The sequence below is a fragment of the Chelonoidis abingdonii genome, chromosome 23 (genome assembly GCF_003597395.2).
Source record: "Chelonoidis abingdonii isolate Lonesome George chromosome 23, CheloAbing_2.0, whole genome shotgun sequence".
Classification (NCBI taxonomy): Eukaryota; Metazoa; Chordata; order Testudines; family Testudinidae; genus Chelonoidis; species Chelonoidis abingdonii.
The window spans coordinates 4,423,053-4,494,762 of record NC_133791.1 but is presented as its reverse complement, the minus strand read 5'-3'; the positions used below and the strand labels follow the sequence as shown (position 1 = coordinate 4,494,762).

The window sequence follows — 71,710 nt, the reverse complement described above, 5'->3', positions numbered from 1 at the left end:
ATGGCAACCCCCATTTTTTCATGTTCTGTGTGTGTGTGTATATGTGTGTGTGTGTATATATATATATTCCTACTGTATTTTCCACTGCATGCATCTGATGAAGTGGGTTTTAGCCCACGAAAGCTTATGCCCAAGTAAATTTGTTAGTCTGTAAGGTGCCACAGGTTCTACTCATTCTTTTTGCTGATACAGACTAACACGGCTACCACTCTGAAACCTATTAAGATTACTGACGTTCAAAAAATAAAATAAAGGAAGATCCTTTGTGTTAAATGAATTCCCCCCACCCCGCTTATCTTGTTTTGGGCAGATTCTCCTGCAAACGCATGTCCTTCAGAGCAGCAGCAGCAGCATAGGAGAAGGCGGGACATTCAGTGTGCAGATCGGAGCAAATGCAACAACAAATGATTCTGCGAGCCCAAGCTGCAAAGAGACAACAGCCTCCCAGGAGTCCATGGGAAGCAGAAGATGCTCACAACTTAGCCCTTTGCAGGACAAGTCCCTTTGTGTTCCCAGCACAGCAAGTGCTGCATGGCCAAAACCAAGCCATCTGTCATGGCTGAGGGAGCTGAGCAGCTTTCCCTGAAGATGGTTGGTCTGGTATTGTGTAAGGTAACAGAGCCAGTGCAGCAGGCAGAGCTCATTCTGAGCAGCCAACATGAGATTCTTCATAGAGTTAATGGAGTGGGCTTGGCATTGGCAAAGGTGGAAGGCTCCAAGGTGCTTCCTCACCACAGAACATCTCACACAGTCTGTTACAAGTGAAACTGGGAGTCAAAGTTGGGCCAAGGGGGTGCTTAAAGCCAAAGGTTATCCACGCTTCCAAAATATACAGCAGGATCATTTTATAAAATGAGTGGCAGGCCATTTATTTTTGTGTGCATAGATGCATATTTACCTCTCTGTTTATCTGTGCTCCTCTTTATTTCACTTATTTAGCAGAAAACAAAGCTTTCCTCTACACTTTGGGATGAATATTGGACGTGTTCTAGCCCTGGAGTGAATGGACGTCGAAGCTGGCTCTGTGCAAGGCTTGGACTTGGCCGCCCTTCCTAGTGCTAGCACATTACTTACACTGGCAGGCCAATGCATCCAGAGAAGTTCATCATTGTGCCAGCTTTCATTTGCAGCATCTACAAATATTTCGAGTGCTGGTTTTTCAGACTGCATTTGCTTGTTTGTTTTTTTACCTTGGTTCCATTCCAAGACCCTTGAGTATATGAGGTTGCAAATAAAGTGGCATTCTTTGTTGCCTTAATTTTGCCAGTTGGAAAGCTTTAAAAGTTAATATTTATGTGAAATGATCTAATATTCATCTTGCTTGACGCATGTTTATTTAACATATTTAAAGTTAGCTGAGGGCTGTGTTTATTTTTTAAGATACCTAGACGCTAAGGTACTGTAGTGCTGCATGCAATTTTAACAAAACATATCTTTCTATAAACTCTTTTGATTGCAGCTCCGCAACAGATGAGAAATCTCTTTTCTGATATTTATTTTTATTTGTTTTATAATTGTATATTATATTTTATGTTTCAGACCTACATAATCTGCCAAAATGGAATTAGACTTTGGTTCTTGAAAATAATAATAATAAAAATAATTAATAGTAACCATCCTGTAGCAACTGTTAATATTTTTTGAAGTGGTAATTAAGAAAATATTCAGCTGGAGAGTTGTAAATAAAATATGGTTAGTCCTTTAAAAGAGAAGTGAGACAATATCGTGGGTACCCTATGCATTTTTATTTGGATTATTTAATATATTTTACATTCAGAATTTTCTGCTTGATTCTGCTCTCATATATGTTGGTGTAAATCAGAACTAAAGTGAAAGGAGTCAAATTGGTGTAAGTAACTGGAGGGTCAGAGGAGAATCGAGCCATATTTTCTAGGATTTGGGAAAAGAAGGGTTTGCAATAAAGATAAATTAATAACACAGGTTTCAGATCTGGATCCAAATTTTGAACATCCCAAAGTTCAGGGGTTTTGGTTCATCTCATTATAAAAGTACAAAGTTCAGCTCTGAATCCTGACTGGGATTCTTACCTCCCCCAGTGGGCTACTTGTGTGAGCAGACACTAATGGCTTTGTCTCTTAACTAACTTCTTTAAAAATAATATAAGAATTATCAGGGTTAGGAGAGCGGTTGTAGCAATGTTTGTCCCAGAATATGGGTCATATGACCTCTCCCATCTTGTGTCTCAAGTTTAGGGGAAATAGCCCAATGGAAAAGACTTATAGCATTCAATGGAAAATAACTTTTAGCTGGATTTGTTGGCCATTCTAATTGAATTCAATAGAAAATTCATTTTAAATGAGTCAAAAAGATTTAATTCATTAAATTCCATGGGCTATATCCTCAGCTGGTGTAAATCAGTGTAGTTCTATTAATTTGTACCAGTGGAGGGCCTTGCCTTTAGATGGTCTTAAAGTAATTTCTATAGGAGCTGATTAAATTTCTCTAAAACCCTATGGGTTTACTCTTGGTTAAGTTCGTCAGGATGTCTCCTCTATAAGGGAGAATTGCTTTTTTCAATATTTGCTCAAGAAAGAAGCGCGATACTGCATGAAATAACATTCTAATCAGAATTCCCTTCTCGTTTAAGCCATGTTTAGACAGACAGTTAATTTATCTCTGTTTAACTGCTGAATCAATCCATCCATCAAAACTACAAAACCTAATTAGCTGGGGTCAAAGTTACACCACCTCCGATACACAGTGGGGAATAATATCTGTTAAAATTGAAGCATGGAATGCAGGACAGATTTCACTACATGTGGCTGAAGGCTGCTTATGGGCCCAGTGATGGAATCCCTGCTCTTGCTGGTGAGGGTTTACTCACATGATACCCATTGATGTCAGTAGGAAACAGCCAGATGAAAAAGAGTCCCATTCAAATGAAAAAGAGTCCCTTTCAATTACATTATGTAATGGCAAACAACTAAAAAGTGACAAGTTTTTCAAGTGCCTATATACCAATGCTAGAAGTCTAAATAGCTAGTGTGCCTTGAATTAAATGAGGATGTTGATATAATAGGCAACATAGAAACTTGGTGGAATGAGGATAATCAATGGGACACAGCAATACCAGGTTACAATAGCAGAAGGACAGAACAGATCATGCTGGTTGGGGAGTGGCACTATAAAGCGTAGAATCAAATGAAGTAAAAATCTTAAATGAACCAAACTGTACCATAGACCCCCCATGTATAGTAATTCCATGCTCTAATAATAAGAATAGAGCAGTACCACTTGACCAGGATGGTGATAGTGACTGTGAAATACTCAGGGAGATTAGAGAGACAATAATAATATTAGATCATTTCACTCAACTATCCTCATATTGACTGGGTACACGTCACCCCAGGATGAGATGCAGAGATAAAGTTTCTTGAGACCTTAAATGACGGCTTCCAGGAGCAGCTAGTCCAAGAACCCACAAGAGGAGAGGCAATTCTTGATTTAGTCCTAAATGGAGCTCAGGATCTGGTCCAAGATGTGAATACAGCTGGACCATTTGGTAATATATTTAAATTAACATCCCAGAGGCGAGGAAAACACCACATCAGCCCAACATTTAATTTCCGAAAGGGAGACTTCACAAAAATGAGGAAGATAGTTAAAGGTAGTTAAAGGTAGTTAAACAGAAGTTAAAAAGGTAGTTAAACAGAAGTTAAAAGGTACAGCACCAAAAGTGAAATCCCTGCAAGCTGGATGGAAACTTTCAGACACCATAATAGAGGCTCAACTTAAATATATACCCCAAATTAAAAAACATAGTAAGAGAACCCAAAAAGTGCCACCATGGCTAAACAACAAAGTAAAAGAAGCAGTGAGAGACAAAAAAGGCATCCTTTAAAAAGTGGAAGTTAAATCCTAGTGAGGAAAATATATAGGAGCATAAACTCTAGCAAATGAAGTGTGAAAATATAATTAGGAAGGCCAAAAAAAAAATCTGAAGAACAGCTAGCCAAAGACAAAAAATAATGGCAATTTTTTTTAAGTACATCAGAAGCAGGAAGACTGCTAAACAACCAGTGGGCTCAAGATGCTAAAGGAGCACTCAAAGCCAACAAGGCCATTGCTGAGAAACTAAATGAATTCTTTGCATTGGTCTTCACAGCTGAGGATGAGGGAGGTTCCCACACCTGAGCCATTCTTTTTAGCTGACAAATCTGAGGAACTGTCCCAAATTGAGATTTCATTACAGGAGTTTTTGGAACAAATTGACAACCTAAACAATAATAAGTCACCAGGAGCAGATGGTTTCACCCAAGAGTTCTGAAGGAACTCAAATGTGAAATTGCAGAATTACTAAATGTAGTTTGTAACCCATCATTTAAATCAGCTTCTGTACCAAATGACTGGAGGACAGGTAATGTGATGCCAATTTTTAAAATGCGCTCCAGAGGTGACCCTGGCAATTACAGGCTGGTAAGCCTGACTTCAGTACTGGGCAAACTGGTTGAAACCAGGGATGAAAGTAACTTAAAGGTCTTGCCGGTATGCTGGGGTACTGAGCAGTGTGTGTGGCCTCAACTGGAAGAGGCGGGGCCTTTCAGTATTTAAAGGGCCTGGGGCTCCAGCTGTGGCTGGGAGTCCCAGGGCCTTTAAATCACCCCAGAACTACTAGCTACAGAGGTGGCTGGGAGCCCCAGGGCTCAGTGGCAAATTAAAGGGCTTGGGGCTCTGGTCACTGATGGGAGCCCTTGGCTCTTTAAAGTGCTGCCGGGGCTCCGGAAGCCAGGCTCGGGTGGGGATTTAAAGGGCCTGGAATGCTGGCTGCAGCGGCCGGAGTTCCGGGCCCTTTAAATCCCCGTCCAGGTCCTGCTGCCGGGGCTTGGGTGGTGATTTAAAGGGCCCAGGGGTCCCTGCAGCGCCTGGAGCCCTGGGCCCTTTAAATTACCACCGTGAAAGTCGGTCCAGTCCGGCATGGTGTACCCGCTTACTTTCACCTCTGGTTGAAATTATAATAAAGAACAAAATTCTCAGACATATAGATGAACATCATTTGTTGAGGAAGGGTCAACATGGTTTTTGTAAAGGGAAATCATGCCTCACCAATCGACTAGAATTCGTTGAGGGTGTCAACAAGCATGTGAACAAGGGGGATCCAGTGGATATAGTGTACTCAGATTTTCAGAAAGCCTTTGACAAAGTCCCTCACCAAAGGCTCTTAAGCAAAGTAAGCTGTCATGGGGTAAGAGGGAAGGTTCTCTCATGGATTCGTAACTGGTTAAAAGATAGGAAACAAAGAGTAGGAATAAATGGTCAGTTTTCAGAATGGAGAGAAGTAAATAGTGGTGTCCCCCAGAGGTCTGTGCTGGGCCCAGTCCTATTCAACATATTCATAAATGATCTGGAAAAAGGGGTAAACAGTGAGGAGGCAAAATTTGTAAGATGAAACAAAACTACTGTGTACTTCAGATTGTTAAGTCCCAAGCGTACTGCAAAGAGCTACAAAAGGAGCTCACAGAAACAGGTGCTGGGCAAGCAGGACAATTGGCAGAATGAACATTCCCGTGTTGATAAATTTGGTGGTGGGGGTTTAAGTGATAGCATGTACTTGGACAAACATATCCAATATACAAGATATCAAGGGCCGCATTTGGGGCTAAAAATTGAGCTGTTAGCACAGATACAGGAAACAACGCACCACCAGAGAAAGAGATCTTGGAGGAGTCCACTAGTGGGTAGGATAGTTCTCATGAAGAACCGATACCACTCAGTAGTTAGCACAAGCGAGTCCACAGTCAAAAAAAAGTGAACAGAATGTTGGTAATCATATTTAAGTGAAGGGAACTATGATATAGAAAGAAAATATATATTCTTGTGCTCTGTTATACACAAACTATCGAGGTCTATAAAATCATGACTGGTGTGGAGAAAATAAATAAGGAAGTGTTATTTATTCCTTCTCATAACGCAAGAACTAGGGGTCACCAAATAAAATTAATAGGTTGCAGGTTTAAAACAAACAAAAGGAAGTATTTTTTCACACAATGCACAGTCAACCTGTGGAACTCTTTGCCAGAGGATGTTGTGAAGGCCAAGACTATAACAGGGTTGAAAAAAAGAACTAGATGAGTTCCTGGAGGATAAATCCATCAATGGCTATAGCCAGGAGGGGCAGGGATGGTGTCCCTAGCCTCTGTTTGCCAGAAACTGGGAATGGCTGATGGGATGGATCACTTGATGATTCTTTGTTCTGTTCATTCATAGAATATCAGGGTTGGAAGGGACCTCAGAAGGTCATCTAGTCCAACCCTCTGCTCAAAGCAGGACTAATCCCCAGACAGTTTTTTGCCCCAGATTCCTAAATGGCCCCCTCAAGGTTTGAGCTCCCTATCCTGGGTTTAGCAGGCCAATGCTCAAACCACTGAGCTATCCCTCCTCCCACTTTGGGGCACCTTTGTGGCACCTGGCATTGGCCATTGCCAGAAAACAGAATACTGGGCTAGATGGACTTTTGGTCTCACCCAGTATAGCTGTTCTTATGACTACATATGGGAGTAACCGCCCACCAGCATTACTAATCGTTTCACAACTGTCCCCCTACATACACATTTTCTCTCCTCTATGGCCATACATTGTCATATGTTTACAGCAGTTCTCAAGTTTTCTGCCATAAGCTACACAGTAGCTTGGGAGCAGAACCCCACCCCTACCCCGCAACACACAGCAATCCACCCAATTCACCAGTGGAACATCCAGAATAAACTCACATAACACCCCCATGTAAAGAAGCATGGGTTTTTCTCAGTGAATTGAGTTTCATTTTTATACTTTCAGGATTTTGTGTTACCAGGTTTCAAATGCTTATTTTAACCATACGCAAACTGCTTATTTTGCTGTTCCCGTGCATTATTTCACATGCAGTTGTTATCGTAATTAAATTCTGTGTCCTTTAAATCCTGATATATTGCTCGATGCTCCTTTTGTCGTACTCTGCAACAGTGTTCAGGCTGTGTTTTCTTAACACATGTTCCAGGTTAACTGTTTTCATTGACTATGAATCTATAAAAATACACGTGGGACAGAGGGTATATAGTACAGTATGTCTGCCTGACTCCTTCTTATTCTAATTGGGCAGCAAAGCTATTTAATAGAGTCTGTGGAGTCTGTTTAACTACATACTGCCAGAACAATGCTCTATTCATGTTCTGAACAGAACACTTGTGATTGGACTAATATCTTTAAACTAGAAAACAAGTCTTAATTGGAACAGATGCTGCAAATACCAATGCAAGTGGCCAGCTCAAGTGTGATCAAAACCAGGTACAGTCCATTGATTTGTTCTTAATAGCGGCTTTCATTTTTTATTAGCGTATACAAAATTCACTAACACAATACAAAAAGTCAGTAACAATACTTTGGAAAATCACCTTGTTTGAAACAGACTCTGCCATGCATTGTTTCTGGTAAGGTGCTGCAAAGAATTTGATCCTACTTAGCACACTTTGTTTCATATTATATTATGGAAATTATCTTCTGTTTTCTCTTGTGGAATTCAAATAATAGTGATTTCAGTAACTAGCTGCTGACATTGTAGTTCAAAAGCAGTTTAAATATTCATTTACATTACGAATGGGTGTACAGGTCAGACTATGCTAAATGTATTCCCAGTCCTGATCATACCATGTACTCTAGTATTGTCTCCACCTGGCTAGCTTGCTCTGTGCTTGCTGCTGGTGAGCTCCATAGCAAGACAAAACATGCATCCACAGTTGCCTACCCATTCAGTTCCAGTGCATCTTTTCTGTTGTGGCAATGCCAGACGTGGACGGGGTGGAGAGGGTTCTGACACAGACAACTCTGAACTCAAAGATTTTCCAGCTTACATCTACTAAGCTTACCAGCAAAATTGTTATCTGACCTTCTGAAACAAATGGGTATGTTTGGGTATTTCATGTGGATGTATGAGCTCTCCTCTGTAGGCTTTTCAAGCAAGAAAACTATCATAAGCCCTTCGAAGCCAAAGAGACGCGGGTTGCATCCATTATTCAGAAGTACTTCCTCTATGCCTCTGTGAAGGCAAATATTTTGATTCCCCTAACTGCCAAAAAAGCAGGGACCGTTTAGAATTGGAGACTGTACGATCCCATCCAATCTCTCTTCCAATCTCCTAGCAGAAAGGAAAACGGCAGAAACCAGGGGTGAGATCCTAACCCCAGCTCTGCACCAGGTGGAAGGGCTCAAGAGGAATAAAGAAGCCCTAAATGCCTCATACCTAGCTGGGGAAGGATTCTCTCTGCACAGGCACTATGGAATACAGCCCTCAGCCACCTTCTGAGGACCCCCTGGGATAGCAGACCTGCTGAGGTTGAGTGCGTGGCTGCAGCTCCAGACAGCGTTGCAGCCCCAGGAAGCTGCTGTTACAGATGGGTATCCAGGGGTGTCTAAGTTATGCCAGCCCAGGATGGGGAGGGTACAAAGGTAGCTTAAAACCTCACCCTTGTGGGCTATAAGTTTGGAATCTCACCCTACATGACTCTGAAATACTGATAAACCAAACGCAAAACTACTCCAAATTCAGGTGGTTTTTGTTTTGTTACACATTCAAAATTAAGCCAATTTCTATGAGACATGCTTCTGCAAATGGCAATTTTCAAGTGAAATGGTCCCATTTTTTGAGTGCAGGTGGATGTGCATTTAAAATAAAAGAGAGAAATGTTCTGTTTAGTGTGTTCTCCACTGAAAAATCAAGCATTTTGCTGTACATTTTCCACCAAGTGATTTTTTTTTTTTTTTGGTGAGATAAAATAGAACAAATCAAATCACCAGAAATTGCCTAGTGAAATTACAACCAACAGTGTTAATTTCACACAGCGCTAAACAAAAAACCTGTGTAACCATCTACAGGGCCTCCTGCTTAAAAACTCAGGGAACAAAATAACGCCACTTCTCCCTGTTATTTCCATCAGTGGTGCTCACTTTCCACATTTATTACTGGCTAATTCAATCCCTAACTCCAGAATGCTGTTTGTTCTTCAGACAGGGGTCTGCCTGGGACAGATGAAGAAAAAGCCAGAAGAGGACCCATGATAATAAAAGACAAACGCAATGGAAGGTGCTAATCAGGCATTGTTATTGACACTCTGAGCCCTGCCACATGGCCCGCACTCGGCAGTGTGCACTCTGGTGGCCATATGGATAACAGGATCAGACACTGATTTCAATCAAAGCAACAGGAGAAGATGTGAGTGAAAGAAGACGGGAAGGACTGGTATGACCGTAATGCTGGTTGTTATGGTTACACCCCAATTTGTGCTGCTCCCAAGTATAGGGAGCTTGGCCTTGCCACACTTAGTTTTCCTAGTGAATGTGCAATAGTCAGTGGGACTCATAGCGCTCAATTCATTGCTGTGTCAAGCAGGTTCCTACTGGCATAACCCAGGACTGAGACCTTCGTGAGAGGAATAGAAGAGGAGATGCCACAAGTCACCCACAGTCCCACTCTACTGGGTCCCACATCTGGCCAGAAAGGAGATGTAACTAGAGTCCCATCAGCAGTCCCTGTTGACGGGGGCTTCTATCGAATGCCACCCATGGAGGGGAGGTGGCCAGAGTCTCCCGGGTGCATACCCTGTGGCGGGGCTCCTGACTGACCCGATAAAGGATCAGGTGCAGAAATGAGAACAGAGAGCACCAGCCAGGGGATTAGTGCAGGAAGGCAAGTGAAAGGAAGGAGAAGGTTGGCTGGGGGAGGGGATACTAGAAGTCTAGATGAAACTGTAAAATGGATCATTATCTTCTGAGTCTCTCTGCCTCTGTGTGGCACTTGTCAACAATAGGAAAATGCTGACAATGATTGTCTACCCATTGCAATGTTTAAAGGACTCAACCGCTAGTGTAGATAGAGGCACAACCATTTTCAGCATCGTTAGAGGCAATTCTTTTGAGTCCTGGTGGAACCTCTCCCCAGCCTACCTCTCCCACACACTCCCCCCCACCCCCAACTCTCTCGCACACGCAAGCAATAGAATCAGCATACAATAAGGTCAGTGTGCACAGGAGCAATGAGTCCATTAGCAAAAGCTGGCACACAGAGCCTGTGCTGTGGGTGAAGTGCTAGGGTTTCAGCCGATGGGGATTGAGGGCCACGTTATGTGACCCTGCAAGGAGCCTGCTGCATTCAGCTTTGCTTATCGGCATGATGATGTACAGACCATTATGATTTCAGGCTGCTGACATGACGAACAATGGCCCCTCACAGAGCCAGCATGAAGCTCCTCTGCCCAGGTGTGCTTGCGGGTCTTCCAAAACAGAACAAATCTTTCCTCTCCACAGCTATTGTTAGGCTACCGGCAAAGGCTTTTCAAGGGCTCAGCTGTAGCAGAAAGGGAGCCAAGTTTTATTTTGCCTCTTTAGGTCTGTTGAAAAGAGACGACATTCGAGGAGGCTGGGGATTGAGTCGCTACCTACCGCAGTAGGAGACAGGTTGGAGACGGGATTGGAAAGGCAGGGTCTGGATGGCTTCAGGAGGGCTGCCCCAATAGGAAGCTGGATTGAATTTGGTCTCCTTAGGGAAGGGGAAAGAAGGGCCTGTCAATCATCCTGAGCTTTGTAAAGAAACCAGAAGTATTGTGCTTGGCCAATGAAACACGCAGGGACGCGGAGCCCAATGGAAATAGGGTGAGTCAGGCATTTGCAATTTAAACACTCAGCATGGGCTGGACAGTTCTCTTGCACTGTAGTTAGTCTGGCATTTTTATTTCCCCACAAAGGGAGAAAGGGTGCAGTTTGTGTCAGCTGTGGTCAGTGGACAGATAGGAAGGTTGGGGTTATTTGGAGGGTGGCGGGGGGTTAATCCTTCAGTTTTTGGGGGGTACATTTTCTTTTTCTTTGTTAAGACCAGAGCTCTGGATTGATGCTTCTGGAAAAATGTTGTGAGTCAGGGCTGGTCTAGACACAAACTTGTAGCAAAATACTAAAAGGTGTGAAAGGAAACGGTACCAGGATGGCCTGTGTCTTAAGGCTAGAGGCCTGGGACCAGCCAACCCTAGTTACTGAAGAGGCAAACCTGAGAGAGAGCAGGTGATTCCATTCTAAGAGCAGTAGGATGCTCAGAAGTGAGGAAAGGCTTCTGCAGGGAGAGCTCCTGGCACCAGGAGTGTTTGGAAGTCAGAGCTAAAAGACTGAGCTCCAGCCAGGTAGAGCCTGGGAGCGGTGATTGAGTTGAGACCCAGCTTTGGGAAGGAGTGGGGGTGGGGTCAATACCGTACCTAAGGGGAGAGAAAGACACGGACCTGGGGCTGGGGCCTGGAGTGGCAGCCTGTGTAAGGACTAAAATTTGACCCCAGGAGGGGAATATTTTAAACGACCTTCGGACAGGATGTTGTGGGATGTCACAATGTATTCCCCACTGTTATCCAGCAAGGGCACCCACCCTAGGCTTCCAACTCCCCAGCTGTTGCCTCTTTTCAATGGAAACACGTCTCTCTCCCTTCTGACCAAGGTATTTCCAGGCTGGACAGTTCTCTGCCTGCGCTGCGACTTCCCCAGCAAAGGGCACACCGCCTAAGCAGGCTTCTTTTGCCTTCTCTTCAGAGGTGGTGAACAGTGCAATTGCCACAGTTGATCTACCATGTTGATCTTTCTAAGCAAGCACATTTTATTCTTAAGGCAAAAGCACTGCAGAGAAAACATAATTAAAAACAATGAAAGAATCTATGCATATGCTAATAAGCTGACCAGAAATCACCTCAAAAGGCTCTGGCAGGTGAGCAGTCCTTCAAACAGTTTCCAGTTCATAGGACTCTTTTCTCAGAACAAGCAAACGGTCTTACACAGCCTCACTAGGGCAAAATCCTTCCAGCTCTTCCCTAAGGACTGGGGCTCTCCGTTGACCAGCAGTTTGCTGGATCAGAAAGTAGGCCATGGGCTCAGTCTGCCACCAAGCTATTTGTCCAAAGAGTCTTTCTTTGTCGGATTGTCCCTGGAGAATCCAGTTTGAACTAGTTGATGTGGACATCTTGGTGCGGGGGTGGGGGACTGGAGCTTGACATTGACTAATCACACCCGTCTGCTCTCAGTTCTTGGAGAAACTGTATTTTTACTCTTCCTGTGGAAATATATAAAATCCTTTAAGAACCCATAAACAATTGCATTTTAATCTAATGGACCCCAAAGGTATTACATTTAATTCAATAAGGTTTATCCAGGAGTTTGCAGTAAATTGCCATACTTATCACATTGAGTTTTTTCAAGAAACCCCTTGAGGGGGAAACTGAGGCAGATTGTCTGCTTTGTGACCTGGGCAATGCAGAGGCACATGGGAGGTGGCCTGTCTGGTGGCAGAAACTGGTTTAGTTATATGGGTGCCAGTCTCTCTCTTGACACTCACATTTTGGAATAAAAAGACTGAAGTTAGCAATTGTTATGAACTTTAGCTAAAGCATCCTTATCACTGTTATTCCAAAATAAGAATGCCCACATACAGACGGGCACCCGAAGTACTAACTTGGTTTTAGGAAACTGGTATAATTCAATGGGTGCAAATTATATGTGGGTAGACCAGGCCTAAATAACATTATTCCACGGCTCTGACGTAAGTGATACTTTTCAAGTCCCTTCTCCTCCGCACACAGACTGTGAGCAAGTCACTTAGCTTCTTGGAGCCTCAGTCCCAGAGCTGCAAAATAGGGATTGAAGCTGCTCTGCTTCACCGGGTGTTGTGAGGGTACCTATATTAAAGGCTGTGAGATGCTCAGATACTACACTGATGGAGGCTATATAACACCTTAAATAGAGAAACACATTGATGCCCACCCCGTCCCTAAGCTAACTTTTTATTCAGTGAATTTTGCGCTGGTGAAACACCACCAGAGACTGACATTCTATAGTTAAAAAACTTCATACACCACAGTCAATGACCCAAGCATCCCCACTGATTTGCCTCAATCCTACATAGGAGGGACCACTTCTAAGAGCAAAAACAAAGATTCTTCGTTATTGACTTCTTTCCTTAGCTAAGAAAAAATAATAATCAAAGTGCAAGGGAAAGACAGGCTTTGATTTCAGTGGTTTGGGTCAGGTCCCAAGTAACAACTCAAGCGATGATTTTTCTTTATAGTAATTTGGATTCCTGTGCACTTGATCTGTGTGCAGCTTGGCACACTATGTTCACAGAGGGTCATGCAAACATTTTCCTTAGTTTAGGTCTGTGCAGTTCCTTACCCTCCTGAGTTTTGCTGTGAGTTTTAGGCTCGAACTAACCCCAAACCCACAAGCAGTCAGTTGAAATGAGTAGCCCCCTGGTTTGAACATATGTCAGCATAGCCCCATGAATACAGCCTCATGTCACTCCGAGGTTCAGTCAAAGCTGGGCTGAAGTTTGCTAGGAAAGTTCAGCAAACTTGGATCGTGGGTCATGACTCAAGTTTGCAGCTAAACCTGAAAACAGCTGAACTTTGGGTGGTTTTTGGCTTTCATTGAGAATGTTCCCCACAACTCTTCTGTCTACTTGGAACTTCACTATGACCAACCAACCAAACTCATGTAATAACCATTTCAAAACACTAATGAAAACATCAAAAATACTGGGGAAAAAATACCAGAGCCAAGGGAAATGCTAGGAATTTAGCCAATGGAAAGTATGGTCACTCCTGCAGCAAGCGTGATCTATTTGTTCAGTTAATGAAATCCCACCAGTAAAGTTCATTTCACACAGTGCTGAAAGAAACTCAGATTTCTTATGTTGTCTTGGTGGTTGCACTCAGATCCCAGATGGGTGGATAATAAAGTTATAAATGATTACTGCTGTACAGTATAAATTATGGGAGGCTTACAGAGATCAAATCACATAGTGAGCTGCAAAATCCTCTCTATTGTTGAGGCTACTCCAGGTCTGCTGCTGGCAATAGCCCATTAATGACATGTGGAGAAGTCTGCCTTGTTCAAACAAGAGTGTAGGCATTATAATTTAATTATTTACATTATTAGGTCAATTTTGTTTAAAAAAATAAATAGACCATTTCTTTCTTTCTTTCTTAGGATCATTTGAAAGAGGGTTCCGTTGGTTCTTTCCATGTCAAGTTTTCTTGCAAAACTGTACCTTATTGATGGTGTAACCAAGATTTTTGCTTTCCAATAACAATGTCCTCACCCCATGTCTTTATCCCTGAGATATAGCTACATCCTGATGAAGATTTCCTTGGCCAAACTTAGTTCCCCAGCGTGTCTATCCTTAGGATAAAAGATTAACTTGTCCCTTATGAAGAAAAAACCTCAGCTATAGGACAGCAAACTCAGTGAATTTCAAGTGAAGGAGTTGCATCTCAATGGTTGTGTCAGGGTAATAAAGATTGTACTCCCACGGGTTCAATCACCTGAATTTTTGGATGTCCCAAGTGGAGTTTAAAACATCTGCATAGAGAGGTCATTTGCTTACAGATGGATTGTCCATTGCCCGGCACTGTCTATAGTAATTTACTCCATTGTTAAAAGAGTGGTAAATGGTTGTAAAATGCTATGTGTGCTGCTCCATATCCAAGGAGAACATTTACCAGGCTCAGAACTTTTAAGAATGCCCTAGTCTTGCTGAGCATTATTAACCATTATTAAGCACATCACTTTTTGTCTTTTCCTGAATCTTTATAACAGCCTGTGTAAACCCAGTTGCCGTCCAGCTCATAGTTCTATGTCCAGTGTTGTCAACTCTCACAATTTTAACATAGATTTTGTGATATTTGGTGAAGTCTTTGAAGCTCCAGCTCCAGGAGTCAGGAGTCAGGAGTCTCAGCTTTCATTTTTCTCAAAGTATGTCTCTAGCTCCAGTGGTTGCAGGGAAAAGCTTATGTGATCTGAGTGCCCTCTAAAGGCTCAGAAACCAGAAAGGAAGTTAAAAGATCCTCCCTCCTTATTACAAAAAAATTGGTGAATTTTAAGCCAGTCTCATTTTTTGAGACTTGACCCATGATATTTGAATGTGTGGGGCTGACAATACTGCATTTGCTGGAGAAGCAAATTTGTACTGATTGAAAAAGGCTTGGTTTTTTTCCCCCCACTGTGATGGGGTATGTAACCCACAGAGACAACAAAAGGGTTAAGGTTAGCCTGAGATGCCAATTATGTTACTTGGCAGCACCTGAAGTCTGGGCCAGGCTTAATTAAAGATGAAGCTCAGCTAGGGGAACTATAAAGGAAGGAAGTCTGGAGCAGGTGGAGACTGTAGGCATAATGGGTAGGAGCTCTGTAGTTCCTCTGTTTGCAGCGGTGTGAGCAGGAGGAAGCCCAAAGAAAGAGTTGGACCTAGGATCCTCTCCTAGATGGATAAGTTCAGTAAGAGGCCAGCAGATACAGAGCAGCTAGTGAGGTGGGGCAAGATTTGGTGGTGAGGCTTGAAAAAAAGGCAGGATTTGAACTTGTAGGGGCATTCAGCTGAGGCCAAGAGAAGGATGGAAGGTTCTGCCTGAGGAGGGCAGAAGTGAGTTTGTTTGTAATCTTTAGTTTGGGATCTTGCTGGGGAATTCCAGGGAAAACCCTATTGGTCCCAGCCCTGAAAGAAGGGTGGACCTAGAGAGGTTATGTGGAGAAAGCCTTTTGGACTTCTATGTTGTTACCCCAGAAAGAAGGGATGGGGAGAGACCCTAAATCATGATCTGGCTGCAGGGCTGAACTGTGGGAAGAGAAGGACCACCACAGGACTAGAGAAACTCTGGGCAGGGGCCTTAGGCAAGAGGAGCCTGCTACGCCAAACCTTGCCAGGAGGGGGTGCACCAGCATTGTGTCTACCCTTCTGTGCCCATTTTATGTCACTTGAAATCCAACCTCTAGTGATTCTGACCAGCTCTTTAAATTTCTTCTGAGGTTGTGGAGATGGGTGGAGGAGAACAGAGGGGAGCTTCACCTCTTTTTGCTGGGAACTAGGGTTTTCAAAAGGTAAAATGTAAATAAATAACTGGGCTATGTCTTGGGAAAGGCCCTTCACATCACAGATTGGGGCAATGCTGATTTCTCCCACAGAGAAGTGCCTACAGCTGCCAGAATCAGCAATTATTTATGGGCAGAAGAAGCCTCAAAAGAAGAATGAATAGGAGCAAGGTGTTCATGCTACTGTTTCTAGGGCCACGGCTCCAGGAAGTTCCGCTCTGCCTTGGAGCTGGGATTCAGCGGCTGGGCCTGTGATGATTGTCCTGCAGATAGCCGCACACTTTCTCTTTGATGTGTTCAAAGACTCCTTTCCTTTGTTTGTTTTTTCCTATCAAATTACTTCACTTAGGTCAGTGTGTAAGGCAGATACTGCGGGGTATTATTACGCACAGTAAACAAGGGCAGGCAACCTGACACCTGCATGACAGCAAATGTTGTGATTTGACAGTTGCAAAGGGCTGGGGCACATATCTGCTGGACTTTGTGCAGAGACATGCAGTGCTCCATAAATAGATTCCAGCTAAGCACCAATTGCCCAAGTCTGCAAAGTGCTGAGTACATGAGACACTGGGCATTCTTTGCTCTCTCAAACTGCAATGAAAACTGTCTTGGGGGAGAGCTAACTGGAAATACCTCCAGTAAATGAGATATGATAGCTGGTAGATTGTAAGCGCTTTAGGACAATGGAGTCTATCCGTCTGACCGGACTGTCTAGTGTCCCCAGTTACAAACACAAAGTAAGGGGCAAGAGATTACAGTCTAAATAGGCAAAGAGAGAGAGGGTTAACAGAGGCTAAATGACTTGCCAAAGGTCACCCTGCAGCTCAGTGGCAGAGCTAGGAATACGACTTGATTGCAATCCAGTACCCTACACACTGCCTGTACACCTGTGGTGCTATTCAAGTAATGAATAGTAGTAGACATCTTGATTTTCTGTAGTACCTTTTATACAAACTTTATCCCAAATCTTAGGGTTAGAAGGGACCTCAGGAGGTCATCTAGTCTAATCACTTGCTCAAAGCAGGACCAATCCCCAGACAGATTTTTGCCCCAGATCCCTAAATGCCCCCTCAAGGATTGAACTCACAACTCTGAGTTTAGCAGGCCAACACTGCACCACAGAGCTATCCCTCTCCCTGAAAAGCTCAGGAGCATTCCTCAGCATGTGGCCTGGGTTCTCAGATACTTTCATAGTATAAACTGCATCTTAATAGACAGATTATCTCTTGGCCATCTCTCCTCTCATTCCTGATTGCCTGGACTATCTTGCTGCCTATTCACAATGATCAGGGCTCCCTTGTTTCCCATGTGTGGTCATGTAACATCCCCAACATATCTACTCCTGTTGCTTTTGTGGGAAAGTGATATTAGCGAGATATTTGGTGTGGTTGGGTTTTTTTTTTTGTTTTTTTTACCTTCTGTTGTGATTGAGCAGCTTGAAACAAGCCGGAGAATTCTTTCCAAGCAGGACTGTGAGGATGAGTTAGCTGTTTGCACAGTGCTTTGAGATCCTTGGGTGAAAGATGCAATGTAAGTGCCAAGTATCGTCGCTATGGCTTTCCACTGCTGCCGAGGTTTCATGGTGCAGCATTTCTGAATTAAATAATGATTTTGTTGCAACGACAGGTTTGGGAGAGGAAATTTGAATCTGAAAAGAGGCTCACCCTCACCCTCAGGACTAAGAGAGCATGGAATGCTATGTACAACAGTCTTCATCTTTCCTCAGTGTGGGCTAGTCACTCCCATTAGCATTAGCCATGGGCTTTGAGGGCGAATAGCCCCATTTTATAGAAAATAGGGGCCATATATCCCTGAATGGGCGTAAATCTGACCAGTGCCTGATAAAATCTCTGTGAGCAGGTTTTCCAGCAGCTTGGGGAAGAGCCTTTCATCTGTGCAAAGTGGGAATGCATTGAGAGCAGTGTTGCGCTGAACGGTTTGCTTGAATGAGCCTCTCCAATCTAGCAAACCGACCTCTGTTCCTTCAGGAGGCTGGCTCTGTGTTTTTGTGAGCCGTACCTAGCGTACCTCTTGTGCTGGCACATAAGACAGGAGGGATACGCTGCCAGCTGTAATCGCTGCTCTGTGGCATTGTGCAGCATGAGGCGCCTATTTGCTTTGTTTATTAAATCTCTCATCACCCCATAGGCATGTATTTCTTGCCTCGGAGTCACGATTACAGCTTTAATTATTAGCATTTCCTTTGCCAGCAATTCCTCAGCTTTCAGTCCCTGAATCAGCAGGGCCTGCTGCAATTGAAAGCCTTGAGTGCTTTACCCTACCGAGACATGACTGGAGTCATAGGAACCCTTTCCAAGGGCAAATCCATTTTTAAACACCCAAACCTGAGCAGCCTCACTTCAATAAGCAACACGACCGGGAGACTTCGCAAATAATGACTGTTTGTGTCAAAGATTTGGATCATTTAAAGGGACAAGGGAGAGTAGCTTAGGTCTAAAATGTTGAAATATCTTAAAATTATCATAATTGAGTGTGTGGGGGGAGGGAGAGAGAGAGAAGTGACATATTTAAAATACCCTTAAATAAAATTACTTGGTCTCTCAGGGAACATCTATATAGCGGTTTGGAGCAACCCTCACTGCCTGCACAGACAGCCCTGGGTTAGCATGGCTCACAAAAGGAGCTGTCTAGCCAGTGCTTTGTAGCTGCAGCTAAGGCTGGACATCAGGCTCTGAAACCTACCTGCTCTTTTCCCCAACCCCAAGTGTCAGAACCCAAACTCCAGCTATTTCTAGAGCGCTACCTAGCGTGAGCCCCTCTGTTGATCCAGGCTGAGGCTTGCTCCCGCTTCATCCAAAATATGGTGTAGACAAACCCTTTCAAAATTAGAAAGCAAAGCCTGTGTTTATTTAGGATGTAGGCCAAAGAACAATGACCTGTGCTTCTGTCTTCATTCCATTGGCTCTACAGCAGGGGGCTATGTTCTGACAGCCCTACTCAATTCTTACTCCAGCTGGGTCAGTTCTAGGCATAGGGCTTGAGCACCTGACAGCTGAGGTGGAGAGTGATGCTCATCTGCAGGTTCTGCGGGATAGAAATGCCAAGGAAGAAGAGGAGCCAGCCACAGCAGCAGTCCAGAGAAATGCCTTATTCCTCTGGTTTAAATGGGTAGAGGCTGAGGTCAGGAGGACCTTCAACTTTGACATTAAACTTCTAGCCCAAGATGTCCCCAATCTGTTGACTTTTGGGCTATTTCATTTACAATTTTTGTTCTTGGAGAATATCTTCTGGATTTGTATTAAATTCTAAGTTGATTCCCAAGTCTCTAGAACTACTGGAGAAAGACTCTTGGAAGCCACAGGGCCGCCCAGAGGATTCACGGCACCTGGGGTCTTCGGCAGCAGGAGGCCCCCACTGCTGAATTGCTGCCGAAGACCCAGCACTGAGGCGGGGGGGTCCTTCCGCCCCAGGACCCGCTGCCACGGGTCTTCGGGGCACTTCAGCGGTGGGTCCCGGAGCAGAAGGACTCCCTGCCACCAAATTGCCACAGAAGATGCTCCGAGGGCCCGGGCCCCATGAGAGTTTTCTGGGGCCCCCGGAGCAAGTGAAAGATCCCTCTGGGCGGCCCTGGGAAGCCAATCTAAATAACTAAAGCAAAAGAAATAAAATGGTCTGAAGATAGTCACGCAACATATTTCCTTTGCTTATCATGATCTCTCCAGTTCAGGAGAGGAGTTTTTATCCCAAAGGATGCAGTGGAATCCTTTACATATCACCACTTAATATGGCACTATGTATTGTACCCACTAAGGTTCCCAATTGCTTGGATGATTATTTGTCAACCAGCGAGGCTCTTTTTGAAACTATTCTATTTTAGGGGATTGCATAGACCCCACCACCACAGTGTCTGAGCACCTCATAGTCTTCAATGTAGGTATCTCACAACACCCCTGTGAGGTAGGGCAGTGCTGTTGCCACCACCTTACAGATAGGAAAATGAGGCACACAGACTAAAGGACTTGCCTAGGATCACATAGGAAGCTCACGACTGACCCAGGGATTGGGCAATGGGCTTTGGAGTTCCATGCTAACATCTTAACCCATGGACTGTTCTTTCACCCTGAAGCCACTGGCATTAGCAGATGGGCACCAAGTTATTTCCTAAGTGTTGTTTTCTCAAACTTGGGAGAGAAGCTTTCAGAGAATAAGTGCCCTGAAGTCCTGCGCTGTTGTAGAGCTGGTCAAGCAACGGGGAAAAATATATTTTGTTATTTATTCAGCACAAATGCCAACAACATTCTTTGGATAAATCACTCACAATGAATAATTCAACAAGCTCTCCTGCTAGAGGGCATAGGAAAAGGATTGTTTGGACTTGGTTGGCCCTTCGCTCTGTAATGGGCCCAAATCAAAATCCCAGGTCCAGAATTTAGGTTGTTGCAAATCTGGATCCAGATTTAGACTTTGTAGCTTGGACCCAGCAGTGTAAGAGTCAGAGCCTGCCAGATACAGAGTCTGCTCAACACCTTCTGAAATCAAAGGGAATTCAGTGGCTTGCATGAGAAGGTCCAAAGCAGATCCTTCAATAGAAGTTCTAAGCCATGATCTGTCCTGTGGAGAACAGGCAGCTCTTCCAACACACATTACTTAGCAAATACTCACATAGGGAAACATCATAAAAGGGAAAAGCCAAGTCGTTGAGGAAGTCTGGCTTCATACTGTATGTGCAGAGTGTACATGGCTGGTGGCCTTTTGAACAACTTCTCACATTAATTTTCTTCCAGTGCTGACAACTTTGATTTATGACATTAAGGCTAGTTTAAAAACACTCAGACGTGAGGGAAGCCAAGAGTTTTGGAAGACTAAGGTCTATCAAGTGATGGATAGCATTGGACACCCTTCTGCACTCACACTGCATCCAAATCGGGTCCTGGTTGAATGAGAGCAGAGGGCTTGCTTGCATTATGAGAACCTCTCATTCAAATTTTAATATTGAATATTCTGCCAGATATCTCATGGGATGACAACAAAGCATCTTTTTGTAATGTTGGGTTGGATGCCAGGGGAGGAAACAGACAAAGAAGGACTTAGCAAATGAAAGAAATAAAACACAGAGTGGTTGGGAAGGTTTTAAAAACTCCCTGGTGCAAGAACCCAGTGTACTTTCCTTCTTTTCCCTCTCCCTAATGTTGACAATAGTTGAACTGAGTCTTTGTTTCTGTGTGTAAACGTTGCCCGTCTCCCAATAATGTAGGTTACCAGTCTACCACCCCCTTCCCCGTCTTTAACCCCTCTTTGCCTGTTTTCTGATCATTTCGTTCGCTGATGTCAGATCATAAACCGGCCACTGGTTTAAAAAGCCCTGGACCTTGGAGGCAGCGAGAAGCTTAGTGGCAGTACTTGATGTTTCTTGGGGCCACATCATCAGCTAGTGTAAATCAGCCTCCACTGAAGTCAAAGCACCTGGTTTACTGTTACCCTGCAGAAAGGAGCAGATGTGGAACAGCCTTTGAGGAACAGTCTCCGACTACTGGCCAGTAGATTCCTGTTAGTATTAATAGGAGTTACCCTCAATTCCTTTGCATGTCAGTGGAAGAATGAAACCATGAAAGACCCAGTTCTGTCTTCAGATATGCCTGCTCCACTTCTGCTGACTTCAATGGAAGCTGTCTGGTTACGTCCAAGGCCAAATTTTGAGTTTTCAAGTGTAACTGAACCATAGAAAAGGTAAGGAAGACAGAAATGCCGCAACAACATATCTGAACAAACCAGATTAACTGCCCATGCTGCTTACTGCTGTGTGGACACTTGTAAAGGGTGCATCTTAAAATATCATTTAAATATTGCTCTGATCAATCAGGTAGATAAAAGTTTTATATACAATGCTTATGAGGTGCCAACCATTGGTGAAATAGCACATGGGAAATATAATAGCTCAAAAAGAATATGCTTTTCACTTAATGAAAATTAGATCAGTAGTTCTTGTAGCTTTATTAGAAAAAGTGTGATTGGCCCTTTTGACTTGTGAAAAATAACACTCAGTTTAAATGGTTCTTTCTTAGGGATCAAGTGTTATTTCACAACAGGCCTTCAGAAGGATCACTTAAAGAGGTTTTCTTGGTTATCCAAACATTTTGCTGACGTGCCCTGTTCCTCAGTGCTCTCACACCCTGTTAGCTGTATCGAGTTCGTGTTTACATAACACACACTTTCCCTGCAAACTAAAAATGAACCAAATAACAAGGAGTGAAGTAAGATGAAAGTTTTGTCTTTAATTTTATCAATGGTTTTAAATATTTAGAAAGCAAAACATAAACATCTTAGAAGAAATCCATGTGATTGCTCTTGTCCAGAATTGTTGGGATTTATAAACAGATGCTGCTCTCAGGGTGTGGAATGGGTGTTTCAGACTTTCCACCAAAGTTATATACGCTCGCGTCATTACAGCTCTTCCCCTGGCCTAAACTGCTGGCATAGTATCCTGAAATGTTTTTCATTAGTAAACTTTTCATAACCTCAAACTGTAATAAGCTGTACAGTAAAACCCATGAGGATGCCAGCTGGAGTTGGCACTTGGCAAAGGATTTTCAGGGCTGTTTGCTTAGCTGGATTTGAAGGATGTTCAGGACTGAGTAACAAGACATGTGACTGAGTTTTGCCCTATATCGCTGGCCGAGCTCCAGGGATATTACACTTGTATACTAGTTAATGTGAATGCCTTGCATGCTGGATTACAAAAACTCTGCACTGTTTGCTTTCACACCTCATATACAACTTTAAATCATTTGTGTCGAAAACACAGCCTGGTGGCCCTTGGTTAGATAGGGCTAACTTGTAACAATGAGACTCCAAAATGGTTAATTGCAAATTTAATCCTAAATGAATATTTATTCTTCATGGGTAAGAGGAGTTCAAGTTTCCTTCCTATGGCTCTTAATCTGCTTTTCACTCAGGACCTGATCCTATACTCACTGAAATCAATAGTAAAGCTCTCATTAACTTCAGTGACACACATACCAGCAGTGTTAATTAAGCATACATGAAGTGATACATAACAACAAGGGACAACAGCTGGGAGTAAGTGACTAATAGGCAGTTGCATGCTCAGATGAGTGTCTAGGTGCCTAAATACCCATTTGGGTACACAGTTGCATGCTTTATTTGCACAAATATGGCTGCAAGCAGGTGTGAGGATTTTTGCATGGGGCTCCCTGACTTTCATTTTTTAAGAGATGTTCAACGTTTTATCTCTGCTGAATATTATTTTATTACTTGTACTGTTGTCAAGCCTAAGTGCCCCAGTTGAGATTTGATACTGTACATACGGTAGGTACTGTATATAAACATAGTAAGACAGTCTTGGCCCTAGAAGTTTACAATCTAAACTGATTAGACAGACTCAGAGTGGGATTATTGTCACCATTTTGCAGATGGAAACTGAGGCACAGAGACTGAGTGACTTGACCAAGGTCACAGAAGGAGTCTGTGGCAGAGCTGGGAACTGATCAATTTCTTGGCTCCAAATCCAGTAGCTTAATCATAAACCCATCCCTTCTTGGCACCAGTTTTTTAGGCACTCTATAGGAGATGGGGGCCAGTATTTTTACTGCCTTTCAGTGAGCACTCTAGGGGGCATCACTTTTACCCTTGGCCCATAGCAACAGGAAGCGTTAGTTCATGGCTGAGCAGAAGGAATGCACTTGGGTGAGATTCCTTTACCTTTTCTTGATACTGTCCATGGAGGAAGTAAATAAGTCTTTTTCTCAATTTTCGGATAATCAAGTATATCATTTTAAAGATGCGGATTTTCAGCCAGGCTTTCATTTGTACATTGTTTATACAGGGGAAAGGCATGTGGTTCATTCTCCCATCTTTCTTCCTTTCTATTTTCCCAAAATGGAAAATATGCAACTCTAAGTGGCTTTTCTGATGCTCAATTCCAAGCTGTTTGAATTAAATCTGAATCCTGCTGGGGCTTGAACCTTCCTGATTGTTTGTCACTAGCAGGGTTTGTTACATTTCAGATGATACTATTAATTCCAGATCCTTCTCCCGCCTCCCCCACCAAGATACTTAAGTGTAAAGAGTAGAAGACCAGGTCTGTATCCCTAAAGACATTCCAATTTACCAACATGGTAATTTAAATTGCCCTTACAAGGACAGTGAGATGTATTTATTTTTGTGGTATAGTTTATAATTTGTTTCCACTTTCCAAAATGCCTTTTAGGAGCTGGAACATAAACACTTTCCCTGTTGATTTAGATCTTCATTTCTATTTAGCAAACATTGATTTTAATTTCCTCCCCAGTGTTTTGTATGGAGCTGAAATTAACACACCTCTTTTCGTTTAGCAGCAACTTCAATTTGCACAAGGCCTGAGCCAGTGACTGCCACAGGAGTTGGATCAAGCTCAGAGCTTTCCCCTGTCTTTGCCGGCATATCATTGCTACCACACAAAGCCCAGCGAAGGAAGTTTGTTACTGAAACACATCTGCAGGGTCAGCAGAGGGAGCACAATGCAGTTTTGTGGCTTCCACGTAACAAAGATGTGATCCTGCAAAAGCTGCCAAACGCACGGCTTGTTACTATGCCATTTCAATGGGACTACGTGTGATAGGAAGGACTACCATTAGTAGCAAGTGTTTTGCAGTAGTGAGCACTGGTCATGGTTTTGGAGCTGGGTTTTGTAAATCTGTTTCATTTTATATAGCTAAAATCTACAGGATTTACTAGAGATTATGAACAAATGTAGGGGGAATTCCATTTCTGTGTACAGGGCAATGCCACTTGAATTCTGTTTTGCGCTGTCCTTCTGCACAGGGGTGAATTTCACCTCTCCAGAATTACAGAGTTGGTCTTAAAACATTCATCTTTGCCTATTTAAAAAATATCCAATGCTTACCCTGCAACGAGCACTGAACCCTGCGTTTCTGGCATGCGCAACCCCAGTCTCTGATGGGTTTCCTGGAGAGTTGGGGGCACAAAGAATGTAAAGTCAGGCCCATTTTAACTAAAATTCTTCTCTCTTCCACACTTTGGATCTCTATTTCAAATTCTTCACTGCATCTCTGCTACGAAGTTACCCTTCGGAACTCATTGCCACAAGGTATCAGTGAGGCCAAGAGCTGACCCAGGGAAAGGCTCTCCTAACTGCACACTGCAGGGTTCCATGCACCTTCCTCTGAAACATCTGGCCACTGTCAGATGGGGGTCACTATATTAGATGGACCACTGTGGCAATCCTTAGAGCGTTAAGAGGTGCTCCATGCTTGGAATGGTGGCAGATTTTGTAGTAGAGACGAACATTTTAGATCAAAGATGTGCAGTGAAAATTGGAGAGGAGGACTTTGTCCATCTGGTGCTCACAAAAATGAGTTCAAAATGCTGCCAAAGTGTCTGAAATCTAGGTATGCAGAAAATCATGCATTGAATGTTATACATTTAAAAAAAAAACACCCTAAAAACCAAAACCCCGGGAGTTTAAACAAACACAGTCAAATGAGTCAGCACGAAGACGTAAAATCATCAGGGAAGGCAGTGTTTGTTACCATGAGCCCCTAACATTTCCAATACCCCCTATGTAAAAACAATTTGTAGCTTATGTGTTTTGAAATATCATAACTGGTGTCAATAAACACATTAAAATTCAATGTCAGAGTGTTGTGGGTGTCTGGAGTGTGCTGAAGACATTGCACAATAGGGGTTTACATTGAAACAAGTATGGAAGCAATCAAACACCTCCACTCAGAGAGGAAAGGGATCTTGCAGGGTTGTTAGAGCAAAGAATCTGAGATTGTGATCACTGCTTCTGATTGGCTAAGACTTGTTCAATCCTGTTATTTTCGTTACCCTGTAGGAGGGAAGGCTGCTGGTGACCTGCTTTCCTCGTCTGCTTGCCCACTGCGCATTGTGTTGCTTCCCCCTTTGCTCTGCTCTCTCACATCCAGTTTCTCCTAGTGGAGACGCCCTCACTCTGTGAGAAAACACCCATGTCTGTCTGTTTCATCTCCCCAGAAATGTTCACTTCAGCTGCCCTAGGACGTGAAAATCCACACACTCCAGACAGGCACAGTGTGCACAGGTCTCATGCTCACAATGGGGAGGTGGAACTAGAATTCTGGTCTTTCAGCTGCATAAACCACAGGCCTCTAGCACTTGACCTAAAAGAGATCTCCCTTTGCCAGCAGTAGTAATAGGCCCTTTATCTTATCTGTGGGATAGCCACTACAGAGCAACATGATTTCATACACAACATGACTGCTCTGTCTGCCTTAAGACATAGCTTCTCCATCAGTTCGTGCCTCTTGTTCATTATTTCTTTTATTTTCTCCTTTTTAATTCATTGAATGTCGCTAATGTCTGCAAGCATTCTCTCAAATTGCAACTCCAAACAGACGTCAGCTACTAATTTTCTGTCCAAATATCAAAGGGATGCTGCAAAATCCTCTTTTGATACACAGTCACAGAATGTACTCTGCTCCCTTGGCATGATGTCTTCATGTCTATGGTTACATCCTTCTAAATAAGAGCAAGGCATATTTGCCCTGGCAATTGACTTGGTGTTCTAGGAGCATGCAATGGTTAACAAGGAAGTTCCATCATGAAAAAAAGGCACAGAAATATGTTTTCTTTGAAGCTTCACTGAAATCTAAAAGTTGCAGCTTAATCCATTTTGAAAGCCGTATCAATCATCCTGTCGTGCAACACACTATCACAGATGTGAAATATAAAAATGAGCTAGCCCAGCCAACGAACGCAGGGCCCATTCTCCCCATCCATAAAAGCAAACATGGAAACTATAACTCACACAAATAATAAACATTTAATAGGGTATTCATGAGAAGAAAGGGAGGAAAAGGGACCCTGACACACTGGCACTTGTGTCTTGCCCGACAAAGCTCATTTGTTATTTGGGAGAGAAATTAACACCAATTCATCAAGCCCCTTGTCAAGTTGATGATGGATATGTCACTTCTTGCTTGGAGCAACGTGTCTGAGATTTTTGTGAGCACTATGTTAGACTGTAAAATGTGATTGCTTGTAGAAATTTGAGGAAGTACCAGAGTTGGAATGGGTTTGGTTAGTGACAAAATTCCTTGTCCCAGATCTCTTTCAATGAAATCCTGGGCAGCTTTGCCAGTGACTTCTAAAGGACCAGGATTTAACCTAGGGAATGCTGCTGGCAGTCTTGTGACTAACAATAATGTGCCCTGAGCACATGGCATGTTCTGAGACTCTCTCTGATGCAAGGTTAGCATTTCAGAGGTTCCAGCTGTATTCATCTCTGTATAAACAATGTGCAGTATATTATAATGACGCTATGTAAACCTTATGCCCTTCCATGGGGCAGATTCAGCTAAAATGGACCATCATCATCTAGTCTGACCTCCTGTACGACATGGGCCATAGGACTTCCTGGAACTAATTTCTGTTTGAATTAGAGACCATCTTTTTAGGGAAAAAAAATCCTAATTCCCAATGATAGAGGCTCTATTACAACTCTTGGTAAAATGTTTCAGTGGTTAATTGTTATCTTACTGGTAACAATTTGCACCTTATTTCTAGGTTGAATTTGTCTAGCTGCCTCTTCCAGCCTTTCAATATTTTGCTCAGTCTGGATTATCGTCAAGGAAGATTCAGATGAGAACAAAGAGATCCACATAAACTTAAAGAAAATGAGTAGGCAGTGGGATAATAACACGGAGAAGAGTTAGGAGACTTGATAATGTATTTATAAGTCTGATGGAATAAAACTGAACACCAGGTTTTAACCTCAGGTATAAATCAAAAGGGGAACTGACAAAAATGAAACTGTTTTGCATGCTTAACCTGTGGAACCCACTGCTGCAGGAATCCAGCATAGAAACAGTATGTCTGGATTTCATTCTACTAAAGTATGGGTAATTTCATTATTGTCTGCCATGTTGGTAGCTACCCTGTCTTAAATAGTGTTAAAAGGACATTTACTCCTCATGCTTCAGGCTATCAGCTGATCATTACAGCTGTACAAATTCTGCTAAGAGTCCTTAGGAATTCCCAATCATAAGCGTTTGTTCCACTTTCTTTTCCCCTAACAAGGACTCAGATCCAGGGATGGTCTAGACAGTATTTGGTACTGCCATGAGGGCAGGGGACTGGACTCGATGACCTCTCGAGGTCCCTTCCAGTCCTAGAGTCTATGAATCAGAGTCTATGAATCCCTGCAGCCCAGTTCCATAATGACTTGAATGCTGGGCCAGCCACTAAACAATACATTATTTATATTAATTCTCTTTCTTAGATGGCCCTCATCACTATAGTATCTGAGTGCATCCCAATTGTTAATGTATTTATCCCCATAACACCGCTGTGATGTAGGGAAATGCTATTATCCCCATTTTATAGCTGGAGAACTGAGGCACAGATAGGTTAAGTGTTTTTGCCAAGGTCACACAGCAAGAAATTGAATCCTTGTCTTCCAAGTTCTACTTGAGGGTCCTAACCAGTGGATCCTTCCTCTCTATTTGGTAGCAGCTAGAGGCTTTAGATCAGGGGCCTTATTGTGCAAGGTACTGCACAGTCTGCATCATGGGCACTCAGTGATGTCATGAGGGTGCACTAGGTTTAAGTCAGCCCAGGACTTCCTTCACACACCCCACTGTTTTATCTTAAAACACCAAATCTTCAAGTGAAACTCACTCCATAAGTTTTGTATGGCTTCCAAACTCAGAATCCAGCCTGAATTCTGGATTTGCCACCAGAGAGATGTTTAGCTAGCTACGGGCAGGGAGAGAGCATTTCTGAGCAGGTGAAATGGTCAAAGCACAAAGCTGTGTATGGTGTTTTCAGCTGAAACCATATGCTCAGCACTTCTCAAATAAAATAAGCAAAAATGCCCAATAAGTAGCATGTGAATTGTGCCCTTTCACTTATAAAATCCAGTGTCTGTTCATATGAATTTGGCACCATTAATGAGGTGTCTGCAGAAATTTTGTAGAATATACATATTAAAATATTTCCAATGATTTTTTTCCTTGGGTGCCAGTTCATTACCAGTTGCTTGTTCTTCAGTGGCCTGTGTGAAAGGAAACTGATGACCTCACCTGTTTCTAGTGGGCAGATATTTCCCCGACAATTGACAGCAGTTGGCAGACTTGCAGGACCAAGGATTGAATGGGCCATGGAGAAAGAACTAACTTTTCACTCCTAAACATGGTCCTGCCAAGTCAGGTTTGAACCACATTGTCAAGGGGGCATAAGGAAACTTTTGTTGCTCCATATTGTACCTGTTCTGAGTAGAGGTCTTCAGTCTCCAATACTTCCAACTGTCAGGAGCAGCAAATTCACATACACTGTTACAAACACAATAGTAAGAAAGTTAAGGGTAATTCATGCATGACCTTGTTATGGTGATTTACAAGGGGGAGCCAATGTTGGGTCCAGATGGGCGTTCCAACCACTCAGCCTAACCACTGTTTTATAATTGCAGTCAAAATTCCCTTGTTTAAATAATAAACATTATGTTCTATACCGAATACTTCACTGCAAACTGCACACAGAACATGCTGAACTAAATAAGGCTTCTATTGCGATGAATATAACAACCTCTTAAATGATTAGGACACCTGTTGACATTAATATAGACGTGCACATGGAAATAAATGTGCCGCACATTGAAATATATGTACACAAATATTTAGAGGATTAGAGAAATTGCTAAAATGGAGCGAGCAGCATTTAACACAAACATGTGTGGAATCTAGGCTGAAATGGAAAGAACATGCATAGAGTTGATCACTTATCAGATGTTACGTTTTTGGTTTTGGTGAGTTTTTTTAAGTTCACTTGGGGCAAAAAAGTCCCTGCACTAACAGTAATGGATTTATATATTAAGTAGAGATTTTAAATATATCTTGCTTTGGAATCTGCCTCTGATTCATAACCACCTTCATTTAGTAGCTGGCACCTTTGCCGTGCAAGCTGCAAAAAAAAGTAATTAAATTTAATAGAAGCCACCTTTGCTTTGAAGCTGCCCTAGATTTAAAGCCATGGAGAGAAGCAATTAAATTGCAACAGCCATGGATTCGAAACTAAGTTATATGGTAATTTTTGTTAATGGAAATTTTCACTGTAACTGGGATTGGGTTGTCAGACCTGATTGTGGTCAGAAGTAAATTCCAAAATTAATGATCAAAATCTTCCTCTGGAAACATTTTCTTGAATCAAAAATACAATTTAAAAAGAAAAAATAGGTGTAAAACTGAGGTCAAATGTCACAGAGAGAATATTTCAAAACTTTTGGAGCATTGGTTCTCCCCTGGAATGTGCTGTGATTATAAAGGCTAAGAAAGGAAAAAGGATGTTTGTTTGCAAGCAGGTTTATATGCCAGCAGCACAACAGGTAGGTTCATTTAGGAAAGGTGTTTTTTTTCCAGTGGAGAGTGTTAGAAACTTCATTTCAAGAAAGCTAATCTCCTGAAAACAGCAAAATCTGCAAAAATGACTTGTTTGTTTTTCACTTCCATGATTTTTTTGCAGGTAAGGTAGAACTTTGAAAGTAAGTACAGCAAAAACCGACAAGAAACAGAATGTAGCCCCATTCTATTTAAACATTAGATTTTTTAGGAGTTCTGCATGTGGGATTGAAAAGAATTAAGTGAAAGGTTCTGGTTTTGGTGCAGGCAATGTTCAGAAATCAAACAGGCAAATGTAGTTAGATCCCCCACGAAAGCGAAGTTGTTCCCATCTTCAACAGCTGTTGGCAATATTTGCAGACTATTAGTTAAGGTGTGGGTGCACGTGAGAGGTTTAATTATTTTCAAGCAGGCACTTTGCAAGCAGGTTCCAAAGTGATTCTTAAATAGCTCGCAGTTCATAAATGAGTCCATATGGAGCTTATGAAAAAAAGCTAGTAAACTGTATATTCATAACAGAATATTTCTTACAGTGTCACCAGTGACTAGAGAAAACCTGGTAGGAATAATACAGCTGGGGAGAAAAAGCTTTGGATGTTAGTTGTTGGTGAGGCATTATGAACATTTGTGCTTTGCTGTAAACAGTTGACTATTTGTATTTGGTAGCACCAAGAGGCTCCAGCCAGGATCAGATCAAATCAAGACATGCCTTTCAGTAAGAGACGTTTAAGTCAAACACAAATTATTGGGTTCAGTAAATGGCTGAAATTTGCTGGCCTATGTTATATAATGGTCCCCTCTGGTCTGATTCTCTGTGAATCTAGCAATCTAAGCAAGCCTTTTTTCAGGGATGTATCTGAGATCAGCAATCAAGTCTGTACACCCTGACAGCTGACTCTTCAGCAAAACCATTATTACTTCATTGGTCCACTGTTAGGTACTTGAGAGCAGAAATGGCAAACTGCAAATTCCTCAAAAAACTGCCTTGGCATTTGTCAGTAGCATAACAGCCTTGTTGATAACGTGGGCGAATGAGAGGACTCCGCCATATATGACATCAGCAATCTAGAACATTTAGTATCAAACGTTCTGCTTGCATTAAATCTCCCAAAAGCCGCTTTCAGGAAGGCAGCAAATAGTTCAAAGAATGTTTGACCCTAAAACTTTAGATATCCCAGCTGTGATATTTGACAACGGATCTGGATTATGCAAGGCTGGTATTGCAGGGGACAGTGCACCAAGGTCAGTTATTACAGCAATTGTTGGACGTTCGAAAGCTAAAGCAACGATGCTAGGAGCAGGACAGAAGGAATTTTATGTTGGAGAAGAAGCCCAGTCCAAAAGGGGTGTCTTAAGTTTGAATTATCCAATCGACCACGGCATAGTTACATCCTGGGATGACATGGAGAGGATCTGGAGACATGTCTACGAGTGTGAGCTGAGACTCAAAGCTAGCGACAGACCAGTGCTACTGACGGAGGCCCCACTCAATCCCCTGCAGAACCGGGAAAAAATGACCGAGATCATGTTTGAAGGCTTTAAGGTGCCTGCCATGTATGTTGCAGTGCAGGCAACGCTGGCACTCTATGCCTCAGCACGCACCACGGGGATAGTAATGGACAGTGGAGACGGAGTTACCCACACCGTACCCATCTACGAAGGATACTGTTTACCCCATGCAGTTTCCAGGCTGGATATCGCAGGCAGGGATATCACTGAATACTTCATGAGACTCCTTTTGGAAAGTGGCCACTCCTTCGTGAGCACAGCTGAGAGGGAGATTGTTAAAGACATCAAGGAGAAGCTGTGTTACGTGGCTTTAGATCCCGTCAAAGAAATGAAAGCAAAGCCAGAAGAAATCCTCAAAGAATACAAACTGCCAGATGGAAATATCATTAAGATAGGCAATCAGCTCTTTCGAGCCCCGGAGACACTTTTTATGCCCGCTAACATTGGTATCGAAGCCCCTGGCGTGCACAAAATGATCTTCAACAGTGTGATGAAATGTGACATTGATGTTCGCAGGGATCTTTATGGCAACGTGCTTCTTTCCGGTGGGTCCACCCTATTTCCTGGACTGGATGAACGGATCCTGAGGGAGATGCAGCGGCAGGTGCCCATCGGGATGGTTGTACGAATCATAGCACCGCCGGAGAGGAAGTACTGTGTGTGGATCGGGGCCTCCATCCTCACTTGCTTGTCATCTTTTAAAGAAATGTGGGTCACTGTCAGTGATTACAAAGAGTTTGGTGCCGCTGTAGTACACAGAAAATGCTTTTAAGGAGAGACTACGCAACTGAACCATGCTCTCATTCAAATAAACAGTGCTCAAGAAATGCTCCCAAGATGTGAACCAGAATATGTTACAGCGGTTTGTGTATTTATTGGATGACCAAACATTACAGAAAATAAAACATTAGAAAAAGACCATCTTGTTCAGAATGGCTGTTAGGTGTCTTATTTTCTTATCACCCTCAAAGAGTGCACAGTGTCCTACCACCTTCCCTAACTACTTCTTGCTCGCATGTCTTCACATCTTCATTTGCACTTGTCATCCTTCTGATCTCTGCTCAGTATTGGCTGGACTCCCTTCGGAGGCATGATGCTGTTCCTTAGCAGGCCAGAGGGGTCCCCCTAAAGTAGTGAGGGCCATTCTTTCTCACCACTGACTGAATCCTGTAGCCCCCAGATGCTCTTCCTCCTACCACCAGGAGGAAAAAAAAATCAAAAACAGAATTGGAGTCAGGTCTGACTGAACTTTTCTCTCCTAATGTAGCAACACAAAGCAGGGCTGGAGAGTTATGGGGGCCGTGTGGATAGCTTATGTTTTGTTATCTTTGCTGTAGCGATCCAGTTTATGGCAAACAAATGTGATGACCCTAAAGGAACATTAAAACAGAAGTTCTGCTTTCCAAATCTTTACTGTACTGCAGCTTGATCCTGCAAACATTGACTTTGATGGGGTGACCCCGTTTACTGACATTACTCACGCGCATAATGAGAATGAGGTCTTTAGCTGCTCCAGAGAGAACAAGGCATGTGCTTTGTCCTATGCTGTCCCGCCGGTCTGGGTGGAGCTTCCTCTAATATTTATCTGTGAAGCCACCTCATTATCCGCCTTCCTTAAAACTCTGCTTTGCCATATTGCCTACAAAAATCTTGATACTGGATACTACTGCCTCTTGTGCTGACCAATATTACTCCATCGTCTCCTTGTACTCCACCCCTCGATTGGCCGCCTGTCTGTATCCATCTATTGTCTTCTGTCTCAAACGTAGATCGGAAGGGGCCTCCTTTTTGTTCTGTGTTTGTACAACACCTAGCACAAAGGGGTCCTGGGTCATGTCTATGGTTCCTAAGTGCTGCGGTCATACAAATGAATACTATTAATTAATGTTTTATTTAATTAATTAATACCAAGAGAAGCCTATCTTTTCAGCACGTAAAAAGGCATTTTCCTTTCCAGTGTCATGGTTCATAATTGTACTAATAACCTCTAGGTCAGAGATAGTCAGTAGGTGGGCCATAGGCCAAATCTGGACAGCCAGATGCTTTTGAACAGACGCCTAAATATTTTTATTTAATTATTACTATTATCATTTTGGGGGAGGTTATTATTTTCTCTGGAGTCTGGACCCTGACCAAGAAATTTGGACTTTTGACAAAAATAATTGACAACCCCTGCTCTACGTCATTTCAGACAGTTATTGACTTTTTGGGTTTAAGGGCCTGAGTCCAAGAGGTGGGGTTTTGCTTGTTGGCACATAGACATTTAGAGTGTGTCTACACAACAAACACCCCGTCCACAAAACAAGTCTCCGAGCCTGGCTCTTCAGCCTTGGGCTCGCACCCCAAACATAACTACGTAGATGATGTGGTTGGACCTTAGGGTCTGAAAACCTCCCCAGGCTTTAGAGATCAAGTTCCACCCTGAGCCCAAATATCTACACAGCTATTTTGAGCACTGACAGGTGAGCCCATGTCTGCAGAGCCAGGCTCGGAGACTTGCTGCGTAGGGTTTTTTTTGTTTGTTTTGTATAGACTTATCCTTAGAACTTTCTCCCTCAGAAGATAAAATCACATCACGTTTGCTGATCTTCCTATTCTGTGTACCACCCAGTACACTGCTTAACTCACAGCTGGCCCATCTTCTAAAGGAAGGAGCTCCGTGAATCAGTGCCCCAGACTGGGTAGCACACGTTTCACTAGGGGGCACCAGAGCAACAGCTGGAAGAGAGAGGAGAATTTCTTCAAAGACTGTGACTGTACTTCACTGTAACGTATATAAACCTACTGAATATAGTCATCCTTCGGTAAAGAAAATGATAAGCTACTGCCACAATCTTGGCTAACTTCAGAACTCAGCAAAACTGTGTAGGTCAGTGGAGTGGCGCTGGAGCTGGTATAATCCCCAGGAGAGACACATGTGCTGTTTGGCATAAGTGATCAGAAAAGGATTCAGCTCATTTAAAAACAAGCACCAACATATCTAAATGTCTCTGTGTTAAAAATGCTCAGAGCCTTATAAAAGCAAACGGCGCATTGTTCTCTGATTCAAACAGCATTTCAAATCCTTAATGATCTGCTTGCAAAAAAATTCTATATTTTAAATTTCTTCATAATTTCCCTGATACATATGACTAGGTGAGTTAATGCATTGAATGCCTTGAATATATCTGCTTCGGTTGTAATGGCCACCAAACAATCATTATCTAGCTCATCCATTGTTGTGTGTTACAGGACGAAGCACTGGAAATGCCTTGCTTGCCACCACATGAGTGGGGATAAAAATCCTGAATCCCAGTCAAAGTTAGGAGCATCAGTCCTAGACTTTGTAGACGAGCAGAACTTATCATCTTGTAAAACTGCGAAGATACGTTTGGAAGATACATCCTTAAACCTTCGCATCTAAGCTTCCCAGAAGCAGCTTTTTCAGAAACTATTTAAGGTGTAGGGGGAAAGTTGAAGTGATGTTTAATCCCCAAACTTTAGATATTCCAGCTGTGATTTTTGACAATGGATCAGGGCTATGTAAAGCTGGCCTGTCAGGAGAAATTGGTCCAAAGCACATCATTCCTACAGTTGTTGGCTGCCCCAAAACAGATACGTCATTGTCAGGAGCAGCTCAGAAGCACTGCCATGTGGGAGAAGAAGCCCAGCACAAACAGGATGTGTTGTCTTTGAAGTATCCCATTGAACATGGTATAGTTACATCTTGCGATGATATGGAGAAGATCTGGAAGCATATCTATGAGCATGAATTGGGACTGAAAGCCTTTGAGAGGCCTGTGCTAATGACTGAGACCTCTTTGAACCCAATGGAGAATCGAAAAAAACTGACTCAGCTGATGTTTGAACGGTTTAAGGTGCCTGCTTTCTACCTCTCTGTCCAAGCCATATTGTCCCTCTATGCCTCAGCACGCATCACAGGACTGGTCATAGACAGTGGATTTGGTGTTACCCAGACGGTACCAGTCTACGAAGGGTACCACTTACCCCATGCTGTCTCCAGGTTGGATGTTGCAGGCAGAGAGATCACAGAACTCCTTGCGAAGCTCCTGGTGGAAAGTGGGCAACGCTTTGAGAGCCTGGCGAAGAAGAAGAGTATCATAGAGGACATCAAGGAGAAGTTGTGCTACGTGGCTCCAGATCCACACAAAGAATTAGTCAAGAGGCCAGAGGAGGTCCTGAAAGAATATAAATTGCCTGATGGGACTCTAGTCAGTATTGGCAGCCCACTCTTTCAAGCACCAGAGATTCTCTTTGCTCCAGGTAGCACTGGTGATGATGCACCAGGCCTTCTTAGGATGATTGCTCACAGTGTTTCAAAGTGTGACATCAATATTCACAACACTCTCTATGGGAACATGGTGCTGTCGGGTGGTTCGTCCCTCTTTCATGGGCTGGATAAGAGGATTTTTAAGGGACTAGAACACCAGGTCCCCAAAGGGGTTCCTATAAAGATCATAGCACCCTCAGACAGGTGGTTTTCTGCATGGATTGGGGCTTCCGTAATTACTTCCTTGACCAGCTTCAAGCAGATGTGGATCACTGCAGCTGATTACAAGGATTTTGGACCAAATATTGTCCAAAGAAGATGTTTTTAAGAGGTCTTAGGTAAATCTAGCTAGCATCCATTCAAGACAGTGGCAGTTCTTGCATTTGCTAGTTAAAATGAAATAATAAAGTCCTTGGACAGAAGTTTTCCTTTTTCTAATTGTATGCTTGGCTTCAGAGTCATGGAAATTAGAGATGAGGACCTCTGGTCTGTTCAATTCCATGGCCTTTGCAGTGCTGTTCCCTTGATTAAAGACCTTATCTTCAGTAATACAACATAATCTGCTAAAATGATTCTTACTGGTGTTAATTTTAAAGCTTCTAAAATAAAGCAGGGTGAGAGTCTACCGCTGGGAAACTGAGGGACAAAGGGATTACAAGTAAGTGACTTGCCCAAGATTAAATGAAGCCTGTGACAGTGCCAGGAATTGAACCTAGCTCTCCTGCATCTCCATTCTGTGCCTTAACCCTGAGACTGGTTGGTGTGGTTGAGTGTGAGATCATCACCTACAGCAAAGAAAGCTAAGCAAGAGAGCACAAAGGATATGAGAGAGATAGAGCATTAGAGAGATCAGAGGATGCCGAAATGACCCCAGAAGGGTCTGGGAGGTTGAGATCATACTGAAGGGCTGGAGGGCCCAGTCATAACAGCTGCCATTCTGTGTCAGCCCAATGGTCTATCTAGCTCAGTACCTGCTTCTGACAGAAACCGTACCAGAGCTTCAGGCAGAGTGTACAGAACAGGGCAATTTTGAAATGATCCACCCTTGCATCCCCCTCACACAAATGCTGTGTCAGACAGTCCCCTTGACTTAATAACAATAAACACTAAGGATGACATTAAGAGACACAGCAGCTCCTAGCCCAGGCAAGGGCAGCCATGGAGCCCCCTTACCATCCTCCTGATGACGCAAGGCTCTGTGGACTGGAGAGGCCCCGACATAATTTAGAAAGCTGGGGATCTCTGTAGGGCTGTATGTAGTAGCTTGGTTCCTGATGTGCCTCCATGTCAGTTTGTGAGGGGGCCCTCAGAGGTCAGTCTGACAGCTGCCTGCTCCGGAGGAAAGCTCCCTAGGGTAAAACACCGGAGGAGGGGTGAGCATCTCCCCTGAGATCTTCATTGATGTAGTTATAATTTGTGGGCTTGATCCAAAGCCCCCTGTAGTCAATGAGAGTCTTTCCATTTAGGCCTTTGCATCAGGCCCCAGGGCTGCCTGTCTTTTGTGTCTCAGAGCCACATCTGGCCAGAGGAGGAATGGAACTGAGGGTGCAATAAATACGTACAGTACAAAGTTTGTCCCAAGCCAGCCGCGGTTCTGACATGTTAGGGTGCTACATGGTGACTCAGGAAGCCCTGGGGAGCTTGGAAACTCATTTCTGATAGATTCGAAGACCGGAAGGTCCAAAAACTTCTGGAGCTTTTCTGATAACCTGATAGCTAAGGAAAGGGACTGGAAATCTCAAAGGGGAGGTCCAAACATTTCTAATAATTCATGGTTTCAATCAACTCTAAAATGTCAACATCTCTGCTGAGGCTAGGGACTGTAGAGGTGCATAACCCAGGCTGACTAACAGATTTTGGCTCTGCTATATGGCTTGGCTGAACTTGGTTTTTCTAGTATCCAAAATGGTTGCCACTCCTTAATGTTATTTTTCCATGCTAGCCTGTGGAAATGGCTAGCAGATTAAACCCACTCGCTTTGCACACCCAGCAGAGATCATCCATCCCTCTCTATATTCCCCTTGGGGTGGGCAGGATGGTGCTGCACTGACCCCTAGGAGGGCCTGAGGCTATAGCCTGCTGTCTAGATCGTGGGAAGGTTCTTGACTTTATTGTCATATTTAAAAGTTGCTTAGCAAGAATGTATTTTGCTGGTGAATGTAACTTTCCAGATGAACAATTTTCATTTAAACGTATCAGTGTTCAAAGTATTAGCCATTCCCAGTTTTGATCCATTTGGAGAATGCTTCCTAAACTGCCAGAACAATTCCTCAGGCCAACAAACAAGGGCTCAGAAGCCCCAGCTGAGATCAGGGCCCTTTTGTGGGAGGTGCTGTACAGACACGTCATAAGAAATTGTCACTGCCTCAAAGAGCTTTCAGTATAAATTCAATTATAACAGAGTTCTGTTCCAGTGGAGATGGGTGACCTTAGAGAGGAGTGTGTCTGCTGCTAATTACTAAGTTTTATTTGCAGATCAAGGAAAATTATGACTAACAATAATGGGTTGCCCTTGTATAGCCCCTTTCCTTTGAAGATCTCAAAGCATCAATTCCTCCTACAAAGCATCTGTTTCTCTCTCCCTCACTACAACCCATCTCCATTTGACAAACTGAATTTTAAAATGATGTCATGTCAGAAGAGACACAGAGGCATTTTTAGCATTTTGCATCACTGCTCTTTTCTGAGGTTCGTCATCAAAGGGCTGAATAGTGATCAAAAATATATATATACTCATTTTTACAAGCCTGCCATGGACACTTGCATAGTGTTATAAATGTTCCAGACTTGGCTCTGAGCTCATTTATGCTGATTTTAAGTAGGCACAATTCCTACTCACTTCAGTAGATTTACCCCTGAGTTACAGAGTACACCAGAGTAACTGAGATCAGTATTTAGCCCGCCATGTTTGTGAGAACCAAAGATTAATTAGGGGCAGCAGGTCAGGATTTTGGGTTGACTGGCTGAATCATCAAAGGTTCTAGACTCATGTTGCTTATTGAAAGAAATATGACTCAGTATCTTCTTATATATGTTCTTAAAACACTTACACAAACACAAATAAAATTGAAAAAACTTAACACCAAAGTTATGCTACTGTTAATAATAATAAATGTGGACTGAAGCAATACAACTGATCAAGTAATCAGTAAGTCAGTCTCAACGAATTGGCCTTACCCTTGATTCTTATGACTCGCACACTTGCATCCTCCATCCACCTTGTAGCGCCTCCCTCTGAGGTCTCTGGACAAGATTGTGGATCCCTGCAACTTGGTCCAATCAGGTTCAAACTAGGTCAGCCTTAAGGTATGTCTACACTATCTGCCAGATCGGCAGTCTTATCTAGATGCGATACATTAATCCCCAAACATGCTCCCTGTCGACTCCAAAACTCCACCAGGGCGAGAGGCGAAAGTGGAATCGAAGGGGGAGCGACAGCCATTGATCCAGTGCCACGAGGACGTGAAATAAGTCAATCTAAGTTGATCTAAGATATGTCGACAAGTTGCGTATCTTAGATCAATCCCGCCCCCAGTGTAGACCAGGCCTTAGCAAGCATCAATTTGGAAGAGTGGTGCTTCAGTCAGCCATTTAAAAAATATTCAGTGTTTGAAATACCACAGAAACACTGAACCCAAGCCTCCCCACTCCCAAAAATGGATACATTTGGGGAAACTGGCATGGACTTATCCTGGTGAAAAGGATTTGAGATTACCTTGAGTCACCAGTTTATAGACAATTCAACACAAAAATCCTATTAAAAACAGCTGATTGGCTAGGTTCTTTTTCAACAACCAGTCACTCAACTTTCATCCAACTGCAAATGAAAATATAAGTTTGAACAATTTATGATCCATGTCATTCTCACAAACAAGACAATTTATGATAATCTTTATATTTTGGAACAGGCCATTATTGCAAACAAGAACATTTACAGTAATCTTTCTATGTGAGAACTGGGCTGTAAGTCAAACACTTTATCTTCTGGAATGCTCATCTTGAGATGTTACTTTAAAAGCTATCAAGATGAAACCCATGCAAGCAGTACAATGTTTAAAATTAATTTAAGGTCTGTATACCCACATGGGCCACGTCTCTAGCATATTTTGGATTCTAGTTACATAGGAGCCAAGCAACTGGGTGTCTGTTTTTCCACAGCTTTCTTTACCTCATGGAGTTATTTATGGGAGTCAGAACATGAGGTTAAGTCTTCTCAGGATGTTTCCATCATTAAGGAACTAGATAGTCATGAGAAGACCAAATATCATGTTAATTAGGCATTAACAGCTGAGTTAAAACAAAAATATAATATAAGCAAATACAAGCACTAGAACCTGTCCCCACTGTATGTGATGGTCTGGGACTACGTGTTGTGCCTTTGTTATAATTCATCTGGGAGCATAAGAATGGCTCAGTCATAGGGAAAGAAGCAAAACTCTTCATACTGGTGACCTTCAGGGCATTCTCCCAGGCCTTTGGGAAGGGAGCAATATTCATTAGGTGGCCATGACAAGCTGTTAGCTCAGGGGGACTCAGAGGAATGTTCCCATTTGTGACTCTCAGGAATCTAGAATATGTAACTAGACATTCTATGTCACCCAAGCAGAAGCACAGAACCAGAGAGAGGGCTGCCTGGAGACTGCTTCTGTCTTGCCAGAGAATGTCTGAATCCAAGATCTTAGATGTCCCCGCTGTGATTTTTGACAATGGATCTGGGCTGTGCAAAGCCGGCCTGTCGGGAGAGCAGGCACCAAGGTCAGTCATTGCTACAGTTGTCGGCTACCCCAAATCCAAAGCAATCATGTTTGGAGCTGGTCATAGGGAATATTATGTTGGAGAAGAAGCCCAGTCCAAGAGGGGCATCCTATCTTTTAAGTATCCAATGGAACATGGCATAGTTACATCGTGGGAGGACATGGAGAAGATCTGGTGGCATTTGTTTAAGCATGAACTGAAGATGAAGCCCAGCGAGAGGCCAGTGTTACTGACCGAGGCTCCGCTGAACACAGTGTCGAACCGAGAAAAAATGGCCGAGATCATGTTTGAAGGTTTCCAGGTGCCTTCCATATTCGTGGCTCTGCAAGCTCTGATGGCCCTTTATGCTTCAGCCCGCACAACAGGATTAGTGCTGGACAGTGGAGATGGAGTGACCCTGACAGTCCCTGTCTACAAAGGCCACTGCTTGCTCCATGGTGTTTCCAGGCTGGATTTTGCAGGCAGAGATATTACTAAATACCTTGCTCAGCTGCTCTTGGAGACTGGATGTTCCTTCGTGAGCACGGCAGAGAAGGAAATTGTGAAGGACATCAAAGAGAAGCTATGCTTTGTGGCGGTAGAGCCCAGCCAAAAAATTCAGGAAAAGCCCAACAGGCTTGGACGGGAGTATATTCTCCCAGATGGCAATGCCATCAAGATTACCGACCAGCTGTTCAGAGCTCCTGAAACCCTTTTTGTGCCAGCTAATGCTGGCATAGAGGCACCAGGGATTGACAAAATGATCCTTCAAAGTATTATGAAATGCGATGGAAATATCCACTCTGATATCATGAGGAATGTGGTATTGTCAGGTGGGTCGACCCTTTTCCGAGGTCTCAACGAGAGACTTCTAAAGGAGCTGCAAACTCAGAGCCCCAGCGCAATCCCTGTAAAGATCCTAGCACCCCGAGATAGGATGTACTCTGTGTGGATTGGGGCTTCCGTCCTCACCAGCTTAACATCATTTAGGGACATGTGGGTCACGAGTGAAGACTACAAGAAAACTGGACCATCTGTGCTTCAGAGAAAATGCTTCTGAGAAGACCAACCATCCAGAAAAACACAGCACCAACCTGAACAGCTGGAGAGCAGCTAATAAATCATCACAAAAATAATTGGTTTGTAGTAAGTGATTTTATGGCTTGGTAAAGAAAGAGCCCTTGTTCAGTGCCTGTTTTTTTGTTGCTATCCAGCTTGCTGGTTTTAATTCTATAAATGTGTTGATCCTTGCTGGAACTGCAAATAGTTTGTCAGACTTTTAAACTCTACAGAACAAGCCACCTCCATCGTTATGTCTGGGAGGGCTGGCTTACTGCTCTTCACAGTAAGCTACCAAAAGGTAGAAAGAGTCTGGTGATGGAAAAATAGAGGGCTCTGGTGTACTGCTGACCCTTTGCAGTGGCACTGGAAGTCTCTTGTGGTAGTCATGGTGAGCCTGGAAGAAGCCCAGAAAGAGCTGAGCTTTTAAGTTTGTTATTCTATAAGAAAAGAAGTTGATGGAGTTGTTAAAGGATGGGCCTGGGAATTAAGGTTCCTATGTTCCATTCCAAGCTATGCCATTGATTAGCCACACAACACCAGGTTAATCACTTCACCCTCACTGCGCCTCAGTTTACCTTTCTATGGTTTACCCCTCTATTCAGATAACTTCCTAGAGCACAAAGACAATGTGATGCTTAATTCAAATATGTAAAGTAATCTGAGATCCGTGGGCGAAAGGTGTTGATTTCTGGTTATTGTTGTTTTTTTTTTCTCATGAGGTCCCCTGACAAGTTTTGCAGAGTCAGGAGCTTGGATGAAGTTCAAATATCCACACATTTAGGTGCCTATCTAAAAAGGAGAACCACTACATAGAACCCACCTCTATATTCAAGTCCTACTTCCAACTGCTAACTGCCCATAATAACTACTGCAGCAGATCTTCAACTGGTGTGCGTTGTGTTAGCTGTAGGTGAGGGATGACTGTACAAAGTAGGCTTCAGTGTTAGCAGCTGTGCCCCCTACCCCAGCAGCCCTGCTCCCCTAATGTGCAACTACTAGTCTCCTTGGAGAAAGGTCTTGCAGAGACTGGTCTAGATGATTCAGTTAAACAGAAGGGAACGCTCTTCTGCTCACCTCAAGGTGACCTTCCTTTCCACAAGCTGTGGCTCTGCTCAGCTGTTCGTCCCACAGTTCTGACTCCAGTAGCGTGACCAGACAGCAAGTTTGAAAAATTGGGACAGGGAGTAGGGGGTTAATAGGACCCCATATTAGAAAAAGACACCAAAATCAGGACTGTCCCTATAAAATCGAGACATCTGGTCACCCTAGACTCCAGCCTCTCTTCAGCCGGCACTGCCTGTTGTGCTGAAAGCTGCGATGGTTTCACCACATTGGATAGCTGACCACATGGCCTGGGATGAGACCCACCTAAAGGTATTTTCACTTGTGAACGCAGCTAAAGGATTGAACCAAAGAATTCACGAGGTAAAATTTAGTGGTTTGATTCGCAGCATCTCCTAGCCCCTTAGGGCTGAGATTGTTGAGATATACGTTACTCCATTAAGTTAATGTACATGCTCAGAGTGCTTACAGAACTGTTATGAAATCTGATTCAGCGATCTTAAATCTTTGTTCTATTACAGTATGTTACCTTTTAGCAGCCCACTGGAAATGTGTAAACAAACGAGGTACAACTGTAGACAGTTTAAATATTTTACAGCTCACTGACTTCCATATGAGAAGGGATTTACAGTAACTTAAGTGTTCAGACTCCTGCTACAATAATCCAATGCAGATAAAAATGCAAAACACATCGTCCTGGAAAGCATGGGAAATCTGACAGAATGGAGCACCTCACAGTTGTTGTCGGCATGGGAAAAACAAAGAGAACTATTTTCTTGCCAACACAGAGCAAGAGAGAAACACAATCACATTCCATTAGCAGAGAAAGTGAAGAACTCACAGACATCAATACACTCCTTTATAACGTTTCACGCCTAGCAGGCCAGAGAGCTAGTTGGTGTAAACCAGTGGGAGCAATGGCCATTTACATCAGTTGAGGATCTGGCCCACAGTATCTAGCGCCTTTTATATGAGGCTCTTAAGCCCTTATGAAAGTCACATGACTCCCACCCTGTGAAGTGGGCCTTGCTGAGTCCATTTTACTGAGAAGTGACTTGCTCACACAGCAAAACTGCATATTGGACCCAGGAATCTAGACTCCTAATCACTTTCTTTGACCGCTGGCCTACACTGATCTTCAAAGGGACCAAGTTTCCACTCTGTAGTGCTCACCTGGCATTCCTGCCCTACTCTTATTTCAGTTTTACTTTAAGAAAGTCTTGGGTCTTTTGCCTTAAATGTTTTGAAGTAGCACCCTCCTCCCAGCCCTGGGTCTGCCACTGTGGAGCCATGACCCCCTGCCTTAATCCAGTCCTGCCTGTGCTGTACCTTGCCTCTGGATAGCTAGAGATCGTCATTCACCAAGGCCGTTAGTCTTGCCAACATGAAGAGAGGAAGGAAGGTCTTGTGGTTTACATGCTGCGTTTGGGTTCAGGAGATCTGGCTGTAATTTCTGGCTCTGCCACAGCTGCCTTGTTCACCTTTGAGCAAGCAACTTAATCTCTGTGTGCCTCAGTGCCTCGCCTGTCCAATGGGGTTCATAATATTTCTTTTGACTTACTTGTCAAGTTAGCTTGTAAACTCTTTGGGGCAGGGACCATCTCGTATTATGTACAGCCCCTAGCACAATGCAGTCCTGATTTTGGTTGGGGCCACCAGGCTTTGCCATAACAAATCTTTCACCAGCACAAAAATAGACTTTAAACGAGAGATGTGGCTGTGTGAGAGAATCTGTGCCCACATTCCCAGGCCTCTGGGTCTTCAAGAAATGAACATCATCATTTGAGAAGATGACACAGGGATGTATAAACATATCTACTCGGTACTGGCAATTCTCTCCCCCACATCCCCCACATCTAGCTTAGCTTCCAATCTAGCAATGGTGCCTCACTTTCTTTTAAATGTCAATTCATCATTTTGTACATTCCCTGGGCTGAACAAATCTACAGGTTTTATTGCCCATGTGCATCCGAACATATCAGACTGGGACGATGCAAACTGAGTACCCAAAACAATGTGGTTATTGTCACCCTGCCTATTGCTGGCTTCAAGCTCTTGCTAAGTGTAGGAGAGCTTTCCCACCCCCAACCCCTGTCCATTATCACATGCACAGCAAAAGGTTTGGGCTACACTAGACACATCATAATTTTCTCTGTTATTCCAGTAGCCTGGTTCCTTCCCCTTTCCCCTTTGCAGCAGCATGAAAACTCTGTTGTAAAAAAAGAGGTGACCACACTCCTGTTCCTCTTACAGGTAGTGAGACGTTAAGGGGTGCCAGCAGGCAGCTTGTGCTTACAGCAGGAAGTGAAGGATCTTAAGCCAGGTAGGTTGCTTTCCACCTGAGTCTATTGCAGAAGGAGCTGGGGGTGGGGGGAACTTGAGTGGAGGGAACCAGGGCAGAGAGAGAGAGAGAGAGAGAGAGAGAACAGGGCCATGCATAATCTGCTACATGCTAGCAGGAAAAAAGAATTGTTCTTAGGCACATGAGTCTGATACCTGGAGCAGTTCCTGTGGTCCATCTAGCCGAGTGTCCTGTCTCTAACAGTAGCCTTACCAGATATGTCAGAGGAAGGTGTAAGAACCCCTCACTAGGCAGAGAGATCTTCAGAGATGCCCTCATGAACCAGGTCTAAAAGTGAGCTCTTATCAGTGGTTCTCAAACTTCTGTACTGGTGACCCCTTTCAAATAAGCCTATGAGTGTGACCCCCACCACCTTATAAATTAAAAACACTTTTTAATATAGTTAACACCATTATAAATGCTGGAGGCAAAGCAACGTTTGAGGTGGAGGCTGACAGCTCGCATCCTCCCTGTGTAATAACCTGGCACCCCCGTGAAGGGTCCTGACCCCCAGTTTGAGACTCCTTACATAATGTAGGAGAGAGGGGGAATATTGCCAGTAGAGGCAGAAAAATAGCTGGCCTCAATTTCCTTCTCCTCTAAATGGATATAGTTCCATCAACTTCATTTACTCCAGTAGAGAGCTTACTCCAGTAGAGAGCTTGCCGTCATTTTTGACTTTTGTGCTTCTGGGAGTGCATTAGACTGTGATGAATTTGACAGTAAAGGGTTAAGAATGTTCCTGTGTTTTGCCCTGTAGAGGTGTTGCTAAGTTAAGTACTATTTTCCTCTTGTTGAGAGAAGTTCTGTATTCATTACATATACACAACCTGATTTTTATTAAGCTGTTCCACACAAGTATTATATTTTTTTTATTTGGAAAACTTCAGAGTGCCTTTTTTCACACACACTAAAGTTAGCTTTGCTGAGATTCATTAGCCTCCTTTTCCCCAGTGTGTAAATGGATACCTCTCAGTTATGCAACTTCGAGGTGCACAACTATGAAAAGCAGCAGAGGCAGCCAAAAAAAGCATTGTTCTGCGCTCAGACGTGTAAAATATTCATATTCAATAATAATAATAAAAAAACTTAATAAAAATTTCATAAAGGAAAATAGGCATTGTCACTCAGTTCCCAAGGCTGTAGCAGCAGGGCACAGTGTTACTTGGGGGTTTGAATGTTTTTTTCCACTCCATTAATGCAGAACAATTCATTTGCAAAGGCCCAGATTTTTAGAAGTGGCCTCAGATCTTAGGTATCCAACGTGAGCCTGATTTCCCTAAGGGCAGTGCACCTGTGACTCGGATTTAAGCCAGTGGGACCTGCACCAGGTGCTCAGACCCTCCGAAGCAAAGGCCTATAAGAGTTTTTGTTTGTTCATTTTAGTTTCTTATTATTTTTATTTTAACAGCACTTACCTACCTGAACTGAGATCAGGCCCCTTCATGCTGGACGTACACACAGCAAGACTGACCCTATCTCAAAGCACTTTCAGTGTAAACAGACAAAGGGCAGAAGTACAGAAGAAACTAATAGACTTCCCCAAGGCTTATGTGAAGTCTGTGGTAGGCCCAGGAGATGCATCTGGATTTCCTGCCTCCCCATCCCATGCCCTAACTACCCGATCATCCTTCCTCTGCATGTATGTGTATAGAACTATTGCAGACAATTAGAGGAAAATGGGAAGAGACGGGACAATGGGTGAGCTAGGGAAAGTGCAGAGTGAGAGCATGGGAGGGATCAGAGGAAGCTGAGATGACACCACAGTCACGGCCTGGGAAAGTGAGAGATCATCTTGAAGGCCTGAAGGTCCAGTGCCATGAATACCTTCTCATGCAAATTGTCTCACTAATACAATAACCATAAATCCTTAGGGTGGAATTCTGGGTGAGCCCCTAGAAGACTCACCATAGAATTCATAGCACTGGCAGAGGGGAACGACAAGGCCCCTTAGATCATGGGGTGCTCTGGGGACTGACGAAGCCTGTAGTGTAACTTTGACAGTCCAAAGGGCTTAAGTTACAGTCCCTCCTTGGGCTGCCCTCTAGGCTGCAGGTGGTGCCCAAAATCTTCACAGTAGGTGGTGGGGACGGTCTTCAGAAAGCAATCTTACTGTGCAGCCTTGTTCTGCCTGCATTGGGGGAATCCTCTTCCAAAGGGCTTTTCGGGTTCCTTTGTGCCCTTCTTGTCCTTTTACCCAGTGTAAAGATAGAGCAGGGGTGAGGCCAGCCTCTGTAGTGCTTCTTTCCGTGCTTCGGAAAGTTGTGTAGTATTATTAGCCCTGCTTTACGGATGAGAAATCTGAGGTACGAGGAGGTTATGTGACTTGCACCAGGTCACACTGCCGTGGCCTGACCCAAAGCACATTGATGTCGAGTTTTAAATCTTTCCATGGATTTCAGTAAACTTTGCCACAGATCCCTAGTCTATGGCAGACCTGGGAATGCACCTCAGAGCCTATCTGCTGCCTCATGTGCGCTGGGATAACTTGCATGTGTAAGAGTTTGTAGGATCAGGTCCTGAGAACCCAGCAGACGTGGAGAATGTTAAGGCAATGCTATAAATATTGGCCAAGAAAAGAGAGCTAAGGCGCAAGCAGAAAGGTTCTGAATTTAAAATTATTGCGCCTGACAGTGAAATATTATGAAGATATATGGGAGTAAAGAATGAGAAACTCCAAAACAACCAATGCTTGAGATGTTTCTTTTATCTAAAATATAGCTGGCTAAGTGTTTCACATAGAACAAGTCCCAGGGAACATAAATCAGGGGATGTAAGTTGTTTTATAAAGACCTCAAAATATAAGTTCTTTACCTCCCACATTTTTAGACCAAATATTTTCACTGGAAAAGCATGTGAGACAATAAGCGTGCATATTACCTAAGTCTTTAATGATTGCTCTGACCAAGCTGCTTTGTTCTACGCACATGGTTTAGTGGTTATATACAAGGAAAAGAATTTTTTTAAAAAAGCACTGCTGAAAACATTGAGGGTGGAAAAATTGTGAGCTTGAGTGACAGTTTGAAAACAAGAAGTGTGTTGTGACAGCTGTCTGTCACCTCTGTGAAGTTGTATTGGGGCGGAGGTAGAGAGGGAAGCAACATAACTGTGCATTCCCTGTGCAGACTCTGTTAAATACAGCCTCTGGGGAATGCCAAATATTCGCCCTGGGACCAGACTTTCTGTAAAGGGAAATGGAGTGAATTAAGTATCTCCTCTGATTTTGGGGCAAAAATCCACACTTGGCTTTTGCTCCCACCATATTCACTGTTATTGGACGCAGGGTGTTTTTCTTCCTGAATTACACTTTTGATTCCCAGCTTAGTTCATGTATAGGAACCAGAATTAGCTCACTGCTGTACCAATCAACCCACTGGGGCCCAGACTCCTTTCCTAAGGAGAACAGGGTAAAAAGACAGAGAGGAACTGGTATGGTTCTGCTGTGCAAAGAGGCAGGTCTCACGCATGGGTTTTGCACACTCCTACATGCCACAGAACTGTACATCATGGGGGCTCTTAGCTGTGTTAGAATAGGGAGGGAGCAGGGTATTCAGATGACAGAAACTGCAAAGGAGAAGTCTCTTGTGCTATGAGTGGCAAAACTGGATAGAGTGGGAGAGAAGAGAACATTGCCAGGTGAGTAGATAAGGGGCTATAGAGACAGGAGGTTAGTAAGGTCAGCTGGAGAGAGTCTATGGAGGGTTTTAGCAACAAGGGGAGCGGGAGCAATGGAATCATTTGAGGATGCAGAATGATACAGTTGCTGAATTGAGATTAGATGCTATTTAAACCTTCCTAAAAAGCTCCTCATTTTTCTGCCTGATATTTCTGTGGGTGTGGTTTCTGCAGATGCAAACAGTAACATGGGGACACGTCTCTCCCTTTTGCAAGCTCCCTGATAAATCCTTTTCCTGTCTTTGTAACACTTGGCCACACTTTATTTCATATTTTTTAAGGCTCACATAATGGGAATATGCTGAGCAGCATAAATCTGATTTGAGAAGTCAGATGACCAGGGGGTGTCCATCTGTGGGCCCCAGGAGCTCCAGCAGGTTTTCACCCCACCCATCTGAATCAGCTTGGATTGGGCATTGTGTCTCAATTTGCTATCTGCTTTATTCCTGTGTCTGAGAAGGGAGGATGTCCTGAAGCCTTCACATGGCTTGCCACATGAAACCACTTCCTTGCTATCCAAAAGTTCAGAACATCTGTCTTAATCTGTCTGGCCCTCGGTATTGCACTCTTGCAGAACTTGAGAATTTACTGCTTGTTTTTGCAATGAATCTCCCTCACCAAGAGTAAGGGGAAAATCTATGATGTTCAAACTTTTCTCTCTCTCTGGTTCGCAAAACATTTTAGATCAAACATGACTCTGATTAATAACAGTGTCTCAGGCCAGGTCTTGCTCTAGAAACTTTTGCTGATACAGTACTGTCAGTTACACGTGTGATTTTTTTTTTTAATCCACAGAGAGTAGGTCAGATTCTGATCTCAGTTACACCAGTGTAAATCCAGGCCATTCTCTGGATTATACTAGATTTACACTGCTGTAACTGAGATCAGAATCTGTTACAGGAGTGCTCTATATCTGTATGAAGGTAAATAGTTAATTAATGGATAAAGTGTGAGTAAATGGCACTCAGGAATATGGAGCATAGTTCCTGGATTTTGTAGACCCCATAAAACTTCTTGTTGTGCAGCTTTTATATCAGCTCTCAACAGATGGTTCCAACTGATGAGATGATAGCTGTATTCTGGGATGGATGAACTGTGATGTCAAAACCAGAGGAGGATGGTCCAGTGGCTGGCAACTAGCTGGAGACTTTGGTTCAAGTTTCATGATGCCAGGGCCAGATTGCAAAAACTGTGCTCACGGGGATGAGGATAAATGGTGCCCCAGGAGTTGATGGGAGTACTTGGGCGCATGGGTGCCCCAGAAGTTTATGGGACTACTTGGGTGCATGGGTGTTCCATGAGTAGATGGACTACTTGGGTGCATGCATGTCCCAGGAGTTGATGGGACTACTTGACCACTGGTCAGAGGAAGGAGTTAGCAGTCTTGCTCCCTGTGATTATACAAATGAGGAATCCAGATAGCACTGAGTGCAGGGAGTTGCTTAAAACAGTGGGAGTATGTTCCAGCATGCCTGGCTGAGACAATTCCAATTCAGCTACTAATGTACTTCTGGCTTTTGGCCCTAATCTTCCACTCCGCACAGAGTCCCCAGTCCTGCAACTTATTATTTTCAGGCAGCCACCTACATTACCTGGAGTCCCACAGAAGCCAACAAGGCTCCATACTGATGAAGGGATCAGTCCCCGCACGGAGTCAATTTCAAGACTGGGGCCTGAAGGCCACTGAAATCAGTGAGAGTTTTAATCTGAATAAGGAGCACGGGATCTGACCTATATATGTAATTAGCTCTCCCTAAATTAAATAATGTTACTTAATGAACTAAGGAGCCTCCCATAAAAGAATGCTCTGAAATGTTCAGCACTGAAGCTGGTTCCACTGGTTTGATTTATGCATATTAGTTTTATTTTCAGTTTATACTTGAAGAACTTCATACATGTCATAAGCAACCAAATGGGTGGGATTTTTTTTCCCAAAATCCACCTATGTGGATTAAAACCACCAATATTTCATGAAATTGCCTCATAATTTTTTTTTCACTAGAATGTCATGAGGAATTCCCTAATTTCTAACCGGCTCCAGTTGGCACCAGCTCACATCCAAGCTCTAATATCAGTGGAGTTTGTAAAGTTTCCAGTTTTTCTGATGAGAAATTACATGAAACCAAAATAATTCTTTCCATGGGGGATTTCACTGCCACTTTTATTTCTCATATTCTGCCTCCTGGATGAGAAACCTTTTCTTGGGTATCTGTTTTTTCATTGGCTGTATTAGCTACCACTATTTAGAGTACATAGGCATCAACCTGTCATTTCATTTCTAAGGAACCTGGTTGCCTAAATGGAGTATCAAACATCCTATTCTGGCTGCATCTTCCCAGACAATTAACTGCAGATGGACTCTCAATACAGTTGCACAAATCTCCTTAAATATTTCTAGTGACTGGAATGCATTTTGAGATATGCCCTAAGTGGTCAAATAAATATCCATCATAGAGAACTGGCTGTGGATAATTAAAGTGATGTGCTTCTTCTGGATAGTTATATTGGTAAAGATCTTCAAAATCTGGACCAAAGTCTGCTGCTTGGATTTTTTTTCTTCTGTTCAAGTACCAAAGAGTGCTTCAGGGATTTTTTGGCAATGATTTTAGAGGAGGAAAATAGGAAATGAACTGGAAAATTTGAAGACTACAGCAAACAAGAAAATTGTGGAAGGAACACACTATATAGAACCACCCTGGCTGTTAATAATATGGAAAGAGTTCATTAAGAACAGAAAAGAAAAAAGAAAGTACTGTCAGTATCACTCCGCACCGGAATCTGCAGCTGTCTAACTTACAGAATGAGTTATTCTGAGGCCTGGCTGCCAGTGCAGGCAGTGGCCACTGCACTGAAAATTCCACTTCTCAGAAAGAAAAAAAAGTCAGAACTTTCTAATGCGGGGCAACTGGAATTTTTAAACAATCGTGCATAGGCTGGTTTCCTGTGCACTGAGCTCAGATAAGTGGATTTTTCTAAATAGTTTCATTGTGGCAGAATTTGTTGGGCCTAGTTCATTCTCACCCTTGTGCATGTGCATATGTGTGTGTGTGTGTTCTTTTTAGTGACTGCAGAGTTCAGTGCAGCCCCGTGACAGAATAATGTAGCCCTGAGTTGCGCCCCTATTTAATAGCCATTATAAGCTACTTTGCGGTGCAGAATTGCTATGGGGCAGGTCCACTCTGGTCCATTTCTGTCCTCAATTTGTCCCCTCCATGTTCCATGCCTGAGTCCCCACTATGCCCACGGCGTCTGTAGAGGTGGCACAGAGGTGCCTGGCACCTGAAATGGGGGTATAAATCAAGTGTGCACTTATACCCATCCTATAACCCCTTTCCAGCCACTTGGTTTTCACAAAGGGCTGTAGCAGGATGCTGACTCAATTGTTATTTCTTCTTTTCCGCTAAGCCTTTTGGCTGAGCTCAGACATAGGGCCTATCATCCAAACTCCTCTTCGCACCAGCAGTCCTACCGGCCTCAGGGGGGCTAGTCGTGAGAGGAAGGATTACATGTGCAACTAATGTGTGCAGGATTGGGCCCTTAGTATGTGTCTAAGGGCCTGACCCTTCCATGAGTTGAATGGCCTCGATTCCCATGGACTCGAGAGCATTTGGCAATTTACAGGACTGGGTGTTTATATTTGACATGTCCTCTGTTGGAGGATTAGCTGGCTCTGGGACTGGGACGGGTTCTGATCTAATCAGTCTTTGCCTGTCTCTCACTGCTCTGATCCTGTGATTGTCAGCAAGGCTAATAGTACTTTGCAAACCTGTTGGACTTTCTGTTTGCAAGGCACTTTTCACAGTCACCCATCAATCACTCACTTCACTGCACTTGTCGTGGCTTCCAAGCTGCTCACCCCTCTGTGCCTCAGTTTCCTGGTGTGTAAAATGGGGATAAAAGTGCTAACAGACCCCCAAAGGGGGTGGTGAGACTTAATGAACTCTTGTCTGTAAAGTGATGTGACTTCTTTGGAAGGAAGGTGCAATGACTATCATTGCTCATATAGGATCTGTTCCAATTAATTGCAAAGGAAGTAACTTCCTAACCCTTTTGTGTATGTGTTCCCCCAAAGATCTGACTTCTGGAGTGTCAGTGTACAGTAAACGAACCATGTGCAACTCCTGATATAAAAATGAAATGAAGAGCACACAGATCTATTTCACTGTATTTAATCATTTATTTGTTTATATATTTATGGGCAAACAGACTCTATTAATATTTCAGCCACAGGTAGGGTGACCAGACAGCAAATGTGAAAAATCGGGAAGGAGGGTGGGGGGTAATAGAAGCCTACATAAGAAAAAGACCCAAAATCGGGACTGTCCCTATAAAATCAGGACATCTGGTCAGCCTAGCCATAGGACACCTTCTGGGCCATGCTGCATGGTCTGCAATAGGCCATTAGATGAGTGGCATCAGGACACAAAGGTGATTGTGGTTAAAATATAGGACGAGGAGCTAGAATTCTCTCCTGGGATCTTTCTTCTCTGTCCCAATGAGTCATTAATTGGCCTTTGGAAAGCCACTTAACCTGTCTGCACATCAGTTTCTCTACCTGTGAAAGAAGGTGACCAATATTCACAATAGCCCTCCACAGTAGTGGAGCTGAGAGGCTTCATTGTTAATTAGAGCTAATTTAGTGGGGTGCTGGATGCCCCATTATTAATAATTATTATTTTGTATTATGGCAGCACTTACGGCTCCAGCTGAAATCAACATCCCCCTGTTCTAGGCAGTGGGCAGACACCCAGCAAGAGACAGTCTCTTCTTCAAAAAGCTGAACGTTTACACGAACAAGACAGACAAAGAACAGAGAACTGGTGCATAGATAGATCAAAGTCTCTCAGGGAGTGTATGGCAGAATGCAGAATTGACCCCAGATCTCCTGAGTCCCAGTCCAGTGCCCTAATCCCAAGGCCATCTTTCTGCTTCTTACTGGAAATTTCCATTGAAGGTGAAAGGCAAGATTAATTTTATAGGCACCAGCAGGAAACAGGCTCTGGATCCTGTGTGGTGGAAAGTCTGCCTGGCTAGCAAGGATTAGGGGCAGCTGCCCACAACCCCCACTCTGTTGGAGCAGGGAGCCTAACACCAGCTAATGTAGCCCACAGATCAGGAGGGCTGACTGGAGAAGGGGCAGAGCAGCCTGACTAGGAGATGTGCAGATTCTGGAGCCCTAGTGAAATTCTAAAGCTGCTCTTTCTCCACGAGCAAAAGGTGGGAAGTGAGTTTTTGTCCTTCTGCCCATTGCTTGTTGAGGATGCTCGGCACCTCACAGGTCCAGGCTGTGTGTACGTGTAGGAAAGAAAAATTCAATGGGAAAGTAAAGCAAATAGGAACTTACTTTAGGGGCAGTGGCAGGAAAAATTTGTCCATGGATCAGGACGAGAGTTGGTCAGGAAATAGGGACTGCTTCCACAGAAAATGATGAAAATGAAAAAAAAAAAAAAAACTTTATTTGTCAAAGAACCAAAAATTTTCAGCTGAAATTAAAAAAAGGGCTTCGGGTTTTCAGTTTTTCAATTAACATTCTCTGCAGGAAGTGGACACTTTTTGTGAAAAAAATGGTTGCTTCCAAAACCCAATTTTCTCAAAAAAAGTCTTGGATAGAAAATTTCCAGTTGGCCCTAGTAAGAAGAGTGCTTTCAGTTGTGCACAGTGAAGGGATTTCAGCCCTGCACAAGGACTTTGCACTCAAGTCACACTTAAACCCTCACTATAAAGTTTAAATGAGACTGAAGTGGTGGATTGGCTTTGTACTGGCCCTCCACACCGGGTAAATTTCTTTCATTGTTCCTAGCCTTCAGGTTTGGGCAAGAAGCCACAGCCACCGGAGCTAACTCTTGAGCAGTACTTTGCTATTGTAACCAGTGTGTATTTGCATGGGATAAAAAGGAACTGGTGCAATCAGAAATGAACAAAATTATAGCAAAGTACTGCAAGTGTATGTTCATACGCCTGTGTAAAAGTAGAAGGGGAAAAAAACTTCATTTACATCCGAAATGTTTATCTGCTCAGCTGTGCCAAGGCCCAATGAAACACACAGAACCTGTGAAATTGTTTTGTGGATGGCAAACAATTCTCTGTAGCCTTTCATCTCTCTATGATACATCCCTGCCAGCTCTTCACTGGTGCTCCTCCTTTCCTGCATCAGAGCACTAGAAAGGCTCACAAGTGCCCAGAAAGCTTCTGTTATCACAAAGGTTTCTGTCTGTTACAACTAGCAAAAAATCTACTGAACATAACATGTTTTTTGTTTAGAAAATGGTTTTGTTCTTTCTAATCCCCTATGTGTGATTGTCTGTACTCCCAGTCTGTTCTAAGCAGAGTACACCGCATTAAAATACCCACCACTGCAAAGTGCAGCAGAGCAATTTATAATACCTGCCTTTGCCAGAAGTTTTTGCACCATTATGTCACATCCTATACATCAAATTTTTGGAGGAAGGTGGTTTTGTTTTCGCAGTGGATTTTAAAATATCCACTCTGCTCTGGAAACAGAGCTGCCAACAGCCCAAAGTAAATTTATTATTTGTGTTTTACATATTTCCAGTGCTTTTGTGGGGAGATATAAAAATAATGTTAGCAGTTATATAGTACGAAGGGTGGGGGAAATACGGGAATCCATAAATTAGACATGTCACCCGTATTCCGTGAAGGAGAATATAGCTTTGGGACATCCATCTGTTCACTCAGAAGTATAATAAAGATTGTCCTATCTGAGCCACGTTTACCAATATCTCTGACTATCAGAAGTGCCATTTCCTGAGCAGCCCCCCAGATAGTGAAACGTACAGCAGATACAGTGTGTGTGTCGAATGGCATCGGGAGGTAGCTGAGCACCTCTCCTGGAATTGTCATAGGATTTGCTCTGTAGAATAATCATTTACATTAAGAGCCTTTCATCATGAAGGATCCCCAAAGTACTTAATGAACTGTGACCCTGAGCCTGTGATTGACTGCACACAGGCTTACAGGTGTGCTGCGCAGGACCTATTGATTTCATATCAGATGCACCCTATTCTATTCTATTCTATTCTATTCTATAGTTTCTTGTACAGCTTTCATCACCATAGTGTCTTGGTACTTTCCAGCAGTGCTTCAAGCAACATTACTAACATCTATCATGTGTTGTTGTTCTTTCATCCTGTCCTCAGAGGGAGAAGCATGTGCAGTGGAGTGTCTTGTTTTAGTAGTTTTATTTATTTTCTATATCCATATTGCTCTCTGTTTATGTTAGAGACAGCACCTCCAAGAATGTATTGCAGGAACAGGACCTAAATATCAGAAAAATGCCAATATTTCTTTCCACAAGAATTTTTATTTGGGGGAGAGGAGTTCCTAAACCAGCCCCTCAACATCAGTTTTTTCACTGAAAATTAAAAACTAGCATTTTTTTTTGTTTTTTGAAAACTGATCATTTTTACCAAACATCAAAAATCTTTTGGTTTTGGATTGAAAAACTGGAATTTTTAAAAAAATGTTTGGGTCAAAAAGTCACGCTTCATCAAAAATGTGTTTCAACAAAGCAATTTTCAATCAGCTCTACTGTACATAAAGGAATCATTTCTCTCCCCCCCACACTGAAATGCAGCCAGCTCTATGGTGGAATGTGGTAGCTATTTCACAGAACATAACAGAATTGCACACCAGCTTTGAAAGGAAGTGAAGAAGAAGAACATATGCATTTGAAACTACTTTGTGAATTCAGGATTCCAAACTAGAACTTTTTCTGGGGCTAATCCACATCTCGAATTCTGAGAACATACCTGATACTAGTGATTTCTCTGCTCACCTTAGGCCACAATGGTAGAACTGATGTGGTTCTAATTTTCTTGCCATATTTTTTTGCATACTTCTTTGAAATGTGTTGTCTTTAATTTGCCTTACAGAATGCACATTTCCGAATTAATACTTCCAGGCTAGTCAGACATTGTGGATTAGAAATAGGTTTGATCAGAAAAATGTGCTTAGATAAGACATTTGTGGTGGCAATTTTCTCTCACCCCTGTGCGATTATTGATACTCCCCTAAGGGAACTCATTATAGACACAAAACTGCCATCACAGCCTTCCCAGTCACCTGTGCCTGTTGCATATACAGTCTATGGCTCACTGAGAATTCACTCAGTTGCAGGGTGCTAGAATCTAATTGCATCAATCTTTCTGCTATATACATTGCTTTCCATTTACACTATGTGCAGCAATATTACAATATCTAAAGGGGGAATAGCCTCATGCAGCCAGATAAATTAGGCCCACCTGGCTATGCTCAGCTTAATAAATGAGAGCACCTCTTTCAATTAACCAATGATACTGGCATATACAGAGCAGTACCAAAAGGAAGTAGTTTGCTTTTGTTTGAGAAGGTTGAATCTGGTCTGTCTGTGTTGAATCACAAGCCTGGTAGACTTGTTGACATGTTTCTCTATTGTGCCTTCTTTAACTATTTTGAAGTAATGACCTTAGGGCTCCTTGGCAATAATGGGAGCAGGCTGTGCCCTCTGCAGATAAAGCACAAAGTACGTTCTTTTAAAATGCATCTGCCCTGTGTGTGTGGAAGTAAAATCTAAACCAAAATAGTGGTGCATCCAGAGGAGTGGATCACAGGCAGTTCTAGGACTATGCTTCCTTTGGTAACTGTTGTCAGCAAGTGACAGTGTATTCCAATGAAAACCCTGCTGCAACCTTCCACTGTGGTGCCATTACCATTCTACCATAAAGGGTGCACCCTGCTGTGGGACTGGTGGTGAAACCATTCAGAAAACTTCACACTGCCATATCTCTCACGGATTTGAGGTCCTTTGGTCTCATCCCCCCCCTGAAGTTGTCACCGGGGGATCTAGCGCAGCAACTCCATCCTCCAGGAGAAATGTCCACGTGCCAACATGGATGACAAAAAGAGCAGATGAAGACAGTGGCTGTGAGTAACAAATCTACCTTTTTTTTCAGAGCCCTGGACAATGCAGAGTACTTCTACCCAACCTTGCTAGGCCCCCATATGTTTGTATGTGAGTGCCAATCTGTTCATGTTTCATTGCCAGGTTACTTCATCTGATCTGTTAATGCCGTCTGGGCTTTTTAAATGCTATCCTGATTATGCTTCCATGTATTTAGAGTAGCTCCCACAGTGTGCCAGCACTTTGCAGCCATCCAGGAAGAGAGGTAGTCCCTACTCTGAAAAGTTCACAATCTCCCAACAGGGGGACAAGCAGACAGCAGGTAGGGGAAAGGAAGGATAATTTTTGATACAAGTCAGTGAAATTCAGTGTAAGCAGCACAGAAACAGTGAGCATTCAAGAAGAGCTTTAACACATGGGCAGGGTAGAGGCTTTATAGATGGACTCAGGAATGTTGTATTGCCATAAAGTACTTCCTGGTTTACTTTCTGTGTTCCCTTATCCCTTCTTACTGTGACCTAATGTGCCATGTCAGTCCCACCTGATGGGGTGTGTTGAACCTCTGAACCACTGATAACTAGTTAGATTGGGTAATAACTGCAGATTAAAGAGTATATAGAGTCAGAGTCATTTATTCCCCCAGTAAATGTCTTCTTGCCACAAAGCAGACTGGCAAACTTGCCCTAAATTAAAAAACGTTCCACCATGCTTTAACCATCTCCTGTGAATCAAAATATCATAGGTTCATACCTATCCCTGGGAGGGATACTGACCCCTTGTGTATGATGAGCGAGTGCTTGACCACTAAAATCACTGCAGTGTATACAAGTACCCTAACTTTTCAGTACCCCTTCTCTGTGCCCTGCCAGCCTATAGAGGGAAAGTGTGGAACTTTTTCTCCCATAAGTCAATAACAACTTATTTGTTTGCACTCAGATTTTCTCCAGAAAAGTTCAGCTCTGGGAGGAGATAAAGGACAGAAAGTTTAAGCCCTGGAAGTGTAAGCATATGAAAAGAGAGAGCTAATGCAGAAAGTAGTTTAGGAAACCTTAACTTTTAGTAGGTACCACTGTCAACTGCTACAACTGAAATGCAGCCAACTCTGGGGTGGAATGTGGCAAGCATGCAACTACTTTGAAGTTGTCCTCTTAACTTCCTGTCAAACTGTTATGAACATAATTATCCAAACTGCTGTTTGGCCAAGACACCAGGGCTATCACCACTTCTCCTGAAAAGTGTCATGGACTAGGCTATAAACCCTGCTAAACCCATGAGCGTGTTATAACATTTCCCAAACAAAGCAGTTTGTGCCAATAAACTTCCAGGCACTTGATGTTGATCTGAATTATTTTGAGGCTTGGCCATTTCTAGGTCTTGTCAGAGAGCTGAGTATATTTTGAGAGTGGAGGAGGGGAAAGACCCTGGCTGATTTCTGGCTGTAGTAGTCACATAAGAGTTTGCTGTTTTGCAAACTAGCATAGCTGAATTAATGCAAACAGCTGAGCTCAGACTGCTATGCCCTGATGTTTGATTAAGTCAAATTGAATCTAACAGTTGACAGGTGTTTTCATTATGTGTGTTCTTCATGAGGGAAAGAGCTGGAGAGGGGGTTTAGCATGAATCAGGGCAAGAGAGACATCTTTAGAATTTCTGCTTGTTCCTTACCAGTGTTTCAGTGCTTCACTTGAGGACAAATTCTGCTACCTAGCAGAACACATGATCTTCAAGTACAAAAATGGAAGGAAACCATCGCTGAAATCTGACTGAATATTGCTAGGGCATTGTGTTCTTCTTTGGGAAGAATATTATATAGCTGACTACAAATGCATCTGCTCTTATTAAAAACAATACAACTGCTTTCTCATTCCATTTATTGTTTAATTCATTCATGTTGCTTGTTGGAAATGCCATCATTAAATTCCTTCTGGGCTATTGCTTGTTTTAAAGAAAACTCTCCTTGGAAAAGAGACTTCTCTTTAAATTCAGCACAAAAGAATATCCCAATAACTTTTATTTATAGATCAGGGCATGAGAGATTTCAAGATTTAAAGCTAGCTTTGTAATTTTGTTCCCCTCATAAAAAATGCTAAACATTTCCCCCCAACCTTCAGAAACAATATTATATCAAATGTATGTGACCTGTTTTTTTTCACTTGCCATTTAAGGGGGAATTCTAAAATACTGATTTTGTCCAGTCAAGTGGCATTCTCATGATGTAGCACTGTGTACGTAGAACGCACTGGGGAATTTGTGTTGCAGGTCCACCTCTGTGCCAATCCACCGAGGGTATGAGTTGTTGCAGCCCTCTAGTATACTGCTTTTGCTCTTTAGCTTAGTCTGTAGCAGTTCATGTTAGCTCTGGAGGTCCTGGTTCAATCCTAGATGTGTTGGCTAAAATGACAGTCATTGCAAATGCATGATTCAGCTTGCAGAATAGGACCTTTTTAAGGACCAAATATTTACATGAGTAATTTCGTTGAGTCAATGAGACAGTTCACATGCTTGGAGTTGCTCACATATGTCTGCAGTATCAGGTCCTAAGAACTGACAGTTTTTGATCATCACCAACACCCAAGGGTTTGGGATTTTATTGTAGGGGATATGTGCTCCTGGCTTGTGAGGGGGGAAGTATCTAGGAAAGAATGGTGAGAAATATGAATGTGTAATAACCTGTGTGATGAGAAACTACACAATTTTAGCATTAGTTTGTGTAGGCATAAGTAGAAGAGGGAAAATATTAAGTGTTGCTTTGCTTAGGGAACAGGCGGAGCTTGAGTGAATGACATCACTGGGAACATAAATCTTGTTTTGTTAGATTTATTTATGTTCAGATGCAGAGTCTTGAATGGTTTTGCTTAAAGTGATAGTTTTCCCTTCTTAGTAAAAGGTAGGCTGTGATAAACTAGTCCAGCTGTAAAAATTAAAGGCCAAGGTGAAGCCCAGATGATTATAACACAGAAATACAGAGCACTTTTCTGCCAGGACTCTCACTAACATAACTATTATACGAACTGTCACAAATGGAGCAGCCATTCTGAAATATTTTCTTAAAGAAATAATAGCAGATACTGGTCATTTTCTCCCCCTGTTGTGACCCAATTTAGGTTTATTATTTTGCAGTCATTCTTTACACATTAATTGTGCCCTGCCAGACAGCATTTGGTGGTCAATATGCGTGCAGAATAACATACTTCACAGCCAGAATGGCTCATTCTGCTGAGCTTTATGACAAAAAAATTGATTAAGGTTCCGATTCTCTTGAAAACATCAAGCCCTTTTGTGATCTTTAATTGGTTCACATTCTAGGTTGCTTAAGAGCAGAGTTAAAAAGCAGCTAGTAATCATGTTATAGAAAATACATTCCTCCTAATGACTGAGCACTGTCCCACTTGCTGTAATGCACCCAAATGACTGAAAGTGAGTAAGCCTCTCGTTCACAGGAACTTATTTCGTAAAGCGAGAAGACAGCCACTCTGATGTAAGCCATTTAAAATCACTGTGTGGGTGACCTCATTCAATTATTTGTAAAGAAAGTTTTCAGTTCACTCTCTTTAATTTTAATTTTAATTTTGAGGAATGAAACTATTGTCCCATCTCATTTCATAATAAATGAGCAGAACTGCAGCTCAGTGGTAGATGAGCTTCTGCAGGTATATCCATTCTGAGATATTGAACCTGGACTGAAGATAAGAGAAGGATCAGGATGATGTATAAGGAAACAATACTATTGGCACTGTTCTCTTAAAAGCTGCATGTAGCTGAATGTTGGAACATTTAATATAAGCATTTTTTAATCTGATAGCCAAAGGAGTGTTCAACGCCACGGACAAGGAATCTGAAGGGGACGTTTACATGTGACAACGTATTTCTAATATTCACCACTTAATATACAGTTCGCATGGCCCAAGCAACAGGAGCCCCTTGGGTCTGATCCCACCCTGCCTCTGTCCTTTAGCAATTGGCTTAACAGCTCTGCTACTGTTGGCCTATCTTTAAAAGGGGCATAATACTTGTGAACATCAACCACCTAGGTAGGTAATTTGCTTTGAAAATGGGAAGTTGTGTATCAGCACCGTGTATTGTTTTACTTCTCTTACATTGAGGTTCTAGGCAGTAATAATACCCAGCTCTTATACATCAGTAGCTATCAAAGCGAATATTTCAGCCAAATATGGTAAATGAACTTAACACAGCAAACAAAGAAATGAAAGTATTTTAGAAGCAGGACTTGCAAAAATTTGGATGTACCCATTGTTTGTTGAATTGCCCACTCCCTGCACTTGTCTCCCACTGAACAAAGCCGAGTTCCAAGTCACTGTACCGATTTCCAAAGATTGCATGGCATTGGGTCTTGCTACCTGAGAAAGTCCCCTCCTTCTATGACAATAACCCCACATGAGAGCTTCTCTCCGCTGGAAAAATGAAGCTGCCAACAAATACAGGAGGCAGGCCTTCCACAGAAGCACGACAGAGATTTTGGAACTCAGTGGCAGATGAAATAGGAATGACCATAGACCTCAGTATCTTCAGAGCTCACTGCAATACCTTTTTCTCTGACTTTGCTTTCCTGTGATTGCCCTATTGAGCGGACCATCACCATCAAGAGCAGGAATTGCAGCAGTTGGCTCAAGCGACCTGGCTAATGTACTAGAAAGTACATCACACGCTTTAATAAAACAAAACAGAACAAAAACACATGTACTTATGGGCTTCTTTCTATTTACAGTGCATAGAAACAATACCATGGTCTCAGAGCATTTCCTGGGTTTTAGCCCTAGGTCAGCAAAATCAGTTATTTATTTTTGATGTATAGCTAAGGAGAAAAGTGCTCCGTGGACTCTGGGCAGGTACACCTGGAACCTTTTCCCTACAGCCATCATGCATGCAGTATATTACCCAAAAGTATCCCTTTGAGGTAGGCTGATGGGTACTTAATTCCTTCCTGAATTCAGCAAAGGCTGCCAGGAATGCACAATATGCTTGTTCAGGGGAGTTTGATTGGAGATGCTTCCAATCAATAGCATGAGGATAAAGCTAATTTAATACCCCTTCACTGAATAGCAATTTATTGGGGTTTGCTTCATGCATAAGTATATTAATTTAGCAAGTTTCTTCTTTAAAAAAGTCTAGTAAACACTATCGTTCAGTGAGATTGTGTTTTAATTTAGATATTGGGTTCATTTTTACTTTCAATAACATATTGGTTGTAAAATCATTTGTTTCCTACACAAGATCAGAAGGAACAGAAGGTGCTTTTATGATGTACAGATTGGCTTGGAGGATTCATTATTTGTTTTATAATTTTTGATGGACAGATCACTGTTTATTTTTTAAAAAAATATCAATTTTAATGTTCGCAGTGGTGCAAAATTACGGGGTTTTATGCTTTTTTTCAAAAATCTATTTAAGTTTTCAGAGTTGTGAAATTATGCAATGGGGGCAGGATCAGGCAATGGCAGTAGACAGTGAGATTCAACACTTTAAATCTTTATACCCATTAAAACACAAATTGTCAACATCACATGACAAATATACCAAGTATAATGTCACTCAGAGTAGTCCTCAAGCAGCATTTGTCTTTCTTTGCCCATCTGCAAATTTAGATGATTATCAGTGGAAATATTTTTTGTAGGTTTGTGTGTATATGGTGAAATTGACATTTACTGACAAAAATTGAATCCTCCCAAGCCTATGCAATGCTTCACAAAACACACAAGATATGTCTACACTGCAACAAACACCTGTGAGGTGGGAGGGTCCCAGAGCCCAGTTCTAGCCCAAGCCCATATATCTGCATAGCAGTTTTATTGCCCTGCAAGCCTGGGCCAGTGGCAGATGCTCTATTACGATGTAGACATACTTACAGAGGCTACTCCCAAAGAGCCTGCTCTCTTCCCTTAACTTCAATGTGGAGGGAAGGTGAAGCCAGGGAGAAAGTGTATGCAAGATTGGCCAATAGCTTATGAATGGAACAGATCCTGGATAAGGAAGTGCAGAGACATTACTAGTGGAAAGATCAGGTTGGAAAAAGGTAATAGGTTGGGGTGTTTTGTTTTTGTTTTTTTTTTTACTTTGACTCCCCCTCCCCCAAATTTTCCACACTCAGGGTGTACTGCAATATTTTGCAATTAACTTTCTAACCATTTTTCTAAGTGTAGTTGTATTTTAACTGCCTCAGAGTAAGGTTCTCACTGACTGTGACCCTCTGCTCTGCTAACAAAACTGCTCCATGATATTTTTCCCCCGGGGGAGTTGCCGTTAGGTCTCAGGGTAGATAATTTGTGAAGCAAACCCTTAGTCAAATAAAACAGTCTGGTAATCTTATTTTTAAATGGTTGATATGCTTTCAGGAGAGGGGGAAATCTGGATAGCTCCTCTAATTCAGTGTGTCTCAGAATATTCTACCCCTTTCAGGAGTCTGATTTGTCTTGCGTATCCCAAGTTCCACCTCACTTAAAAATTACTTGCTTACACACTCAGGTGTAAAAATACAAACGTTTCACAGCACACAATTACTGAAAAATTGCTTTCTCGTTTTTACCATATAATTATAAAATAAATCAATTAGAATATAAATACTGCACTTGCATTTCCATGTATAGTATATAGAGCAGTATGGACAAGTCATTGTCTGTATGAAATTTTAGTTTGTACTGACTTTACTCATGCTTTTTATGTAGCCTGTTGTAAAACTAGGCCAATATCTAGATGAGTTGCTGGACCCCCGGAAGATCTCTGTGTACCCCCAGGGGTACGCATACCCCTGGTTGAAAACCAGTGCTCTAATTGCCAATCTGTGTGCCCATATATTGAGCAGGAGAAGGGATGTTTGAAATTTGATTTTGGATAGACAGACTGGGGTTCTCCTAGCAGTGGATTAGGGCTCCTATCTCTCTATTACACTGATCATTGTGTGCTGAGATTTCAAACTACCCAAATCACAAAATCTAAAATAACAAATGAATTATCACTCAGCCTTCACAAAAAATTGAGGTAGCAAGGCCACAATTATTTTTTATGCTAGAGGTGGTGGTTAGGAGTGAGGGGGCAGATTTTCTTGTCAGTTAATTGTACAAAATACTTTCACTTAGGAAAATGTATCCTTTTTTCTCTGAAACTGCTAACTCCTCCATGCAGCCCACACATAGCATTGGAATAGACTGGATGGCAATGTATTGGATGGGGAAAATGGAGCAATCCAAATTCATCATTGGTGTAACCCATTGACTTTGGTGGGTTTTCTTACAGTAGGTATGAACTTGGCGTATTCTTCCTGGATGCAGTTTCCCTCTCAGAGATGTCAAGTCTATTGCATAGTAACGTGTGTTCTTAATATTATTTGCTAGGACAGTTTTTCATGCATTCCTACATCTAAATGAATTAGGATTTCCCATGGTTGGAAGAGTTCTTTTGGGTTCTGATGATTTTTCCTGGATTTGAGCGAGATGCAAACTGCGCTGGCCACTTGAGAAATGTTTCTAAGTACTTTCCCAGCTATAACTTTTCTCTGTCTGCTCCAGGACAGGAGTATGTTGTGTTGTGTGGTGTGTGTGGCTTTTATTTGAAGGTTTTTCTCAGTTTTAGGGATGGATGTGAAATGTTGCTGGCAGCGCTGTTGTGAGCCAGAGAGGTTCCTTCAGAGGTGGAAGAAAATAGGTGAGATTTGCCATAAATCGCTCTCCATTGCTGTTCCTCAGGAAATTAAACATCAGGCTGGTTTGGGGCTCTAGAGTGCTAAGGGTGTGTATGTCCCTTACCAGGTTGCAGCGGTAACCAGTAGAGAGTAGGGCACAAGAATGTTCAGAGAGGGTTCCCAGTCAGATGGGTAATTATGAATGACTCTGCCAGGTAAATGCATTGGACAAGATTTTGGATCTGAACACAAAGGGAAACTCAGAATAGGGTCTTGCTGTTGTCCTGCTCCTTTAGACTCTGGTTTCAAGGGGTGATTATTGAAAAATAATAGACGTAGGCTGTTGTTGGGGGGGAGGTATGAACTTTCTCCAGCAGGTCTGGATTAGGAAGCACCATGGTCCCACGAAATAGGGCCCTATAAATCAGGAGACGTGGGTTCTGGTCCTGGCTCTGCTGGGTGTACTTGGGCAAGTCATTTCCCTTCCTGCCCAGTCTCTTATCTATTTAAATTGCAGTCTCTCTGAGGTGGGCCCTGTGGCCTGGTATACACTGGGAACTTATATTGGTCTAGCTACATCTCTCAGGATGTGGAAATCCACATCCCCGGGAGAGAGAGAGAGAGAGTGCTCTGCCAACCTAAACCCCAGCATAGATAGTGCTAGGTAGAGGGAAGAATTATTCTGTTGATCTAGCTACTGCCTCAGGGGTAGGGATTACCTGTGGCTAGCAGACAAACTCCTCCAAACAGCGTAGCAGTTCTGCTGTAGACAGACCCTGAGTTTCATTGTGGGTGTGGACTTATTATGATGGGCCCTGACCCAACTGGGGCTTTTGGCTTTCTTTCGGTAATAAATGTTTACTGTTACTAATGTCTGGAGCTCAGCAGGAAGTGGCCTGGGAGAAAAACCAGCAGCTTCCATCGTCTGCTTCCTGCCTTTGTAGCAATGGGCAACTCTGCTTGTAGCATCAGCTTCCTTTGGCTGCCATTTGTCTGTGCAGCGACACAAGTTGGCTGCAGGGCAGTAGTCAAAAGGGGTGCTGATTTAGGGTGATGTGATGGGACAGAACAACCACCAATTGTTAGGGGTGCATAAACAGGCTCCCTTTTCCAATGAATCCTTTTCTATTTCAGGGGTGTGGGTCCCCAACACCTAAAACAGCTGTATGACGTATACTCTAGGGATCCAGCATGTCTATGTTCTCTGCTAAGCAATGCCTCCTATCTCCACGGCTGTTTATACCCAGCTACCTGGGCATGCAGTGTCTGCCTTACCTGTAGACCTACCCCTGGCCAAGCCAAACCCTCTTGGAGTTAAAGCTGTTACCTAACTTCTTAAATGCACAGAGGACACTGCTTACCCTGGCCCTTTCTCATCATCTTTGTAGCTAATTGTCTGATGGGGGCTGGAGGAAGTATACTGAGCTTGGCTAGGGCACAAAAAGGGTTAAAAGGCTCCTGTCCCTGCCTGGGTTTCGGTGAGCAGGGCAGGTCTCCCCAAGGTGTCCCCCTAGCAGAGCATGATTGATTGCATCTTCTTAAGGTCACATTCAGAGTGGTTTTGCTCCAGGGCTTTCCTGGTTTCTGCACTTTTGTAGCTGGCTTGACAGAGCCGGGACTCTTATTGTTTCCTTCCTATTGGATTAGCTATTTGTTGGGCAGTAAAGCGAGACTCTTGGCCTGATTTTAACAGCAAGAGAGTGTCGGTTGGGAACGGGGGGACAGAGAGGGCTGGGTGCAGGAGCAATTGACCCGCTGGCAGGGAGGTGACTAGCCAGGATCCCCTCTAACTCCATCTCCAAAGGGACCTGTGTAGTCAGCACAGGTGGGACGCAGAGTGGGGTTGTAGTTTTGGTTTAAACCTTGTCAGTGTCTGTTACTAACTTTGTGACCATGAAGCAAGCGCTGAGACAAGGCAAGAATCAACACCCGCTTACACAGTTAGATATCAGAGGGGCACATGCATCCGATGAAGTGGGTATTCGCCCATGAAAGCTCATGCTCCAATACGTCTGTTAGTCTATAAGGTGCCACAGGACTCTTTGATGCTTTTACACAGTTAGAGGGAGGTTTCCAGGCAGAACACCTGACCCACCTGGCATGCTGCCACCCCTGCATCTTCACTGTGAAAGGAGCCGGCGGCGTGCGTTAACTCAAGTTAACTAGCTCAACGTCTAAAAGCACCTTGCTTGCCGTGTCCAGGGGCGGGGGTCCAGCCCAAGCACTGAGGAAAGTGGGGATGGGAGGGTGGGGGTAGCATTCATGTTTTGGGCTCCGACCAGCAGAAGGGAGCTGGGGTCAGGGCACACAGGAGCTGCCCTCTCTAGCCTCTGTTCTCACAGAATTCTGCTGCCATCTTCCATGCCAATGCAGCCAAGATGCGCTTGAGACAGAACCGAGGAGCACCGGGCTTCGTGCCACTCCTGCCTTTGCCCTGGTGAGTGGGAAAGGTGGCGCCTTCCCCATGTCAGATTCATGCACCCTTTGGTTCTTGGACTCCTTTCCCCAAGGGGGGTTAGCAACAAAAACCTGGACAGAAATAGTCAAAAAAAACTGTCTGAAGAGGAACCTCCCCTTCCACCCATCATAAGGGGACCAGGGGGCAGTGGACACAGGGTGGCAGGGGGCAAGAATCATGAGTCTCCTGATTTGAATGTTATTGACAATGGCCTTTTTAAAGCTAGTCAGTCACCGGGGTCATCTTCAGCCTTTCCGTCCTACAGACCTGGCGCCCTGGAAATGACCACTAGCCTTTAAGAAAAACTCCCGTGAATTGAAGTTGATAACCTTCCCACAGGGTTTTTCTGAGCCAGCCCAGAAACATGAGCGGAGAATTCTGTCTGTGCCCTGGGACGATTCAGCGAGCCGTGTAGACAGAATCTCAGTCTTGATGAATAGCGGAGTCGTGGGTAGGCTTCGTCTCTACTGCGGAATTTTGCAAAGTGTTTTCCATTCAGGCCCGATGGAGCTAGACCCCGCAATGTCAATGCAGGAATCCTTGCCTAGAGATTTGGGTTCAGCAAAGCAGGAGAAGGGAGCCAACCTGGGTCAGTGCTCAGTAGCTGGGTACCCCGTCTTTGCCCGTGTGCCATGGTGTTGTGGGCACACAGGACTATCTGGATGGGGCCAAGCTCTGGTGGCATAGCCTCTCCAGGCATGTGATCGGGGTTCCTGGGAAGTGTTTTCCAAGCCAAAGACCCCGTTTGTCACCGCCCCGTGCATATGCTGCCTGCTAGGTGTTAGCCTGCGGTCCGCATCTCTCTCCCTGTCGTGCCTGTGTATATCAGGCACCCCCACTGGTGAATGAAAGATCACTGCAAAATCACCTCACACTCCATAAGTTTTCCCCTTCCGCCTACCCCATTGAATTATGCCCTTAACTACCTTGAATTTGAAAGGGAGTTATATATATATATATATATATCAAAAAGCTGCTTTGTCCCCTAAATGAATAAAATATGTTCATGTCCCATCAGCTCCCTGTTTGCTCCCATTATGCACCTTTATAAGAGAAGGAGTTAATCATAAATGGGTTGCCACTGGCTTTTTGCACTTATCGTCTTCCCAAGAGGCAGTCAAAAAGTGGTTCAACTTCCCCAGTTTGCGTGGCTTGGATCTTCCTTTTAGGAACAAAAAAGGAGGAAAGGCCCCTTTGCCTTTTAAGCAAATGTGCACAGAAAGGATTGCGGGCGTGTGAACTTTTTTTTTTTTTTTTTTTTAACAGAGACACGGTTAGAATCTTCCTGGGCATATAAATAATCAACATCCCACTGCTCTTTGCCTGCAGATGATCAGACATAATTGGCACCCAAACGTTTTTCAGGTGGGACTTGGAAGAAGTCAGGCTTTTTCGACGGTCCTAGGCTGTCATCTGGAGTTGAAATAATGAAAGGAGCATTTGGGAAAGTCCTGGGTCTTTTCCCCCCTTGTTTGCTTGATTTTTTTTTTTTTAAGTTGATCATTATGTCTCCGGAAAGGCTGTGCTTGGAAAGCTCTTGCAGAAAAGTAATTCTAAGAGTCTAAACTGTGCAAAAAGAAATCGGTGAGGGCTTATTTTTATCCTTTTTTGCAGGCGTGCGAGTTTGTGCTTTAAAAATCAGTTTTTAGGAAAAGGCAAGAACAATGCAGCCTTTTAAAAAAGCTGCAGACTTCTGAGAATATGCCCCCCCCCCCACTTGATTGAATACACCGGATTTCTCTCCCTAGCAAAGGGGAAGGTTTTGTTCGTTTGGACAGTCTGTGAATACTGTTCTGAACCTTCTTTCAAGTGAGAACTGAAGAGGGCAATGTTAAGTTCTAAGAGGAGACAATACGTTAGCATCTTTGAACTGAGTCCCTTGCATGCAAATAAGGCTGTAAGGAATTTTGGTCAACTTTAATTGGAAGGTGGAAACGTGAAGTTAAGGATACGTAACAAAGTGACTCTAGAGGAATCGCTCCCACGTTCTGCAATATGGATTCGTGCTGGGTGTGTGTTCTCGGTCTCCCCTTTCCCCATTTAGCCACGCAAATCTGAACGTTTGGAGCAACCCGGATCTTGGCTTCATCCGCTGTAGCCCCCTTCTCCGATTCCGGGGATAAAGTGCGGACGCCCCTGACCGTTAGAGACCGGACCCGTCCACCTGTGAATGCTCAGCCCTGTAGCGTCTCTAGGGAGTCCAATGACACAGGAGTTACATGAGCTGCCCTTACCCTCCCTGGGGGAGCCAGGCCACTCCTGCTGGCACGTTCCAGGGCTGTAGAAAGACCGGGGGGAACAGCAGCATCTCTGACATCTTTTCAGGGTCAGTGTCGGTTTCTTTAGGTAGGAAACCAAAAGGCAGAACCTCCCGCATCTGAACCTCCTCCGGAGCTGGAATCACCCAGCCAGCTGCTTTCCTGGGGAGGTGCTGCTGCTTTGGGGGGCTGGTCTTTGCTACACCTTGTGCTAGACTGCGACGTGGAGCTCGCTGCGGCTCGGCTTCCTTTAGCCCGCCCTGCTGTCACCGGAGCTCAAACGGACTTTCATCCGTTTCTTGCTTCCCCTCAGAGGGTCTCCCCGAATAATGCCACTGTTGTGGGGGCTGCTCTGTGCCCTACAGGCTAATGCAACCGTGCGGTGGGGGGCAGGCTCCGTTCTTGCTCCAGAAGACAACTGCTCTTCCCGGAGCGAAGGCAGCCGCAATTTCTGTAACAACATAATTCGGATTGATTCTTGCAATGGGCGCATGGACCGATTTTGAGTGACTTCTGTGGGGTTTTGTGGGGGGGGGGCGGTATTTTATTTTTTGCAAATCCTGGCGCAAATCTGAAACTTGCAAGTTGGTTTAAATGTGGAACAGGTTTCCCGGAGCGAGGGGGTTGGGGTAATCGTAGATGCAAGTGAGATTCCAACCCGAGCATTATCCCTTTGCCTTTCACTTTCCCCGGTGCTTGAGCCAGCCCTGGGCTTATCAGTATCTTCAAATGAACAGAAGGGGGGTGTCCCCAGAAATATGGGCTCTCTCCTAGTCGGAGCTACATTCCTCAGCCCACTAACTGGAAAACAACCCCCCCCCCCCAGCTCAGGTCTGCCCCGCCTTCTCCCCGAGCACGCTGTGGCTGCTTCAGTTCTCCCGCCTCCCATGCTTGTGGCGCTAATCTGCTTTTCGGAGACTGCAGGGACTGTGGGATAGCTGGAGTCCTCAGTACCCCCCCCCCCCAGCTCAGGTTGAGGCTGTGCGCCTGCATAGCCTTTCACTTAATGTGCACTTCATTTCATTTAACTTTCTTGTGTTTCTTTTCTTGCCTCAAGACAAGCTGTTCCAGTCAGCTGCCTCGCTCGATTCCTGCGCACTCGCGTGGGGACAAGTCCGCCCCGAAGTTCTGAAAGGAATCCGTCCTGTCCCGTTACAGGGCCTGTCATTTTCACCTCCTGATTCCCCACCCCCACCCCAGTTAATGTCTTTCTCCCCCTCTGGGGGGTTGTCAGGCTGGGCCCAGCCAGCCCGGGATGACTTTTCATAGCTCTTGGCTGTGTGCAGACCCGTACTGGAATGAATGGTCAGACTGCTCATTTCCCACAGCCATAAAAGGTCCTGAACTCAATTAATGGCTAATAATTATACAGCTAACTCCGCTGCAGCCATCATTAGCATGGGGGGCGGGGAACCAGGCATGTACACATGGGGGGGGGGACTCACTCCATATGCAGCAATGTTAACTGCGGTAGCCGAGTATCAATATAGGGCGAAAGAAGGTTGCCTTCTGTCTTCATCCATTGGCCCCGCTTTGTTTATGCTGAGAAGAAAGGAAGGGGACAATTTACACACGATTC

At 43.5% G+C, this 71,710-nt stretch overlaps 3 protein-coding genes across 5 annotated transcripts; all 3 read left to right on the top strand.

Annotated features, from left to right (window-relative positions):
- The first annotated feature begins 31,377 nt into the window (after positions 1–31,377).
- On the top strand, positions 31,378–32,511 carry LOC116815388 (actin-like). 2 transcript variants are annotated; one of them, XM_075060374.1, is made up of 2 exons: positions 31,405–31,523; positions 31,608–32,511. In XM_075060374.1, exons 1-2 carry the CDS (start codon positions 31,519–31,521, stop codon positions 32,509–32,511), a joined length of 909 nt encoding a protein of 302 aa, XP_074916475.1. In that variant the 5' UTR covers positions 31,405–31,518. The 2 variants fall into 2 exon arrangements, with proteins under 2 accessions (XP_032619635.1, XP_074916475.1); XM_032763744.1 differs by having other exon boundaries at positions 31,378–32,511.
- Positions 32,512–35,200: 2,689 nt separating this feature from the next.
- On the top strand, positions 35,201–36,337 carry LOC116815383 (actin-related protein T2-like). Its single transcript, XM_032763739.1, has one exon. It carries the CDS (start codon positions 35,201–35,203, stop codon positions 36,335–36,337), a length of 1,137 nt encoding a protein of 378 aa, XP_032619630.1.
- Positions 36,338–40,669: 4,332 nt separating this feature from the next.
- Positions 40,670–41,803, top strand: LOC116815390 (actin-1-like). 2 transcript variants are annotated; one of them, XM_075060382.1, is made up of 2 exons: positions 40,697–40,823; positions 40,908–41,803. In XM_075060382.1, exons 1-2 carry the CDS (start codon positions 40,811–40,813, stop codon positions 41,801–41,803), a joined length of 909 nt encoding a protein of 302 aa, XP_074916483.1. In that variant the 5' UTR covers positions 40,697–40,810. The 2 variants fall into 2 exon arrangements, with proteins under 2 accessions (XP_032619637.1, XP_074916483.1); XM_032763746.1 differs by having other exon boundaries at positions 40,670–41,803.
- Positions 41,804–71,710: the final 29,907 nt, after the last annotated feature.

What these genes read in the sequence shown, in the direction of transcription:
- LOC116815383 (XM_032763739.1), top strand. Translation starts at nt 35,201, where the DNA reads ATGTTTAATCCCCAAACTTTAGATATTCCAGCTGTGATTTTTGACAAT.
- LOC116815388 (XM_032763744.1), top strand. Translation starts at nt 31,378, where the DNA reads ATGTTTGACCCTAAAACTTTAGATATCCCAGCTGTGATATTTGACAAC.
- LOC116815390 (XM_032763746.1), top strand. Translation starts at nt 40,670, where the DNA reads ATGTCTGAATCCAAGATCTTAGATGTCCCCGCTGTGATTTTTGACAAT.